Below are 71,360 nucleotides of genomic sequence, written 5' to 3'. Positions count from 1 at the left end.
GAGGCCTTGGGCCCAAGCTGAGTTGGCATGACTCTTGTGTATTTAAATGGATGCCTCTCCTGGAATTAATTAGCTATCTGGGGTTGGGAGAAAAGGGGTATTGTAAACAAAGAAACTGGGCATATATTTCTTCATGATTTTGGGGGCAGAAACATCCCTCTGAAACAGTGGATAGGACATTTGCAGCAGAAACCTAAGTCTTACATTATGGCAACATGATGTTCTGTGTTGTTTTGTTTGCTTGTTTTTGCTGTCTAACTCCATGTTACTGACCGGATGGCATGAATGACAATTCCTGTGTCCTGATATACAAACGGCAAATAAAGAATCTTGAATGTTGAACCAAAAATTGCAGCTGTGGCACACACTGTTTGGTAGCTCTGTCATACCTTTATGCTCAGGAGAACCTGCCTTCACAACAGCACATTCAAAGGAACTGTTCATAGCAGGGCTAGTGCAGTGCTTGGGGGCAGGCGCTGTGGTTCACTGGGTAGCAGTGTTGCCTGGCACCCCTAGGATTCGGGTTTGAATCCTGCCTCTGCTGTCTGTGTATAGAGTTTGAATGTCCCTCCCCCCCATGCTGTACAGGCTTCCCTGTGGCATAGTTTGCCCCCCCACAGTCTTGCAGCATTTAGGATGTCATTTCACTTAGGGTGTTCCCATGCTGTGTCCTCCCCCCATTTCACTTAGGGTGTTCCCATGCTGTGTCCTCCCCCCATTTCACTTAGGGTGTTCCCATGCTGTGTGTGCCCCACCCCTCCCCCCATGACCCCGTACTGGATAAGTAGTTGTAAGATGGATGGATGAATGACTCTTTATGTACAATGTGCAGTGTGAAGTTTTCAGGTCTCAGGCTGCCCCTTTAAAACTCAAGGAGTCCATGTCAGGACTCTTCAATGGCTTTTCTGATCAGAGCCTCCAGATGGTGCCTGGAAGGCCTACATGTAAAAGTCTGTGGAACAGATAAGAACCCAGGAAAAAAGCAGCCTTTTCTCATTATCCATACTAGCAACCCTGAGGGGACATTTGCAAAAGAACACAAATCACAATCAGGGGACCGCAGTCACGGTTTCATATGAAATGTGTGCAGTAAGGTTTGAACTATATGGAAATTGAACCTTGGGCTTCGAAGGGAAAGTACCTGCAGGCATTTTCTGTTTCCCTTGGGAATAGATTGTGGACTGGTGACATGTTCCCAGTGGTCAAGGTCAAGGACATAATGGAGGAGGGCCATCATGAAGAGTGGTGGTCTCTGGAAGCATCTCAGACAATAGCTCTTACTGGATCAGCAGAATATGCTAATTCTGCAGAGTGACAGGGGCCAGTAAATTCTGTGATTATGTAGTGCAGGTACTGCTCAGGCAGTTCAGTCAGGTGTCTCTCTCCTGTAAAAGGTCATCGGCAGTCGGGAATCGTGCTGAGTGAGTTTCATGTCGTCTTCATTCTACCACACAGCTTTTTCTGAAGCTGGTTCTTCCAAATCATCAGGCTTGTAAGAGATTTCAAAGTAAAGGTTACATTTTAAAACGTTGAATTGAGTTAATCTATCAGAATTGTCGCAGAGGTCTACAGATTTTTTTTTTTATCCAGGCAGAGAACAGAGAAACCAAATACACAAAATATAAACAAAAATGCCAATATTGGGAATGAGATTTCCTCATTTTCTCAAAGTAGCCTGCTGTCCCAGCATGAGTGATGTAATCCTAGCTGGATGAATTGGGACGTTACGCTGCTGAATGGGCTCATTATCGTATGTACTAGATGACATTAGCACTGAAATGTCCTGGAGGCCTGCTGATGTTGGCCAGTCAGGTTTATGGCCTGGTCCTGAATACCACCTCTATAGTCTGAGCTCAGATCCCTCACGACTAATATATAAACTGTGTTTTTCCGCTTGCAGGATGGTGACACCAGCTTCATTCGTATATGGGAACTCAGTCGATGGCACTAACTTCGTACAGCTGGATGACATGGAATGTGACTTTCAGCCTTTCAACCTCACCTTTCAGGTGTGTTGCATTTCCTTCAGTAACTGCTGCCCCTCCTGTCTCTGACCTCAGTTCTTCTACTTGCTTCTTTTTTTGGTGACATCATATCCCAACTCGTTTTTATTCAGGATTCACAGAATTCACAAATTTGCCCAGCTGAAATATTTCCCTATTTCTGTTCCTCACACTGCTAGTATTCTATGTTTTTGTTTCTAGTTTTTTTTTCAATAAGGGAAAATAGTTTCCAGCTGCCATATTACTGAAGTATTTTTTCTTGAGCCAAATGTGTGATGGAGCGATACGTCTGGCACAATGCGATTCCTGTGTGAAACAGACCATGTGATCTTGAGCAGATAAGATCCACGCCGCCTTTCCCACCTTCATTGACGTTTCCACTTTTGCTGGCTGTGCTTGCTTTCGTGGTTACTGATGTATTAAGTGTGTATGTTCAGATAATTATTGAAAAGGGAAGAATCGTAGCACTGTGCCCAGAGCCTCCTCAGGCAATGGGCAATTCAACAAGCTGGGTTTTCATTTACAAAATCACATACCAGATGTCCTTATCAAGCAGGGAAAAGTGCATTTGAATCAATCAGAGACTCCCGTCTGTAGTTTGTGTTCTAAAGGCAAACAGCTAAATAATTACAGTACACTTATATAAGTAGGTGTTCCAGAAACTCCCTGCCCACTCTGCTTAGCTCGCTGCTGTCATTACAGATACCTCGACTAAGTGTAATCGCACAAACCTCCGGTTCGCTTCGTTAGCTAGGTGCCATACAGTAGTTACACAGTGCTGGTTCGCTGGATGTATTTGCCTCTTTGCACAGTATGTTAGCAAGTGAGTTTTGTGGCCTAACTGTTAATACGATTTGGCTGACAAATGGCAGGGTTTTATGCTTTGTGCCTGGGGGGTTGGCCCTTAGCATTTTGCTCCATGTTTGAATTGGGTGGGAGCTGAGCTTAACATGCTTGGTATCTCTTCCCCCCTCCCTGCTCCCTCTCTGACTTCCTAGGTGATAAACAATGGACCCAGTCGCCTTCCTGGGGCTCTGGTGGACATCCGCATCCCCAACCGCCTGGCAGGCAATGGAGCTGATATGTTCCATGTTCTTGACAGCCAGGTGAGTTGACTTCTGTGCCCAAAATGTTGCTGTGTGTGGCTGTGTGTGGCTGTGTGTGGTCCTTACATTCATGCAGACTCAAACCTTTTTAATCAAGTATGTGAATCTATGTGGGGAAAAAAAACTATTTAAACTCAACGCTGTTCCAAAGATTTGGAGTCTAAATGACTATTAGAACAAAATCACATATTTACATATTATATTTTTAGGATTGCACATTTCAATGATACACTCCTCAGTATTAGTCCTGTCACTAATGGCTGGTGTGTCCATGAGATCTTCGGTGTTAAAGCCATTTGTATGAAGGCACTACATGAATACCTGATGTGAGTGTTCATTTCATTCATTCTCTGTGTTGGCTTCTGGCTGAGCTTGTAATTCTCAGTGGGTAACAAGCCACACTGTTTTAGTAAATCCACCTGAAGCCATGGCAACAGATTTACTTACAACCCACTTTTCCACTTGTTTTCCGTACTTAAGTAAAGCAGTGAAGACGCCAAGGGGAAGTGTTCTTTAGAAACCCCTGCACGGGTTTTTTTTCCAAACCAGTGGACCAACCCAGTGCCTGGAATCCTGTTACTCTGCCACGGACTGGGCAGTGTAGTGGTACCGTGTGACCACCAGATGAGCAGTGTCTGCTTTTTTAGTTTGTCACTTTAGTTTTCTGGTGATGACACCACATTTACTTGCATTATTACATTTGGAGAGCTGGGACATGTGATAGAAAAACATGATACATAACTACACCATGGCAAATGTACCATTTAGAGAAAACACGTTCATCTGTAGTTTAGTTATGGTTGTGCACTAAATGTGCTCTGAGTGGCGTAGTGGGTTTGAATGCTGTGCCCTTGATTGGAGGCCTACCAGTTCAAATCCAGTGATGCGTAAAAGGTTTCACTATTGGACCGTTAACCCCCAATTGGCCCCGGGACTGGAGCAATTGACCCTGATTTCATACTAACACTGTTTCTCACCTTGCTTTCATACTAATGCTGTTTCTCACCCTGCTTTCATACTAACGCTGTTTCTCACCCTGCTTTCATACTAACGCTGTTTCTCACCCTGCTTTCATACTAACGCTGTTTCTCACCTTGCTTTCATACTAACGCTGTTTCTCACCCTGCTTTCATACTAACGATGTTTCTCACCCTGCTTTCATACTAACGCTGTTTCTCACCCTGCTTTCATACTAACGCTGTTTCTCACCCTGCTTTCATACTAACGATGTTTCTCACCCTGCTTTCATACTAACGCTGTTTCTCACCCTGCTTTCATACTAACGCTGTTTCTCACCTTGCTTTCATACTAACGCTGTTTCTCACCCTGCTTTCATACTAACGCTGTTTCTCACCCTGCTTTCATACTAACGATGTTTCTCACCCTGCTTTCATACTAACGCTGTTTCTCACCCTGCTTTCATACTAACGCTGTTTCTCACCCTGCTTTCATACTAACGATGTTTCTCACCCTGCTTTCATACTAACGCTGTTTCTCACCCTGCTTTCATACTAACGCTGTTTCTCACCCTGCTTTCATACTAACGCTGTTTCTCACCCTGCTTTCATACTAATGCTGTTTCTCACCCTGCTTTCATACTAACGCTGTTTCTCACCCTGCTTTCATACTAACGCTGTTTCTCACCAAGCGTTCATACTAACCCTGTTTTTCACACTGCTTTTTCAGTTTGTTGCTGTGGGTGAAAGTGTCTACTAAATAATATGTAATGTAAGAGGAGAATCTAAACCATTGATTTTAGCATTCATAAGTAAATCTTAGTATGTAAGTACGTCTATCAAGTATTTTCCCTAACCCTAACCCTAACCCCAACCCTAACTAACGCCTTTTTAACCTTTGTGGAGAGTCTACAGAACTCTGAGAAGTCCACAGCCTCCAGGCTAATATGTGATATCTATGCCCCCATCGCTCGGCTTTCCCTCACTGTGCTGCATTCTCTTACAGGTTGCAGGGCACCAAGGCAACTGCACCCCCCACCATAACCCTATGCCTTGCAGCATACCCCAGGAGCGAGATAGCATCTTCCATACAATCTTTGCCTTCTTCATCAAGTCTGGTCGGCGTGTGCTGGTGAGCTGCTTGGCTGATTAGCTGGTAACATCTGCACACCATTCAGGTTTTATAACTGCCTCCACAAAGTCAGAACAGGGCAGTGTCGTTATGGGCGACATACCTAAAGACCACTAACGGGCATCAGCAGCAATAAAACTCAGCTGTAGAGCTAGCTGCTAATTGGAGCAAAAACACTAGATTAGATATTCTGTAACTTAAGGTCTGCCAGTAGCAATGTCAGTACATGTAAGGGTCAGTAGCTACTGGCTTGGTCACTGAGACAGTGACTATGACTATGTGAGTAGGTCACCTTGACTGTGATTAGAATTATGACAGTAACAATGACTTATTGTGTTTGTCCGTTTTCGCATTTGTAACCATGTGACTCATTGTGATCCTGTTCATGGCCGTGGCTGCCACAGACCCCCATGTTTACAGTTCACTCTCCGGTCATATTGCAGGATTGTGACCGCCCAGGCCGTGCCTGCCTCATGATAACCTGTGCTGTTGGCTCACTGGCCAAAGAGGAGTCTGTGAATGTGGACCTGCGAATCCTGCTTAACACAGAGATCCTGAAGAGGGTGATTTATCCTGTGCACAGTCTTTCTTTTTTTCCATTAACTTTGCAGTAGAATGTTTTTATCTGCAAATTCAGTGTTAACTATTTTAACAGCACTACAGCAGTCTGTACAAATTCGAATGGGTATTCGAGTGTGTGTATTTGGGCGGCTTTGCAGCGCGGGAATCAGCGTGGTGTTTCTCCTGCAGGACAGCTCCTCGGTGATCCAGCTGGTGTCCAGGGCTGGCGTCCGCGTGGACAGCAGGGCGGTGGAAGTGCTGGATGGCCAGCCAGAGGATGTATCTGTGAGTTGACTTTCCTCCAGTGCAGATGACCCCCAGTAGCTTGAAATAAACCATTAAAAAAACTGATTGAAAACAGATTCTGTGACAATGCTGAGCAAGACTAAAGTTAATCCCTCTAAGCGCTCCTCCAATGAATTTAGTTCCCTGCTGATTAAATTAGCTGACCTTCCATATCCTCCGTCACTGAAGCGACCTTTGACCCCATCACATCCCTGTGTTGACCGTGACCTTTAACCTATATTACTTTACTTTATTCGGCTTATCAACAAATTGCTGAGTCCTCAAGTGCTATCGCTGTGTGTTTTTGGATAACTGTTACAACTGCACTATTGGATTTAAAATCGTAAAAGTAGAATCTTTAATCGTATTTTTTTTGTTTTTTCAAATAGTACTTCACAATTCGTTTAAGTGTCAAATGATGAATATACACTCATTAACGTGTACCCATGTATGACTGTAGGTACACAGGGATTCTTTTTTGGTTTCAGTGCACAGGTTCGGCTGTTTATCTGGCACCCTGGAGCAGTTCCAGGGTTATGCCAATGTCTGTGATATGACTCTAGACCTTCCTCCCACAAGTAACTTTGTACAGTACAGAAAATTAAGCTACAAGTCTCACATATGCAACATAGATTCCACCACTGGTGTTTTCTACCAGCTTTCTCCTGTGACTCTTCCATGATCTGCCGGTCCAGTTAAGTGACAGCTATGTTTTTGGGTGCAGCTGCTTCTCTCACTGCAGCATTGCTGCCGCCTGGCTGTATTCCGGCTGTATTCCGGCTGTATTCCGGCTGTGGTCACTCGCATGGCCCTCTGGGTTCCACAGGGGAGTGGATGTGTGGGAAACCTCAGCTTCTGGGTTCCCTTCGATTCACCTTCGGCTGCCTTTCACAGCACGTTTGTATATGGAACTAAAAGTGCTGGTGTGTTTTATGTAGCGTGTTACAGTTTATAGAGGTAACATTCTTCCATGTCGAGGTTCAGTGGGACCTTGGGCCATGTTTTATCCTCCACAAACAGGCTATGCTGAAGAACTTGCTTTGGAAATGTATGTCTGTTGAATTAGGCAGCCTGTGTAACCTTGTTGGCTTTTCACAGCCCCGCATCTTGAGTTCTGCCTTCGAAATCCTACTTTCTCTGTTGTTAGGTGGTGTTTGTCTCCCAAGTGTCAGACACCCCGATCTTCCTTCGCAAAAGTTAAAACTAACTTAAGGTTAAAAGTTCTTAGTGGTGTCTGAAACTCAGCTTTCCATGTTCCAGGTGGTTTTTGAAGCACTGCACAACCAGGAGCCCCGGGGATATGTGGTGGGCTGGATTATCGCCATCAGTCTCTTAGTGGGAATCCTTATCTTCTTGCTACTGGCTGTGTTGCTGTGGAAGGTAAGATGGACTCTATGCAGAATCATGGTCAGAGAGCTGTTCACTTCACCACAATCACTCTTGGTGTCCATATAGATCAAATCTCCCTCAGCTTCCCCTATCGAGTTACCGGTGTGTGCCCTCAGCTCCCCGCGTCCAGTTACCGGTGTGTGCCCTCAGCTCCCCACGTCCAGTTACCGGTGTGTGCCATCAGCTCCCCACAGCCAGTTACCGGTGTGTGCCCTCAGCTCCGCACAGCCAGTTACCGGTGTGTCCCCTCAGCTCCCCACGTCCAGTTACCGGTGTGTGCCCTCAGCTCCCCACATCCAGTTACCGGTGTGTCCCCTCAGCTCCCCACGTCCAGTTACCGGTGTGTCCCCTCAGCTCCCCACGTCCAGTTACCGGTGTGTCCCCTCAGCTCCCCACGTCCAGTTACCGGTGTGTCCCCTCAGCTCCCCACGTCCAGTTACCGGTGTGTCCCCTCAGCTCCCCACGTCCAGTTACCGGTGTGTGCCCTCAGCTCCCCACATCCAGTTACCGGTGTGTCCCCTCAGCTCCCCACGTCCAGTTACCGGTGTGTCCCCTCAGCTCCCCACGTCCAGTTACCGGTGTGTCCCCTCAGCTCCCCACGTCCAGTTACCGGTGTGTCCCCTCAGCTCCCCACAGCCAGTTACCGGTGTGTCCCCTCAGCTCCCCGCGTCCAGTTACCGGTGTGTCCCCTCAGCTCCCCACAGCCAGTTACCGGTGTGTCCCCTCAGCTCCCCGCGTCCAGTTACCGGTGTGTCCCCTCAGCTCCCCGCGTCCAGTTACCGGTGTGTCCCCTCAGCTCCCCACATCCAGTTACCGGTGTGTCCCCTCAGCTCCCCGCATCCAGTTACTGGTGTGTCCCCTCAGCTCCGCACATCCAGTTACCGGTGTGTGCCCTCAGCTCCCCGCATCCAGTTACCGGTGTGTGCCCTCAGCTCCCCGCATCCAGTTACTGGTGTGTCCCCTCAGCTCCGCACATCCAGTTACCGGTGTGTGCCCTCAGCTCCCCGCATCCAGTTACTGGTGTGTCCCCTCAGCTCCGCACAGCCAGTTACCGGTGTGTCCCTTCACCTCCCCACATCCAGTTACTGGTGTGTCCCCTCAGCTCCCCACATCCAGTTACTGGTGTGTCCCCTCAGCTCCCCACGTCCAGTTACCGGTGTGTCCCTTCACCTCCCCACATCCAGTTACCGGTGTGTCCCCTCAGCTCCCCGCGTCCAGTTACCGGTGTGTGCCCTCAGCTCCCCACAGCCAGTTACCGGTGTGTCCCCTCAGCTCCCCGCATCCAGTTACCGGTGTGTCCCCTCAGCTCCGCACAGCCAGTTACCGGTGTGTCCCCTCAGCTCCCCACGTCCAGTTACCGGTGTGTCCCCTCAGCTCCCCGCATCCAGTTACTGGTGTGTCCCCTCAGCTCCCCACATCCAGTTACCGGTGTGTCCCCTCAGCTCCCCACGTCCAGTTACCGGTGTGTCCCTTCACCTCCCCACATCCAGTTACCGGTGTGTCCCCTCAGCTCCCCACGTCCAGTTACCGGTGTGTCCCTTCACCTCCCCACATCCAGTTACCGGTGTGTCCCCTCAGCTCCCCACATCCAGTTACCGGTGTGTGCCCTCAGCTTCCCACGTCCAGTTACCGGTGTGTCCCCTCAGCTCCCCGCATCCAGTTACTGGTGTGTCCCCTCAGCTCCCCACATCCAGTTACCGGTGTGTGCCCTCAGCTTCCCACGTCCAGTTACCGGTGTGTCCCCTCAGCTCCCCGCATCCAGTTACTGGTGTGTCCCCTCAGCTCCCCACATCCAGTTACCGGTGTGTCCCCTCAGCTCCCCGCGTCCAGTTACCGGTGTGTCCCCTCAGCTCCGCACAGCCAGTTACCGGTGTGTGCCCTCAGCTTCCCACGTCCAGTTACCGGTGTGTCCCCTCAGCTCCGCACAGCCAGTTACCGGTGTGTCCCCTCAGCTCCGCACAGCCAGTTACCGGTGTGTCCCCTCAGCTCCGCACAGCCAGTTACCGGTGTGTGCCCTCAGCTTCCCACGTCCAGTTACCGGTGTGTCCCCTCAGCTCCGCACAGCCAGTTACCGGTGTGTCCCCTCAGCTCCGCACAGCCAGTTACCGGTGTGTGCCCTCAGCTTCCCACGTCCAGTTACCGGTGTGTGCCCTCAGCTTCCCACGTCCAGTTACCGGTGTGTGCCCTCAGCTTCCCACGTCCAGTTACCGGTGTGTGCCCTCAGCTTCCCACGTCCAGTTACCGGTGTGTCCCCTCAGCTCCGCACAGCCAGTTACCGGTGTGTCCCCTCAGCTCCGCACAGCCAGTTACCGGTGTGTGCCCTCAGCTTCCCACGTCCAGTTACCGGTGTGTGCCCTCAGCTCCGCACAGCCAGTTACCGGTGTGTGCCCTCAGCTCCCCACGTCCAGTTACCGGTGTGTGCCCTCAGCTTCCCACGTCCAGTTACCGGTGTGTGCCCTCAGCTTCCCACGTCCAGTTACCGGTGTGTCCCCTCAGCTCCCCGCGTCCAGTTACCAGTGTGTGCCCTCAGCTCCCCACGTCCAGTTACCGGTGTGTGCCCTCAGCTCCCCACGTCCAGTTACCGGTGTGTGCCCTCAGCTCCCCACGTCCAGTTACCGGTGTGTGCCCTCAGCTTCCCACGTCCAGTTACCGGTGTTTGCCCTCAGGTTCCCACAGCCAGTTACCGGTGTGTGCCCTCAGCTTCCCACGTCCAGTTACCGGTGTGTGCCCTCAGCTTCCCACGTCCAGTTACCGGTGTGTCCCCTCAGCTCCCCACGTCCAGTAACCGGTGTGTGCCATCAGCTCCCCACGTCCAGTTACCGGTGTGTGCCCTCAGCTCCCCACAGCCAGTTACCGGTGTGTCCCCTCAGCTCCCCACATCCAGTTACCGGTGTGTGCCCTCAGCTCCTCACAGCCAGTTACCGGTGTGTACCCTCAGCTCCCCACGTCCAGTTACCGGTGTGTCCCCTCAGCTCCCCACATCCAGTTACCGGTGTGTGCCCTCAGCTCCTCACAGCCAGTTACCGGTGTGTACCCTCAGCTCCCCACGTCCAGTTACCGGTGTGTGCCCTCTGCTCCCCACGTCCAGTTACCGGTGTGTCCCCTCAGCTCCCCACGTCCAATTACCGGTGTGTGCCCTCAGCTCCGCACAGCCAGTTACCGGTGTGTCCCCTCAGCTCCCCACGTCCAATTACCGGTGTGTGCCCTCAGCTCCGCACAGCCAGTTACCGGTGTGTCCCCTCAGCTCCCCACGTCCAGTTACCGGTGTGTGCCCTCAGCTTCCCACATCCAGTTACCGGTGTGTCCCCTCAGCTCCCCACGTCCAGTTACCGGTGTGTACCCTCAGCTCCCCACGTCCAGTTACTGGTGTGTGCCCTCAGCTTCCCAGAACGAGTTCTAAGTGAAAGCTGTCTTAACCTATTGGATGAAATACAACAGGCCAGCCAATCACAAGTAGCAGGAAGGAGAGACCTATAAATTAGACCGAAATGCAGATATTAGAGGCAAATATGAAGGAATGCAGCATTGGCACGCCAGCTACCGGAATAAACTTCACAATGTTCCATTCTATTCAAAGTAGTGTGGTGCTGAGGTATCACCTGCTGCAGAGCTACACTCGGATTCTCACCCTGAGGAGGCTCCTGCTGTGGTGGGTGCAGTAATGCACTGTATCAGCACACACTCCTTACCTCCCTCATATGAAGGAATCACCTCATTGCAGAGTTTTCAGTATAAAGTGCTTTTTATTTCCTCCCACACATATTTCTGAAGGAACACCACATCTAAAGCTCCGGAATGTTGGTTCTTGGATGCTAGGATCCTGCCAAAACAAATCCTTTAAACACAAGGGATTCTGGGAAAAGGGCACTTTGCATTGCCAAAGCAGCACATGTTAAGCAGAGCACTATTCAGGAAATGCCTGAGCACTGTGAAGGCCCAATCAGCAGTGAGCTTTATGGCAGGCAAATGAGACAGAGTGACTAGGAGTGCCTTATATACTACACCACCTTATATACAGTCATATGAAAAAGCTTGGGAAGCCCTCTCAGCCTACATCATAAGTTACTCTACTTTCACCATAAAAGAGTACAGTGGTATGTCTTTCATTTCCTATCGGAATAAAACAAAGATTTTTAGTGAAGCAGTATTTAATTGTATAAAATTAAATCTAAAAATTGGGTACCCTTGTAATTTTGCTGATTTGAATGCATTTAACTGCTCAATACTGATTACTTGCAACACCATATTGGTTGGATTAGCTTGTTAAGCCTTGAACTCCATAGACAGGTGTATCTAATCATGAGAAAAGGAATTTAAGGTGGCCAATGGCAAGCAGCTTCTCTTTGGCTCTCCTCTGAAGAGTGAAAGTGTAGGATCCTCAAAGCAACTCTCAGAAGATCTGAAAACAAGGATTGTTTAGGGGTAGGCTACAAAAAGCTATCTGAGAGGGTTAAACTGTCAGTTTCAATTGTAAGGAATGTAATCGGGAAGTGGAAGGCCAGAGGCACAGTTGCTGTGAAACCCAGGTCTGGCAGGCCAAGAAAAATACAGAAGCAGCATATGCGGAGGACTGAGAATGGTTAGAGACAACCCACAGATCACCTCCAAAGACCTGCAAGAACATCTTGCTGCAGATGGTGTACAGTGTCTGTACATCATTACTTTGCACAAAGAACATCTAAATGGCAGGGTGAAGCCCTTTCTGTACTCGCACCACAAAGAGTTGCTTATTGTATGCAAGAGCTCATTTAGACAATCCAGATTCATTTTGGAACAAAGTGCTTTGGACTGATAAGCTATAGGAGGCATCTAGAGGCTGGTATATTTGCAAAAGGAGGCTCAACTAAGTATTGATGTAATATCTCTCTTGGGGTGCCCAAATTTATGCACCTTTCTAATTTTTATATGATGCATATTGCATATTTTCAGTTAATCCAATAAACTTAATGTCACTGCTGAAATACTCCTGTTTCTGTCATGACCTGCTCGTACCGCCCTCATGTGGATCACGCCCTCTCATTTACCCTGTGTGCATCCCGCCTGTTACCAGCTGTTTCCTGTTTTACCCGTCCAGTCCTGTGTATTTAAGTCCGCGTCTAAATCTCTGTAACCAGGTCTGTCATTGACGTCTATACCGTGTCTTTGTGCCGTTCTTGTAATAAACCCCTGCCTTTTGGATTTCCGAGTACCCCACCCTGATTCCTCATTCCCCACTCGCTCACCCTGCGTGCAGTTACAACAGTTTCTATAAGGCATGACATAAATTAAAAGGAAGTCACTACTTTGAAAGCTCAGCCAATGATAAAAATCCAAAAAGAGGGGTTCCCAAACTTTTTCATATGACTGTACTATACTTACTGTTCTAGAATGCAATAATTCAACCATCATATCATTAAGAGGTATAAAAATTCTAGCTATCACTGACTAAATTCGCCGGCCTTGGCTCTGCAGGAGAGGACACTACTAAGATCTTCTGTATGTTTACAGATGGGTTTCTTCCGTCGGCGGTATAAGGAGATCATCGAGGCAGAGAAGAACAGAAAGGACAGCGATGAGAGTTGGGATTGGGTCCAGAAGACCCAATGAGGAGCATGCCTTCACCACAGCCATTATGTCATTGGCCCCTCGGCCTGTCCGCCAGCCAATGGGATCCAGCCCCTTCGATCTTCCATATGTGGAAGAAAAGAATCTTCTCCAGATTTTTCGGAGGCTCAAAACTTTAGGTTGGTGAAAATGAAGAGCGGGAATTGTGGATGAGATGGACTGAAGATCAAACATTTTTAAAGAGAAAGACTTAAACAGATATTTCAAAAATAAGAGTGGACAAGAAAATAAAACCCTCAGGGCCTTGAATGTCTCACAAGCTTTTTATTTTTATACATATATGCTTCCTGAATTGAACAGAACTGATGCTACAAACTCCTTGAATGGTTTGAAATATCTGATGTTTTCTTCTAAGCACTGATGACTGTTATGCTTTAAAACTCAACCTCTGGTTGTTACGCAAGTGTCCGGCAGTGGCTGTCACCAATGCCACTGTCAGACGGCTTTTTTTTTTGTAGAAATGAACACTGTGCCTGAAGTCACATGTCTTCTTCATGTGGCAGGTGAGTTGAAAATAGAGGTGTTGATGTAGATCCCAGGCTGTGCAGAACAGGAACACAGTCTGCTAAAGCCTACAGATGCATGTCAGCCAAGAGCTGCCACACACTTGTTCCTGCAGGAGAATGCCAGGCTGTGAAGCAGGCACTTCAGGGTCGGGCATGAAAGTACTCAGATACTCAGAAACATTCCCTCATCCTTGGAATAGAGCTACGTGTGTGTGGGGGGGATATAGTGCAGAGGAACACACAGGGTGGTAGATGATCAATGTGCAGGCAAGTGTCTTGTCCAGTGGGCTACAGGATCTCTTCTGCCTTTTGTACATCAGTCCTCTAAATTCACTTGCTTGCACAGATTTGCCTGAAGGACAGAGTGGTGATACCTGTGTGTTTGTGTTCAAAGTGGACTCCACTGTGGCAGCATGCAGTGGCATCCCCTATGCCTCACTGCGCAACACTGATCTTCTTTCAGGGCATTTTGTGCTGGAATCTGTTCCCCTGGAGGATCTCCCTGTGATTGGGTGGAATGTTCCTTGAATTGGACCCACAAAAAAAAATTCAGTTCAAGGCTTGCCTTACTGAAAGCACACTTTGACCATTTTTTTTTTCTTATTGCCTTGGATCTGATTATCTGCACTCCAGCACACCCCATTATCAGAGCTGTCAATCCAAACCCTGTTCTACTGAAGAACTCCCTGTATTCTACTCTGCAGTTTGCCAGTGGTAACCATCTGTTTCTCTCGCAAGTGTGTGTGGATTATGCCTCCAGCTTGACACTGCAACAGGTTTAGTGTCTAGGGGTGTTGTGTGGCTTAGTGGGCTAAACATCTGCATCTGGGACCAGAAGGTCACTGGTTTGAGCCCAGCCTTGGCAGAATAGTAACATGGCTGTGGGCCTTTGAGCACGGCCCTTAACCCGCAGCTTCCAGGGAGCCACAAGGTGGCTGCCCCTTTGCTGTGACCTCTCCCCCTCCCTCCCCAAGCTAGCTCTCACCTGTATAGAGATGAAGCAAAGTGAAGAGAATTTCACAGTGGGGATCGATAAAGCATGACTATCCATTCCTAAAGTACTTGCCTGCAGTGTCATCACAAAATGTACTTCTCACGAATTAAAAATATGCAAAGCAACCAATCTGCTTGACAGAGTTTTTAAGAAATGAAGTGAGAAAATCAATAGACCAAAAGCAGACGATGCGAACAGTATCACTAGTGACTGGGATGCTCAGTAATGTTTGTTATACATTTTTAACATCAGGTGGTTAAAACATAAGTGGGAATGCAGTTGCTGTAATAATTACCCTAAAGTTCCGCCTACCTCAGGGCTGTGATGGATCTCTGGTGATCTTCTGGACCTGCAGCGTCTGGCTTTTGAACTCTGCTTTGTTTTGTCTTCAAAAGCCACCTGCTTTTGCTTTGTATTAGCAAAGAATAAGAGGCGAGGTGATCAGTCTGGGTATGTTCATCGTCTCTGCTGGATTCCTCAGTAACTCTGCACCACAGAACGTGTGTGAGAGCAGATGCAGACTGTTTTGAGTAGGAGCTTTTCATAAAATGCTGGGTGATTTGTGTTCCTCCGTTTCTAACAAGTCGTAAGGAAGGAAAGCTCTGATGACATGATGATTTATGGCTGGATGAGAGACGGGATGGGAATATGTTTACTGTTGGGTGCAGAGCCCCTCAAAGTCCAGAGGGAGCGAGATGTCATGAGCTAAAAATAAATGAGGAATGTGGTACTTTATCTCCATTTGAATGGTTGTGTACAAGTCAGTGCCGCATGGTTATAGTAAATGGTCCTTGGAAGTCAGCATGCTGGAATGCAAGCAGGAAGCTGCAACTTGTATGCTGTGACCTACAAAAACACTTTGACTTTTAACTCCAATAATCACTGGCAGATTTTGGGCACAGGACCTGCAAACTTGTCTGAAGTCTGGTTAATACCCTGTTAGACATGGCTGGGGGGGATATGACAAGGGAACCACTTAGATCATGGTTTTAAAGACACCATATAGAACAAACCTATGAAGGGGCAGTAAACGCTGTGGAATTAAAGAACTGATCTGAGGTCAGTTAAGAGGGTAAGAACTTGGGTGCCGCTTCTAAGGCCTTGACTGCACAATTTGGAACAAGGGATGAGGCATCAAACTTGCTGTCCTTCGTATTTCTTGTTGACTAAGAATGAAAATCCACCTTGAATGGTTGTTTGTGCTTGAGTGGGAAAGGATGACCCTCTTAATATCATCCCTTGCTAAACCAGCTCAATTCTGTGCTCTGTTAGAGGTGGTTGTATCTTGAATATATTTTATCAGTTGCTACCACTGGCTGGACAAATACACAACAGCTATAACTCTGTCTTTAACTGACTTGGCTTAGTAATTTGTATATATTGATGCAGAGAGAAGATACACTTGACATTCAACACGTGAGTCTAAATTTTTTTGCTGTTGTTTTTTAGTACTACGTTGTCACCTCTGTCACTTATTTCCTATATCTTTCAGTCAAAAACTACTGCCACTGAAAATTGATGTAAAAGTATTTCTATATGACTGGTGTGTCCAAGCTCATGTTAAAACTGTGTATTTATGTACTGATATTGACATGTTAAAATAAAAGCTTTGCGGTTAATGAACCTGCGTTTTTTTCCCCTTTTTCTTTTTTAACCTTAAATTCCTGCCCATGCGCAGTGAACCAGTTCATGAAGAAGTCATATCGATATGATTTCATCTCATTTCGGGGCCCTTATGATATTCTTGTGTATTTGATGCCATCTAGTGGTCGAAATATCAACTTCCACACGGTCTTCTATGAGTTGTTAAAGGATTGGTGGTGTGTATGTATTATCTTTATGTTTAGCTAGTAAATTAATTTAATTACTACTAGTGTTAGCTAAATAAATTCATATGTGAAATGTAGTACGGTAATGTGAAATAGTAGAATCCCAAAACAAATGTTAATAAAATGCCTGGCAAACCGAAAAACGATAATGCTCGTTTTAAGGAAAAGCAGTGCATTTTAAAGGACTGACCGCGGTATCAAACAAGCATCTAATGAACAAATAACGAGGAAACGCAGGGAGGTCGGACGCTGGACAGTTAGACATATTAATTGTGGTAGGTAATTTATACTCTGGCTACAAACACACGAGAATCGGCCAGGGTTCATGCAAGACACAGGCAGTGGAACACGCGACCATCGGAGCACAAAGTAAACGGTTTGCGTTAAAATTTCCCAGCATGCTCCCACGCTTCAATAATTCTGAATTTGGTTTTTAAATTACGCATTCTAAAAATGTTCAGGTCTCAGATTTTTTTATTGCCATATGTACATATTATAGTGAAATTCTTATAGGAGTGCTTCCTTCAAACTGTAATTATATTATACTATGTTTTGTAATATTCCATAACTTCATTTTGTAATCAATACTTAAGTTTTAATTTGCATTGTGATTTATAATTGTCTTTATAAACCTCCAGACAATGTGTTTCCTATTAGCGGCCTTCGATTGTGTCCAATCCTTCATGTCTGTCCGATCTTCATTCCGAGCCTATCCGATTTTCAGCCCGAGTTTTTACGATCTTTGTTCCGAGTCAATCCGATTTCCTGCCCGACTTTGACCGAATACGGAACATGGCGGGAGCTTTGTAGTCGCTCATAGTTTGCATGAGCTGTTTTGGTAAATTTTAAGTTCATCTCTTCAGAAGCGCGTGCCGTAAAATTCGTATGTAATATTTTACAATAATTTTAGTAGATAATTAACCTTTAATATAAACCTATGTTTAGATTAAATGTTGGCCGATGTCGCTGACCAGTGACTTTGTTTCGTTGCTAGAACAGCTAGAAGGTTAGAATAACGATTTTAGTGTCGATAACTTGATTTTTAATGTACGTTGTGGGTTATATATTGGGTTATGTACTGTTCGTCGACAATAATATAAACGCATTTTAAACGAATATTAATTCTGCTTCAGGTTTCTTTAATCCCGGCGTCTGAGTTGCATGTTAGCTAATCCAGTTTGCTCAGTAACCTTGTAGTAAATTTACTTAATATCACAGACGTCCTTCCTTGTGCACGTGGATATTTTCATTTGCTTAATAATTTTATTAATGCATTAATAAAAGATGTTGAACAGTTAACCTACTATCTTTTCGAACACGAATGCCTGCGTTTATGGTTTTCAGAAGAGGAATGTCTTTGCATAATGTCCTTTCCGTACTGTGTGCTCAGTTATTTTCCTGTTAACCCTGTAAAATGTTAAACTTGTCTTTAGCCCAGTGACTTAAGCTTCTTATAATAGGCCCAGTACATTATTTTTTTTTGTCTTTTTCAATGTGTTACAGATGTCTCTGTGAAATATCCTTAAGAGATATAATATGTTTTTTGTAAATAGCTTTAGCATGAAAAAGATTAATTAAAAAATGGATACTGAGTGAGACAGGTTTGCCTGCCAGGTAAAGGATGTAGCCATATCCAGGAGAGACCCCTCTGACCCTCCATGGGGCTCCCTGTTACTGTTAGAACCAGTGTCTGTAGTTCTGCCAGTGCTTTAGCAGTCCTGCAGTTTGCATATCGTTCTGCCCCTCCCACCACCTGATCTCATATTTTAACACACTGCTGCTGTCCCTCACAGGCTTCGACATGAGTGAGGCACGCCTGAGCGAGTGGCAGAAGAGGACCTTTGACATTTCATCTGGCACCTGCACACCTGAACAAAAGGCAGATGCGTACCGGGCACACATCCTGGACGTGCAGTATGCATGGGCGACTTCTCTGCTGTCAGCTTCAGCTACAGCCCATCTACTCAGGAAATACACTGAGCACTACTCCGCAGTGCTGGACTCCGATGACCCACGCACAGGCCTGAACAACTATGCCGACAGTGTACTGCACCTGGCTCGTGGACACAGAAACGACAGCACGCAGTGGCAGTCGGCCTTGACACCAGAAAGTGTCCTGGCTTTGCCGTGTGTGCGGCACATTGTCCGTGGCGAAACTGGGGCTGTGAGTGCCCTCGTACCACGAGAAGATGTGGATGTTGTAGTTGGTGGGGGGTTTCGTGGTGATAGTGATCAAGGCTGCTCTCTGAAGCTGGCACCCTGCAATGAGGATGTGTTTTCAAAAACCGAGGCTATTGGGGCTCGCAGTAATGTTCTGAGAGATGGGGCAGGAAAAGCGAGTGGCCATGGAGCATTGCTTCCATCTTCTTCCTTTGGATCTTGCAGCACAGCTCAACCCACCATGAACCCGCTATTTAGCAGCAGTGCTAACATGACCTGTCAGCCTGCCCCTAGCCATCGGTCCGTTTCCTTCCCCTCGAACCCTTCGAAGCGGAAGGCCTGCAATAACTCACAGTCTTGCCATGTGGCTTCTGAAGCACGTGGTGGCTCCAGTGTTGCAGGAAAGAGAGGGGAGGATGGCCGAGCCAGCAGCTTCAGGTCAGCCAAGGAGCAGCTGGTAGTAGAGCAGCAGAAGAAACACGGTCAGCAACCACAGCGAGCCCAGCCAGCTGGCCTGTCTGGTGGGATGAAGAAGTCCCTGGGTGCCAACAGATCCCGAGGTGCCTTCTCCAAATTCGTGTCCCCTATGCCCAGGCAGGAGGAGGGTGAGGGGGCAGGTGCCAGTGGGTCAGTCCAGGAGTCTCAGCCTGTTGATGAACGACTAAAGAACTTTGAACCCAAGATCATTGAGCTGATCATGAGTGAGATCATGGATCATGGCCCACCGATCTCTTGGGATGAAATTGCTGGACTGGAGTTTGCAAAGGCAACGATCAAGGAGATTGTAGTGTGGCCCATGCTGCGACCCGACATCTTCACTGGGCTTCGCGGTCCCCCCAAAGGAATCCTGCTTTTCGGCCCTCCTGGTACTGGAAAGACACTGATAGGCAAATGCATTGCATGTCAGTCTGGGGCCACCTTCTTCAGTATTAGTGCCTCATCCCTGACTTCTAAGTGGGTTGGAGAAGGTGAGAAGATGGTCCGGGCCCTTTTCGCAATTGCCCGCTGCCACCAACCAGCCGTTATCTTCATTGACGAAATTGACTCACTGCTTTCCCAACGGACAGATGGTGAGCATGACTCTTCACGGCGCATCAAGACTGAGTTTTTGGTCCAGTTGGATGGGGCAGCCACCTCAGCTGATGACCGGATCCTGGTGGTTGGGGCCACCAACCGACCACAGGAGATAGACGAGGCAGCCCGGCGAAGGCTAGCTAAGCGCCTGTACATTCCCCTGCCTGAGGCTGCAGCCCGTCGCCAAATCATAGCCAGCCTAATGGCCTGTGAGAAATGCCATTTGAAGTCAGAGGAGCTGGAGTGTGTTGTGGCCAGCTCCCAAGGGTTCTCTGGTGCCGATATGACCCAGCTTTGCCGAGAGGCAGCGCTAGGCCCTATTCGCAGCATCCAGGTAGATGACATTGCCAGTATCACACCTGATCAAGTGCGTCCCATCGTTCATGCTGATTTCCAGGAGGCCCTGAAGACTGTGCGCCCCAGTGTGTCCTCCAAAGACTTGGAGCTCTACGTGGAGTGGAACAGGACCTTTGGCTGTGGCCGCTGATCCGGGCATTCAGGCAAATTTCTGATGTCCTGCCTTCACCAAGCCCTCTGTAATTATAATGTATGTACACCAGTGTAATTTTCGTAATGTAGGATTTTAAATCCTACATTTAGACTTTGCCATTTTCAAAATCTTGAGTGATACCGAAACTTTTGCAAATATAAATTGCAAAGTGTATGCAGAATATAAATGAGTTAGCTTTTGTGTGCACAGTTCTCATTGTTATTTAGCTTGAAAATGCATGAAAGTATGTTATTGTAAAACGATTTTTGTGTCTTGGATTTTCAGTGAAACATAATAAACAGCATATAGTTTCAGACGTTCGTGTGCTAAAATATTGGATGTGATGGAGTGGAAAACTGCATGGTTTCTGACAGTTTATTACATTTTTCTTTGGACTTGGGTCACACAGTGTTGGATTCAGTGAAACAGGTAACATCTGAGGCGGCATGAAAAGCCCTGTGGTCCCGGGTTCTAGAGCTGTAAAGCAGAGGGCAGCCTGTGTGTTTCCATCGATTCACAGCCAACACAAACCACACAGCAGGGAGCAGGGTTCCTACCCCCAATCTAGTATGTGTGAAGTAGCAGAGCTGTCCCGTGCATTTGCATAAACTATTTAGGAGTTGTTCAAGGGTGGGCGATTGCAGGCCTTGTGTTTCGGGACACTGTATACGCTAGGTGTTCCCCAGAAACCAAGTGAGAGAAAATAACATGGCTTCTTTCCCCAACATGCGTCACTTTACAAATGTGTTCAAACCAGTTCTTAGGATCTATAATTCAGTAAAATCATTCTTTAAAATTTAGTCCTCTATAATTCAAGGACTGCAACTCAAATTTCATTTTATTGTGGGATTGTATTAAAATAACATATACATGTGTGTTGTTTGTATAATTCTGCATTTCATTTGAACTCATAACTGGGAAATTCCAGGTTCCTAATTTGAAATTTCAGCTGGGATGCCCAGAAGTCAGAATTCTGACTCATGAAATTGGAGGAACCTCTGCAGCCTGACCTCAGAATCCGAGACCGCTGCACCCTTTAGCAACAAAAGTTAAAGCTGGAGTTTTATTTGTGGCTCATTAAATCAGTTGTGTAGACAGTACTGTCCAACTGCTATCTGTGGAAGTGTTTCTATATTGTTTTTACACACAAAATACCATGTAATGTGTTATCAACTGATACTACTGACAGCTGATAAGACTAGTAATTATCCGGGCTAGAAACGGGGTTTCAGAAAGCAGGATAACATGTCAGATTTAATGTAGTCTGGGCTAAATGTAAGTGAACAAAGGTAAATCTCATTTAAACTGGGGTATATTTAATCTGACAAGTTATCTGGCTAAGCAACAAACTTAGCTTTTTGAAACTGGTCCCTGGAATTGCTAAATGGCTTTCCGACTTCCTTTACTGGAATGCAGTTAACTTGTGTTGTAACGTTATTTCCAGTTCCGGCCCCCAAGGTAGATGGAATGTTGCATTACTATTCAACCCTTGTGTTGTGGAAGCTCTACTTTCACGCAGATGAAGAGCAGTTGCCGTAGGACACAGTTGCTTTAAATTTGGTTTCTACTAGAGAATTATTAAACTTCAAAGTTTTTGAATAAATACCCCACAGTTAAAGTGATGAAATGACCATATTAAGAAGTCTGCATAACACTGGCCTGTATGGGAAGGTGGCACACAAGAAGCCAGTACTCAACCATGTGAAAGCATGTGGAATTTGCGAAAAAAGCATGATAGTGACCCAAATGCAATATGAGGAAAGATTATGTGGTCAGATGAGGATGAGAGTGTTTTGCCAAAATTCAAATGTGACGTGCAAATTTAAGAGTGGATGCACCTCCACTGGAGTTTTAGATGATGTTTATTTAAGAGACACTTTTATTCAACATGACATCCAGCTTCAGTCAGTCTCTGGAGCAATTGGGGTTAAGGGCCAACAGGGAAATCGCTGCCAATCCTGGAATTTCAGCCAGCCGCCGGCCAATTGCAGGCACAGCATCCAGACCTGTGGATCAGGGGAGGGCAGTCTTATCCTGAATGGGCCGTTGTGTGTGCCGAGTTTTTGCTGCAACTCTTATCAAATTACTAATTAGAGAAGCGATTGGCTAAAGAGCCCTCACACCTGGTTTGAACAGCTGACCTAAAGGCCAAAGACCCGCACACACACCACCTGGGCAACCTGGAGCAATGCGAGTTTCAGGAAAATAACTCCAGAACAGTGTGCAAAGCTGCTAGATAATTACCCCAAAATACTTAAATCCGTTATTGGTTAAAAAACAGGTGGCTCTGCAGAGTATTACAATTTGGGGATGGAATACTTATGCAACTGGCATTTTTTTTTTTATTAATTTTATTTATTATTTATAGTTTACATTAAAATAATGTAAACTATAAAATGGGGCTATAAACTGTAAATAATGTAATGTAAATAGAAATATCTCAATTTCAACGTAACACTTCTAATGCAATAAATGTAGCCTATTGGTCAGAGGTGTGAATACTTTTGCAAGGCACATTCTTTAGCAAATACACAACAAAGGATGATGTTACTGTTGCTTTCACTTCTAATTGTACTGCGATTGGCCTACAATAAAAAATTTTTATCAAGCTTTTGCTTGATTGGTTCACAGAATTCATGTCCAGAAAGGCATGAGGATAAAACACGAGTAGAAAGTAGAATATGTTTATATATGATAGTGAAAAGTACTGAGAAACGTACAAGAAAATATATCCCAAATTTTGTATATAAATAAGTACTGGTATATAAGTTTAGGTAGCAAAGAAAATCTGTCTACCCACTTGTAATTGGGAATCTTCTTTGATTGATTTTTGTACATTTCTATGCATGTGATGAAATTATTATGGTAATTAGCTGTTTTATGCCAGTGTAATGCCATTGCCATCTCAGTAAATCGGATCTCTTGCCGAGTTGTATCCCTGGTTAGTTAAAAATTGCCTCATTTCCGTTGTGGAGAAAGGAAATTAGGCAAGATCCTCACTTTGCCTCTGGGACACAGCTGATGCTGGCTGCCTTCTTCCCTTTATCCCTCAAGTGGATCATTTAGCCAAAGAAGGGAATAAATTTCACTACTTGCTCCTTTTCACATGGAGTATTTGTTGATATCAGAACACTCATTAAAAGGTTTCTCTTTTTTTTAACAATACTTCCCAGCAACTGAGATATCTCTTAGCTTACCGGAGCGCTCTCTCGGTGCTTTGGAGTAAATGTCTTCATCCTGGAGGGGAAGTTGCGCAGCTTGTCCTGCTCTCATGACAGGCCCTGTACAGTCCCACATACTTAAGCCATTATTCAACCACAGCGGTCATATCTGGACACTGCCACCGGGCACAGAGTTGGGAAATGTGGCCAAAGTTTAAAAAGCTTTAATCACAGTACTGTCAGCAGTCATGTGTCAGTATTGAATGGTTACTGTGAAGGTGATGGCTGCTACTTCCTCAGTCAAACAAAGGACCATGACTTAAGACGTAAGTTGTAGTCCTTTGTTTGCTGGTTTATTTGTAGAACCTATCACAGAAAGAACTGAGCAATGTAATGAATGGAGACTTCATTCATGTCGCTTTTACTCATAATGTATAACTAATGTTGATGCTGATTTAATCAAATCGTGGTTTTCTTTTATGTAATTTAAAAAATCCAACAACCACAGCAGGTTAACTTGGGACATTGTTACAATTCCTGACTCTGTGCACAAACAGTAAACTCTTCTAGATGTCAGTGTAGCACTCATTACAGTCCATTGTACAAATGACTTCAGTAGTTCACACTGCAAACCACTGATGGGCCTCAGTTTAGACCACAAGGAATTTATGTAGCGACATGCGCCATCTATCCATGGCCTATCCTTGATTCCACTATCCTCAAGTTGATGTTGTGGAAGTCCTAAACTCAAAGCGCAAAGTAATAGGTAGTCCTGAGACCAGTGAGTCAGAACACTGTTGAAAGAGCGGAACATCTCCATTGCATTTGTATGATACAACAACTGGCATGTTACTGTATGAAAAGACATTTCTGGTGTAGTCCTGGCCACATGGGATTTCTGGTTTTTGCTCAAAAACGCTTAATAGGTAAATATTATATCCGTTATTTAGCATTAACTTCAGTAAAGATGAAAAATAGTACAACAGCACTCCGGACAGACCATGACCTGGTCTATTTGTGGCTTCATCCTTCTTGCTCTACTTCTCCAGATGAGCCTTCTTGACATCAGCCACAAGGGGGCCTCAGTTTCCAGGGAGCTGGGACAGAGATTCTTCTTCTGCCTTTGTGCCAAGCCCCTCTCCGGCCTGGAGTCTTTTTGAAGTCTGTCCTCTGTGAATCTCCGGCCAGTTCTCGTCCTTGCAGCGTTGTGGTCTTGCCGCCTATGGTAGAGTGGGGTGTCGCTTAGAGATGGAAAGAAGTTCTCATGTAATTTTTATGAAACAACCTGGAAGACCATGAAAAAAGAATTTCATTTATTTTTCATCTTTTTGTCAAGTTGGTGATGAATATTTTAGACAGATCCGTAGTTGGGCGTCTGGCCGACATGGCGAGTCTTTGTACCCGAGGCCAACAGCGCAAGTGAAGCAGTTGTCCCTAAGGAGTGATGGCAGCCAGGCGGGGCGGCCGGCATGGGACAGCTCCTCCGGCCAGCCTTCCCTTACTGTGGGGGTCACCATGAGTGGGAAGAGAGCAGAAGGCATGCTGAAGTTGTAACCCGTCAATCCTCCTTACCTTGCTGTGGACACTAGGGGGGGTTGTGGTTTAATCAAACCAAGCCAGCTCAAACACGAACAATGCTCGCCAGTACAGTATCTCTGCAAGTTGTGGCTATCAAGTAAATAGAAATGTATGAGAGATGGAATGTTTGAGGTAGTGTGCATTGGACATATGAGGGAGTGAGTGTGTGGGATGTTATACTATAGCATGCATTTTGGATGTTTGAGGTAGTGAGTGTTTTGGACAGCGGTGGACTTCACCATAAGGCAAGCCACCTGGGACCCCTGAAAATTTGAAGGTCCCATGAAGACAGAATTCCCAGAAGTTTCATTATTGTTAAATTTAGTTAAATTTGACTTCTTCTGCTGGGCCCTGAAGGATGGACTCCCCCTCTGAGTCTGGTTCCTCGCAAGGTTTCTTCCTTCTAGAAGTTCTTCCTTGCCACTGTACCCTCTGGCTTGCTCACTGTGGCTTTGGGTAGGGATACTGTAAAGTGCTTTGAGACAATGTAATGTTGTGCAAATTTAACTGAATTGAATTAAATGAGAGCAACATATATGTTATTTGCCTTTTTAGTGACTGTCTGTCTTTAAAACTAAGTTGCACTGGAGTCTACGGGTTGTCCCCTGCCAAGCGAACGAAACTGGCACAAAGAGAAGAAAGTGGCACAAAGTTACACAACTAACATTACATCTTCGGTGTCTGATACTGTCTTGCTAAAGTGGTAGACAACTTGTGATCAGATGTGGAGAGAACACAATTAAATTAGGTGATGCAAGAATTCCGCACTAATTTTAGGGAAAGAGAGATTGGATAAAATTTGGCCAGTCGATCTTTTGGTGCGATATCACAATCCCACTTATCAGCAAATTTTATTGACAGCAGGATTAACCCTAACCCCACCCCGACTGGTAAGTTTTACTGCTGGCATTCCACACTTTGATTGGAATATTATTGATGTTCAATTTCTTTATAATTCCCTCATTTCTCTTTCAGCTCCAAAAATATCTTCAGTGGCTCCCTGCCCATGTCAGCCCATGGCCCCCTGCCCATGTCAGCCTAGGGCCCCCTGAGAAGTTAGTCCACCCCTGGTTTGGATGTTTGAGGAAGTGCGTCTGCAGGATGTTGCAGGTAGTACATGTTCTGGATGCTTGAAGTACTATGACCAGGGGCTCATTTCTCTTTTGGATCATGTTGCTGAAAGTGTGAACCATTCATTCCATAATGTTTAAAAAACAGGGCCAAGCCCTATCGGTGCTATGTTCTGGGGAGAGTGGATAGTTCTCAGCCGTACAACCCTAGTGAACATTAGATAGGCAGGGAAAGAGGCAATTATACTGTGTCGGAATGTATTAATTTATTTTTCCAGGAGTCGCAGAGGCCACAGGATACAGCTCTATTAAAACAGCACTATGCACAAGTGCCACTGCGTACAGCCATTACTACACTCAGGTGTCATTAGATACAAGCTTCAGTAGACTGGTGTTATGATATACAGGAGAACCAACACACTGCTGGTGTCACAAACAGCTGTCCCAGACACAGGTGTTACATGCAAGATTTTCTCATACACTGTTGTTTAATCATATACTGGTGTTCCTATATACAGGTGATGCTTATTCATATATGTGTCATTTTTGTCACATCAATACGCCGAAATTAAGCTTCTTTACAAGCCACGACAACCTGGAAAGGGGTTAAAGGATTCATTCCATGCGTCAGTAACAGCAGCAGTGAAAATTGGAAAAGAGCGGAGTATTTGAATGAAGATGAAGCCAAATGTGTAGTAATCATTTTAACAGTTGGGCAGAGAGATGGGTCACGTGTGGGTCGCCATGGGCTGAAAGGGCAGTCAGTGGGTGAAGTGGATCAGGGCCCCCCCGGAGCTGGATTTCCCCACCCCCCCCCCAGAGCTGCAATGAGCTAAGAATATGTTCTACTCTGCTGCAGATGCAAGAAGCGCAAAGCTGGAAGGAGATCAGCGCTGACCTTTGGCAGATTCTGAGAAGATAGAGGCTATGAATGTGTGCAAGCGGGTGAGCATGTGTCAGGTACATAAAGGAGAAGTGAGACGCCCCGCTTGAGTCTATGATCCAGTTCAAGGAGCTGTTTTGTCAAGCAGATTGTCCCTCCTATGCAAATCACCCCTCCCCCACCTCCCAGTTTACTGCAGCTGTTTCCCGTTCCTGCCGACTGGTCCAGCGGCCATCTGGTGGCAATGTGGTCTCTTATGGAATCCGCTGGAGATGGTCCGTACGCTCTGCTACAGCCATGTCCCGGAGGTGCTGGCCGCTCCCGCTTATCCTCACTCCCCGCCTCCCTGAATGGTTTGGAGTGGAGTTTTGGCTCCTGGATTCCCGTCTGCAGGGGAGGGATGAAATGATGGGCACTCTCCATGAAAAAGGACCATAACAACGAAGTAACTAAATTACTGTCACAAAGGCAGAATCACTGCAGTGCATTAATCTGAATGCCTATGAGCAGGGTGTGTCAGATTAGAGTTAGACTTGGCAAGTGAGCTTCAAAAGCAGGCACAGGCTAACAGTTTCTGAAGAAACTGTGTGGATGGTGCCTGAGATGCAGGTAAATCTTTCACAGAAACGGAGAAACGGCAATCATGGCACAGTGCGGCAAATGTGAACAAACTGCATTGGAGTAACAGTGTTTACAGAGGTGGAAATTTCAGTTCCAGAAAGTAAAAATCCGGTCCAACCATTTGAGCAAGAGTCAACGATACAGAGTACTCAGCTCCTTGTCGAAGCAAAAACTTCGACTGGATTACTTTCTGGGCCTGAAATTTCCACCTCTGAGTGTCTGTGAGTTGTATCTCAGAGTGAGAGAGAGAGAGAGAGGGAGAAAGAGACAGACATTTAACACAATAGTTTGTAAATGCAAAATCTATGGCCAGAGAAATGACCACAAATGGGCAGTCAATGACGCTCTGCATTGTAATCACCAAGGAATATGAATTTGTTTTACAGACCATCATGTTTGTTCATGATGCTGCCATATTCTACGATGAGGGGATTTCATGAACACCTGCATGAAGTCAAATTCTGTGTGTGGCCTCAACCTTTCACAATATAAACTTTGCTGAATCTGGCGGGCAGAGGGTCGATGTTAAATAATTCGAAGCTTTCATTCTCAAATCAAGTTCAATATTCCACTGCTCACAGTCCAGATCTTAGGTGACGTTTTCTAAAAAAGATGGAAGCTGTTTCATTTTCCCGTGTCAACATTGTATTTCATTCCTGCTTACTGGAGGTTGGTATGCCTGGATCCATCAGCAGTGTATGTTTTGTGCATCTTGTCATTTGTGACAAAATTGTGCTGTGCCTTTGCATCTACTGTAATAGTATATCGTCTTTAACCCCAATTCTTCCCGAACGTCCAGAGGACTGGGTAGCAGTTGACCTCTAAGATGAGTCAGTCATGGTTTCATTATACCATTTACAATATAATTTAGTTCCCAAGAAATTACAGTGCAGTGTCTAAAGTGTATAAATTAATCTGTAACTCATCTTTTGTTCTTTACAATTGGAAGGATCAATCTCCAGTTACATATTGAACATACCAGCTGCTGTGTAAAAATTAGCAAGCCACTGACACATTTACCTGCCTGCAAGGGCCTGGACTATTCACCACTTTGCATGCTTTTTCCCTCTTTAATATGTCACAGTATTATATCAGATATCAACTTGCATGTTCTTAAACATGTGTCTTAGTTTTTAAGATAGTTTCCCAGGTGAAACATCATTCAGCTGAGACAGCTGTTTTTTTTATATATATATTGCATGAAATTAAGACAATTTGGTAAGAAGTTTGGAAATTTCTTAAAATGGGACAAATAAGAATTACATCTGATATTATTGTTTGTAACTGATACTGTCACAGTTCCTAAAGTTTAACGTGGGTTACTTTAAACAATAATGATTTCCAGAAATATTTAATAAGACAAACACTAGATAATATAAAAAGTTTTTTTTTTATTGATATTGAGGATATACAGTATTTCAATACTACTGAGCATAGATTTCGCAGGTTAAACAATACGGAGATTCTGGACATTTTCTCTTGTAAAGACACAGAGTTGTTTTCTCTAGTGTAGAAATAGACATGGGGCAGCTGAGAAATGTCAATTCCAATAATGGTCCTGTTTATGTGGTACTGTGCCCATTTTATGTCCCCTTTCACCTGCAATGGAGGACTTGGAGCAAGTATATGGATAAAATACTAAAGAATTCTCAATTAAAAAATAATAGTAAAAAAAAAATTGTAAAAACACCAAACAAAATGTGCTTGCATGTCAAACATAAATACTATAAAGTTATTAAGCATTAGTTATTTAACTAGGCTTTGTCTTTTTGCTTTGTAGCTTAATGAACAGATGGGATGCAATCTACTGTGATTGTATTTCTGTAATTGCCGTGGGTACAAACTGCATGCTTTATGGATGTCCATGGTGACAGGAAACCTGGGAGTTAAGCCTGTCATTCAGCTCTTTTAAGACACCAGTTTTGCCACAAGTAGCGTGGCTTTAACTGCTTTGCCTGAACCATCAACATTTCTGTAGTTTTATTACAAAACAGCTACAACAACTGCATCTTCTCTGATAGAGTTTTAATACGTTAGAGCAATAATCACTTCATTAACAATTATCATTTATTTCATAATTACAGGGTGTGAAGAAGATGTGAAAGTTTCATAGATAAATGAATGGCCACAGAGTACCAAAGCGCTTCAGTGAGAAAACAGATTATATCCAAAACACCAGCTGACCTCCATCACTGAGTCTGTTTCTTTGCCCATCCCTGGGTAATCACTGGATAGATTGTCACCTCTGGGATTTAATCACCTGTGTCTGCAGTCACTGGATGCTTCTTTGTCCTCAAAATGACCGAATGGAAATATACATGTAAGTAGCTCTCCAATTATTCTGTCATTTTGCCATGTATATACTGCCTACCGCTCTCCTCTGAATCTGTGTGTGTGTGTGTATAATATGATATATATAGACACACACACGTATATTTATATAAATATGCATGTATATTTATATATATGTATTTATATAAATTATATATATGCACACACACATATATATGTGTGTGTGTGTGTGCGTGTTTGGTGTCTGTGTAAAGATAAATGTAACGTTTTTTTTTTTAATACAATCTGAAAGACAGACCTGCACAGAGGCGCGAATGTGAAGGGCTGCGCTCAGTGAGTGTCAGAGTTCTGCCTCGCACCGTGAAAAATTCCTCGGTGTCGCATTGGTATACCTGGGGATGAGGTTACCTCAAATGCCACCTCTGCATATATCCCACATCTACTCCTGTTTTGGCGTTTTTATTCTGGTACACAATAACAACGTCTAATATTTAATGATGCAACAAAGGAGCTCCTCAGCTTGCAGAGAGTTTGAAACATGCAGAAAATCCAAAACAAAAAGGGGGAGGGAGAAGTCAGGCTTTAATATTGGGAAATAATTGTCCGAGAAAAGCACGCTACTCTAAACCAAAATGAAATCCAAACATTTTTTAAAATAAAAGAAGCAATCCAAAAGCACGAATAAAAAAATCAGTATTAAAAAATGAGACTCTTTTTAAGCAGTGGTATTAAAACAACCCTAAATGTACATATTTTCACGTAAATGTGTGCCACCACGTCAGGTGTATGTTCTGCAGATATATAATTTACACCATATGTACATGCAGTTCAAGGCCATGGGACTACAGAAGACTATGGAACAAGTAAAACAAGCATTTCATTTTGTTTACAACACATAACACATTCAGGTCAAGACTGCCTGTAACTGGAGGAATATAAGAGCTGTACTTCTATCTTTATAATATAAAAAAAGAAATACATTTAATTGAGCCAAAAAAAACACAATGTTAAGGTGCATTTCATAAAAGTATATAAAAATATTTATTTATGAGTTTAACATTACTTCACATTTAACTTCATATAAATCATATGCTTTGTTGAGACTTAACTTTGAATAACTTATTTTAACCGCACATTTGCCTTGTAGGAAATATTTGCATATAACAACCAATTCCTTTCCATGAATCTGCTAATTGAGATGTTTGCGTTCATCTATAAGATTTCCAGTAACCTAGATTCCTTTATATGTCAATAGTACTTCCATTTAATGGTCAGACTGAATTCCTGTATAAATGATCAGTTTTCCCGTAATCTTACGTTTATACTGTAAATTAAATTGATGAAAATAATGGGCTCAAACTGTTTTGGTGAGCATGGGTGTGTGTGCTCGTGCCTTGGTGTGTATATGTATATGCACCTGTGTGTGTCCTTATGCCTCAATCTGCACAGTGTACCTTTGTGGCTCTGTATGTGTGTGTACATCTGTACCTGCTTAGTATCGGTGCTCTCCTCGGGTCATGTGAGAGGAGAACTCGTAGCGGTCCTGGCTGCGATAGCCGCACAGGTTGCACTCAAACGGGTCGCGGAAGCCGTGGCAGCCCATGTGGATGGTGTACATGACGTGGTCCAGGAAGAGCACCCTGCAGTGCTCACAGCGGTAAACCCGCACTGGCTCCCCCTCGTTACTCAGCACCCTCAGCCCGTCAGCTGGTGACTCTAGGCCTGCTGCCCGCAGCACCTCCAAGTGACGCTGCTCCTCCTTGACCAGGCTGCCATTGCGGGCAGCTGGAGCAATGTGGTTGGTCAAGTAGATGAGGCTGGTGCCCCCTGCTGGCCGCTCCTCATTGTTACTCTCAGTGTCGGTGGAGTCATGGCCGCTGTGGCTGGGAGAGGCGTCCCTCTCACTGGACGCAGACTTGGCCTTGGATAGCAGAAGCAGGTTCTCGGCGGCGCTGTCCTTGGCTGACAATCCGTTGGTACCCGATGCCTCAGGTGGTTTGTGCAGGGAGTAAATTGGGCTGACCACCACCTCGGAGGAAGCCGGGGATGGCTGCACCAGGGGACGCAGGGACTCGGCCCCCAGGTAGCTGATGGCGCTGTTGATGGCCTGGTCGATGACGTGTGGCTGCATCATTTCGCTGTCTTTGAATCCAGCTGATCCGCCATCGTAAGACAGGTCAGAAAGACGCTTCTCACCTGTGGGCGTGAAGAGGAAAGGGTGGGGGGGTCGTGCTGGGGTCACCAGCTGCTCATAGGCTTCACATATACACATATACTCACTGATAGGCTCAGTGAGACCTCTGTTGTAATAAATGTTTCTCTCCTTTATGCTAACATGACCATGGCTGTAGACCATGGCTGTAGACCACCCTGAGATCTGCCTGTGGAGTTTGTAGCTGGTGTGTTAGGCCACACTGAGAGGCAAATTAGTGAGGAGAAAGGAAGACACGTCAGGTTGTGTCATGACATCTCCCCAACTGGCCTCAGCTGCACAAAGCCACGCACACACACACAAGCACAGCTGATGGACAGCTTGGCGTTGGCTAGAGTGGCTCCTCCAAAGTTCTCACTGATTCTGAGTGAGGAGGAGGCTTCTTTAGTAACTGCTTATTATTTTATGGGACATGTAAGAAAAGGGTTTCATCCCACTAAAACAGGCACTATGACTTACGCCAGGCGATTTCAAGCTCAAGACAATTCATAGATAAACACAATTATACTTACAATTTGTAATACTACAGCTATTAGAGTTTATCCTCAATTCTGATCATAAGTTGGTGTTATAATTAAAACATTGCTGACTTGTAGCCACTGAGTGCATCTACTGCTTCCCTGATGTGCTGTAGAGGACTGACAGAAGAGCAACAGGGATCCCAGTTAACATGGCATGTAAGGCAACCAGATGGCCAGTGCAGACACAAGCTTAGTGCCCATTCCCCACTGGTATGAGCAGGCTGCACCCGGGGATTGAAGCTACAACACTCCTACTTGCTATGGACACACAAAAGAAGCAGACTTTGGCCCTTACCCACAAACTTCTGTGGCATAGAACTTTTACGTTTCGCTACATTATTAGCTAGTCTGTCTAGCACCAAGGCTCTTTCTGTCCCCACACGGCTTAAGTCTTCACTCAGCTCATTCTGGTTGCTGTCTTCCTTCACTACTGGAAAGTAAGACAGAAAAGTCAGATTTAGGTTTCAGACAGTAAAATCTGTCTCATCAAATCCACAAAAATGTTTAGTGTTTTCCGTGGCATAGTGTCTCTGGGTGTGCTATCAGCGTTACGTTCAACTTACAGATGATAGAAATGTTAACGGTGCTGACGCATGAGCCTACATGAGGACCCGCAGGCTCCTGTCCTGCCCGCTCCGCATCCCTCCAACATCTACAGCCACAAAGATCTACTCTGACTAGACCTACAGATACCTGAGGGAATATGCTTCTAACGACTCGTGTTATTCCGTCTTCATAAATACTATTTGGCGAAAAGACTTTTTAAAGGAGCATGTGCTGCTGCAACTCCCTAATCAGTAGCAAAACCCAATGAGTCATTCAAAAACAAATTTCTTTCAGACAAATTACAACATCTTAGAATTTAACCCAACCTTATGGCCTGCTCTGCATGTGCTAAAATATTCTACATGCTACCCTTACCAAGAACAAAACATAACACTAGCTAACATTCAATGAGGGAGATAAACCCTGATTTTTGGTAGCTAAAATTCTTCCTGTCTTTGGCTTATATGATAACTGAGTGTTCTGTTCTCATTGCTGGTAGCAGCCACACCCACTCCCCAGACTTTTGAATCTGATTGGTCAACATGCTCAGACACGAACCTGAGTAGATGCTGTTCTGAAGTCCCATGCACTGCAGGTAGTTATGACAGCGCTCCTTGTGTTCCTCCAATGAGCTGCGCTGTTTGTAGCTCCGCCCACAATATGCACATTTGTGTGGCTTTCCAACTGAAAGAAAAGCAAAGCCGTCTCAGCACAGAGTGGTTTTTACTACTCCATATATCTATATCCTAAGCGCTTTTCAAGTACGTATTTGTACTGGGGAACTGGAACCTATTTCAGGCAGCAAAGTGCACAAGGGAGTAAGCCGGTGTATCATGGGCCGTAACCGTGTATGTACTCGTGCACACAGTTATACGCTATGGCCAATTTAGAGATGCCAGTCAACGTAACTGCATGTCTTTGAATTGTGGGTGGAAATCAGAGTACCTGGAGGAAACCCATGCAACATGGGGAGAACATGCAAACTCCACACACAGAGCAGGAACAGGATGTGAAAGGCCAACCCTGGAGATGGGAGGCCTCAATACCATCCAGTGAAAGGCCAGCCCTGGAGATGGGAGGCCTCAATACCATCCAGTGAAAGGCCAGCCGTGGAGATGGGAGGCCTCAGTACCATCCAGTGAAAGGCCAGCCCTGGAGATGGGAGGCCTCAGTACCATCCAATGAAAGGCCAACCCTGGAGATGGGATGCCTCAGTACCATCCAGTGAAAGGCCAGCCCTGGAGATGGGAGGCCTCAGTACCATCCAATGAAAGGCCAACCCTGGAGATGGGATGCCTCAGTACCATCCAGTGAAAGGCCAGTCCTGGAGATGGGAGGCCTCAGTACCATCCAGTGAAAGGCCAGCCCTGGAGATGGGAGGCCTCAGTACCATCCAGTGAAAGGCCAGCCCTGGAGATGGGAGGCCTCAGTACCATCCAGTGAACCACCACGCCTCTCTGAACTTGCTGATGTTGTGACTAAATTTGAAGTTAAATCTTAGTTGGAATTCTCTTCCATCCTTCAGTATGCGGCCCATGTTAGTAGTGTGTGTTCATGGTTACACCTGACCACAATCAAGTGGCCACCAAAAATGTATTTTACACGACCCACACCCTCACATGATCTGTCAAGTGGTCTCAGGCCATCTAAACATCTGACATCCAAAGAATACATGTGAAAAATGTGAAAGACCCTCACAGTGACTAAGTGCCCAGCTTCCATTTACTCACTGGCACAGTGTCATAGTGATGTCATAATGATGTCATAATGTTTGGCGTGGCGTGTCCCAGGGAAGAGGCCAGCACCTACCTGAGTGTGTGCGCAGGTGCCCTGTGAGGGCATCTCTACGGCGACAGGCATAGTTGCACAGATGGCACTTAAAGGGCTTCTCTCCAGAGTGCAGTTTAATATGCCTTAGCAGGTTTCCCTTCTGGGTGAAGGAGGCTCCGCACTGGTTGCACTGGAAAGGCCGTTCACCTGTGGAGACAGAATAAAGTCTATTAGATGATGAACAGCTATTATCAACATTATCTGCTGATTCAGCATCTGCGCACCTTCAGTCACCATCATGAGCCTCATAATAATACTGCTTTAAGTCACACCCGCCCCCATGAAAGACGATTATTTCTTGCTTGCTGTTTAGTGTATCTCTCCTTCTAATGAAAAGCACTCATATGCATGATGCAGGCGAAGCAGAGGCCTCTAACCTCTCTTTATAAATATGTTATGTGTTGCCACCTACGTCTCTGGTGTGGACATAAATAGCTGCTGTGCCGTTTAAGGCCTCAAGGAGGCAGTACTGCACCCTTTGAGGGCTGGTGGAAAGTAGGCTTCACTTTGTGAGGAGGGCAAACAAAGCCAACAAGAGACTGTGTAGGGTGGGGGGGTTGGGGGGTGAGTCTCCGCTTCCTGTGTCCCACAGGCCGCTGTCACCGCCATCAAACAAGAGGCTTTCAGACTCAACCTGCCAGCCTTGCAACGCACCACTGCCTGGGTCAATTTGATGTGAGAATCTCATTTTTCCCTCCTCTTCGTCTCTAAAATAAGAGCGCCGCATCACAATGCAAATTCAGACTCATTTAAATAGCTCAGGCAACACTTTGTGTTGAAAGGCACTCTTCCTGATCAGCAGTTCTGGAATAAACCAATCTCTAGCCTTCTCATGTTGTGCCGCACTGGAGAGGGGTTAATGTGGCTTTTTGTTAAAGGGTCTATAACATAGGCCTCACCAGTCAAGCAGCAAAGATATATATTAAATAAATATATAAAGAATCTCATTAAAAATGGATTTCCGGCGCACAGTTTCAAGAAAGAATATTTTATATGTAAATGAGAGCCTCTTCATTATATCTCTTATTATCGTTCTTGAGCTTTTACGTTTCCCTTGACTTTCTTCCCCCCCCCCCCCATTTTTGGTGTTATTAGTTATCAAGATCAGCCATTCAGAACCGCCGTGAAAAATGTTCTCCACCAGTAGCTGGAATCCACAGTGAATGAGGGTCCATATATCCTCCATTAAGATCATCCTTTCTCAGCGCACTCATTAACATGCTTATGATACTCTGGCTCATCTTTTGCAGAAGCGCACACAAGTTTTTATTCTTTTGATTCATACTGATTTTGAGATCTTTACTTTAACATATATAACAAGTAACACAACTGAGATGCGTAGTTTAGTTCATTTAAAGTCTATGAGATAAAAGAGTTTTTCCCTACTTACTATACGTCTCATCACAGTGTCTGGAGTAATTCTTCTGTTTGGTCACCATAAGGTTCAGAATCGTAACTCTGACTGAACTGTGACACCAAAATACTGGAATATTAGGAGCTTAAATTTTCAAATGTAAAACCAATAACTGCTGCTTGCAGTTTTACAGAGAAAAGGATATAAACCTTTATACAATTCCTTCAGAATTACTCTCTCTCTCTCTCTCTCTCTCTCTCTATATATATATATATATATATATATATATATATATATATATATATACACACACACACACACATACACACTGAATTTTAGTGCAATTATACACACACACACACACACACACACATACAAAACTGATGTGAAAGTGACATCCACACATTACTCCATATACCTTACAAAGTCTATTCTCCATACTACATCTAACATATAACATACTAGCCTACATATCCTACATACTGTAATTCTACACATCATCCTACATTCAACTTCAGATACCTTACACACTACATCCAAAAAACTACACTAATATATGAACTATTTTCATTCCACATTACCTTACCACATTACGATACACACTACAAAATGCATTTTGGACTACATCCTACACACTACATAATTCGCACACTACTTTGTTCACACTCCCCCTACATGCTTCTCATGCTACTTCCTACACACTACTTCCTACACACTCTGTGTTTAACACACTACATCCTACCACTGGATACTTCACACGCTACTTCCAAAACATTACCCTACATGCCTTCTGCAGTACACCATCCATGCTTCCTCGTGTAGCTTTCCACGCTACATCCTGCACCCTGCCATCTACACCCTATGCTGGTCTGTCAGTAAACATGGGTGTGCTGTGGAAGAGCAGAGGATGTGGTGTTGGCTTACCAGTGTGGCTTCGCTTGTGCACCATCAGCACATTGGGGCCAATGCAAACTATCCCACAGATATCACACTTGAGCTTCCCGTTGGGGAGGCGGATGCCTCCAGCCGCGGAGTAGGCCTTGGTGTCGGGGCCCACATGGGCGCCGCTGTGCTGGGGCCCCGGGGCATGGAGCGCCATGCGTAAGTCGTCTGCGCTCTCGTCCTCCCCACTCGCCTCGCACACGTGCCCGCTCTCCTCGTCACTCTGAGCCTCTACTTTTACGTTAGCGGCTGGAAGAGAGGGCAGGGCCGCTTTTAGTACAGGCACGTATTCCAGTGAGCCCGCCTTCGGTGACTATACCTCGCTTGGGCATGCCGGCACAGGGCCTGAGGCTGCCACTGGAGGGCCACCTTCGGTTTAATTTACACAGAGCAGCTGATGTGTTTATTCATAGTTTCCTACCGTATTCTGACAGAAGCTGAAGGCATAACTAAGGGATAGTTTTTGGTTGGACAGCCTTTAGTAAGTGAGGCTGGTTATTTCATTTTTGCTGTATCTATGGCTTACAGGAAACAAGCACAGGCATTCAGTATCGCCACTCCTCTAGCGTGGAATAGTTTCAATGTCTAATTAATTCAGACATCAATTCACACCCCTCACACCAGTCTGATCATTTTCTGGGATTAGTATAAGATGTATCTACTTCATTCTACAGGATGTGTCCTACAGCAATATTCAGAACTTACTTGGAAGTCAAATATAGTATGCAGTCAGTGGTCAATAATGTGTCAGATATCAACACTCACTTTAATTATATGATATCAGAATTATGATTCTGTTTAAAAACATATATTTTTTTTATTTGCATTTCTGAGAATAATTTCTTGTAAAAATATTCATTCTAATGTGAATCAGTTCACATAAATGTTCTAGTATTTTTTATTACCTGTGACAATATTTGCTTTTTCATGGGAAACTATAAAATTTCCAATGAAAAAAAATATATATCAAGGATTATATTATGAAGTCAATACCAAGGAAACTGGCCCAGGAAGGTATAGTCACTCCGAAAGCAATTGCAGTATGTAAGGCTGTAGTATTGGCTCAGTCAATAAAATAACAGTATGTAAGGCTGTAGTATTGGTTCAGTCAATGAAATAACAGTATGTAAGGCTGTTGTAATGGCTTGGTCATTAAAATAACAGTATCTAATGCTGTAGCAATTGCTTAGTTTTTGAAATAACATTATCTATGGCTACAGTAATGGCTCAGTCTTTATAATGATAGCATGTGAGACTGTAGTGCTTCCTCTATTTTTGAGATTAATTATGAAAGTAACTGAAATTACTAATTGTTTTTTTTGTCATTTAAAAATTCATTTTCTCTCTTAATATTGCAGAATGTATTAACTTCTTACCTCCTCAATTTATTTGCCACCAGCCCCCACTGGTTAGTGGCTTAGTCATTATAATAACAGTAAAGCTATGAAAAGGATCAGTCTTTAAAATGACAGCATGCACGACTGTAGTAATGGTTCACTAATTAAAGTGACAGCATGTACGACTGTAGTAATGGCTCAGTCATGAAAATGACTGTGTGTAAGACTGTAGTAATGGTTCACTAATTAAAGTGACAGCATGTACGACTGTAGTAATGGCTCAGTCATGAAAATGACTGTGTGTAAGACTGTAGTAATGGTCCACTAATTAAAGTGACAGCATGTATGACTGTAGTAATGGCTCAGTCAGTAAATTGACAGCATGCAAGACTGTTGCAGTTGCTCTGTCTTTAATGTGACAGCATGTAAATCTATAGTAATGGTTCAGTTTTTTTTAAACTGCAGTAAGACTATAGTAATTGATTTGCCACACTGACAGGAGCAGTTCACAGATTCTAAACTAGTGCTCTACAGCACTGAGGCAGGTGCAACTAAATGTGGGAGGGTCAACAGACAGGTGCATGTGATGGGGGGTGGGGGGTGAGGGGGGCTTCCGTTCCTGAGTGGAGCGATGGGGAGTGAAGTGGGGCAGAGAATGAGGAAATGCTATGAGGTGACACTGCCAGAGCTCAGCACATATGTACACACACTCTCACACTCACACACACACACACACACACACACACATACACTCACACAGGAACATAGGCATGCTGAAGAACCCCCCGAACCCGAAAGACACATGATATCCTTCTCCCAGGTACACACGCCAGACCTAAGCTGAGCCTCACAGCCTTGTTCCTCAGGCAGCGCGTGCTCCAGATAGTCACAAGAAAGATACGGTTTCCTTCTGTTGATGCTGTCTGCGCCTGGAGAGCAGCTTGCAGCCACGTGACGCCTCAGAAAGCGAGTGACAGGCAGATAAACAGGAAGCACAGCAGCAGGAAGAGGACCGCAGACCGGCCTGTGGGGAGGGACACCAACGAGAAGCTGAGAGCACAAGCCGGCAACGGAAGAGCCAAGCTGCTGCCTTTCACAGAACCGGAACCAGTGCTTTTCCAAATTCTCAGTGCCGCTTTAGGAAATAAGAAGGCAACTGAAGGTGGACTCTTTACAAGACTCTAGTCATGACCGGGCAATCTGTTAACACCAAGATATCTTTGCGCATTTTAACCACAACTACACTTACACCATAGATATTCCTCTTCCACCTTTACACTGATGCCACACCCTTAAAGCCATTCCACACTGTACCCTCTCATCCATCCTACATTTTCACATCTTCTATCTTACAGACAGAAAACACCTTACAGCTTCACATCCTTCATTTTACACCCAGGGGGTTAAATTTAGGGTGATTCCAAGGGTCCCTGAGTGGCGGGTGCCATAAAACTTTTGGAACATAACTGGATTGGTCTCGTCTGGAATGGGAGCCCAATATGATACGCTTTCATGGGGCCCAAGATCTCTAGCGGGATCCTGCTTACACCGGTGCATCTTTCACCTTACACACATGAAACAAAGATATCTTCCATTTAACACCTTGACATCAATCTTACACCTAAGGAACATCTTATGCCATTATGTATTCCATCTTACACCTTCAAATCCATGTCATACCTTCACATTCTCAATCCTATGGCTTAAGGTCCATCTAACACCTTTGCGGCCATAAAATTTCTATCACGTCTAAAGTGAAAAGGAAGTTTTCCTTATTAGTGCCCATTTTTCCCCCAGAATGTGCATTTTTTTTTTACGCTTGTGCCCTCAATCCCAAGCTGACAAGTAGTTGACTCGTGTGCTGTGGTTTGCATGTCAAAGTAGAACCGATGTTTCCCCATCCGCGCGCCACTGTTTGTGCGAACTGAAGAGGAAGGAGTGTGAATAATGAAATACAGGAATCCAGGGAAAAAGGGGAAGCTTCAGACATAAGGGCAGCCCAACTGAAATGCTGAGAACTATGGAGAAGTGACAGAAAGGGAAGCGGAGACAGGGAATTATACAACACCAACTGAAAGGACCTTTTCACTTTAGTGGCCACAAAAAGGAGGCTCTCCAGAACGTTACTGTTGATGCAGCCGGGGGAGCGGATTGGCGTTCTGGACAGAAAGGTTTGTCAAATGTTGGGAAAAAGATATATTTATATACTCGATATATATATATACATATATATATATATATATATATATATATATATATATATATATATATATATATATATATATACACCCGACACAGTGAAATTCATGGGTACGAAATGTATAATATACAATACAGTGGGATGCTGAGCCAGCAGTAGGGATGAGCAGCCCATGAGAGGGAGACATGCTGAGTGGTACCGATCCGATAGCATGGACACACTGCCAGTGAGAGAGACCCACAGGAGCGCTCCAAGGAAGAGGGAACCAGTACTGCTGAGCTTCAGCAGGGTAGGAATATGGGGAAGTTGTGACTAAACTGAGGAACGCTCCCTCATGGGAAGAAGAGCTTTTGCTTGATGTGGCCCCTGGTCACACATCCTGCTTTACCAGTTACAGGAATCACATCTAGATCTTCTCAGAAAGCCACCGTATTATATTGCCATTTGTGGAAAATGAATTTTGATCACTTTGCATTTACTGTATTTGATCTGGAGTTTACAGGACTCCACCGAACGTGAGATTGCTGGAGGCAGTTGAATTTTCTTTGGAAAGTCCTGGAGCTACATAAGCATAAGCAGATTCTGCTGAGGCCAGAAATGTAACGGTGCTGTAAATGATGGATGGACGGATGAGACAGAAAGACGAGTGAAATGACAACCGGCTTGGCTGTTGACAGAAATAAAGTGAGCCAGTCTGGAAGTAAAAAAGGCAGGTTGAAGGTTCCTGTTTGTGCTCTCTGGCTCTCACATGCTAAAAATAAGTCTGCAAGATGAGCTGTGTAGCAGAGCGCGAGCAAAACCGCGCAGACGCGACACTTATCGATGCGGTTCTCAGAGCGCCAGTCTCGATAAGGAACGCTCAGATTAGCAAAGAGCATCTGAAAGGGAGTGTACCGTTCCACACTTTTTTTTTCTTTTCTTTTTTCGCGAAGCACACTCCGTTTTCGGGAACTCGGCATGTACGTGCTTCCGAGGTGGCATCAGCGCTCTGAGGCCCCGCTGCGGTCCTAGCGTCGGAGAGACACTCCTCACTCGCTTCCTCACTCCACGGCCCTCATCAGCCCGTGGGACGGTAAACGCAGGGGCGCTGCCTCCCTGCGGATTTACTGCTGCTGATTGGTGCAGAGTCTCGGATATGTACTCCAAGCATTATGGGAACATTTAACAAATGCTTGAACACAGAAGCTTCCAGCAGACATTCCTTACCAGGATACCGGTGTGGCTGTGAAGATTAAGGACCTAAGCGTGTTTTCAGACTGCAGCCGAAACTTCACGTCCCACATGTGGCTCCTGCCCCAGTGCTGCAAAGAGCAGCACACTGATGGACTCTGAGAGCCTGAGCAATGACTTTAGCTCTCTGAACATGTCTGGGGTTATCACAGTATCTGTGCAGCGCCTAGATAAAACAGTCACTTCCTCCTACGCTGGTGATTATATCTGCAGGCTCTGCAGCTCACACACACACACACAAACACACACACACAATAGCATGCACTCACTTAAACAAACCACACACACACAAATCCACAGAACACCTCATGTTCCCCTACATTATCTACCACTATCCATAGCTTAACTTAGCTTAGCTTAACATCTTCAACTATAACATCAACTTAGACCACACAGAAACAAGGGCATGAGTAACATGCCCACTCTATTAGCAGCCTACAACGTGCTTTCTCATCTTTTTGTTTATTTCTGGTTTTGTAGCTAATGTTGGTTTAGAAACACAATTAAATTCAGTCAGACAGGCTCGATAAGGGTCAACTAAATGATATCACCGGGAGAGTCGCTTGGTGACATGCTGACTCTATACAGATACAAATAAAATTCTTAAGCATGTTCTTTGACCCTGCTTGCTCTGGGGAAGAAAATTTAATGGTATCAGCTATTAAACAGTACCGGAATTCACTGGAAGCGCAGTGAGCATGGTGCAGATTTTCTGTCTGAGCAACACTCAGCCCAGAGAGGCGCTGCCCTTTTTCTGTCTTAGCTGCGTGGCTTCAACAGCTCTGCCATTCCTGACGTTTTCGCTTTGACTCGGCACAGCTGTGGAGCACGTGGGTCCAACGGCCTGCGGCACGAGCCAAGCACGACAGTCAAACGGAAAGTTTGGTGGTTAGCCGAAGGCGAGGCTCCCGCCTGGTGGAGGACCTGCTCAGTCTTTGGGGGGGGGGGGGATGCACAGGAGGACAGATGCCTGTCAGGCAGGCTGCAGTGCTGCAAAACCGCTGCTGATGTTCCATAAAAAAAAAAAAAAAAAAAGAATCAAAAGCCAGGAGCGGCACCTGAATTCTTCAGCGATTTCAGGTCCCTGTGGGGGTGGGAGGGGGGGGGGCACAGTGTAATGTGGGGGGGCGCAGTGTAATGTGGGGGGGCGCAGTGTAATGTGGGGCCGCAGGTGGCTCTCTTGATGCTGCTTAGGGGGGGACGTGGGTCCTTTTCTCTGTGAGGAATCACACCCACATAATGAGGCAGGCCAAAACAAGATGGGAGAGGAAGCTGAAATAGGATGTGCAAGAGTTTCCTAAGTGTCCGTCAGCGAATTTCGTCACCCGGGAGATAAGAGTGCAAGGAAGGCCATGCAGAACACAGTGACAACACAACGCACATCCAACCTGCAAAACGATGGGGAGCCCTGCACACATGCACTCTCCAACTACATAATTCAGTTTCACAGAGAATGATCTATATAATGTTACCCATGGGGTGCTATACACTAGACCAGTGTTTTCCACGGTCCACATTTTTGCTCCCTCCCAGCTAACGATCAATCTAACACACTGACTACCTGGTGTGGCTGGAGGAAAAATATGACCTGTCTGGGGTAATCAAAAACTAGACTGGAAAACACTGAACTAGAGATATCGAAGACTAGGGAACAGTGGGGTAAGTACTGGAAGCACTAAAACACGGTACTGACCGCCAATCAGTCCCATCCTGTCTGCTGCTTGTGGGCTTCTGTTGGTGGGTCAATATATAAAAATCTGTGGGTAGGTACAACTTTTCTATTATAGCAGTCATGTCTGCCCTGACTGCAGCTGTTCCATAACAACTTTTCAAGTATTACATTTGTGAAAATCCTTGACAAAGTACAAGTCATTATGGGATTTAATTAGCACCCTTTGAGTCCTTGGTGTTACCTCTCTTGTTCATTTTTACTTTCCTGAGCGATGAACAAGGACAAAATGTCCCCCTCTCCCTCTCTCTCTCTCTCTCTCTCTCTCGCTCCCTCTCTCTCCTTTCTGAAGACTGATCTTAAGGAAGTGGTACTCCACTACAGGTCCACATAGCGTGCATCAAACCGGAGGCTTACTGGTCGTTCAGGAACACGTCATGCCTCTCTCTCCTAATCTTGAAGGTGAATATATCAGCAAGAAGAATATCTATGTAGTTTGGCTTCAATTTTGCATCACATTTGCTTTACATTATTTTTTCCATGTTACTTATAAGATGTAATGATTTCAGTGTTAGATCACACCTGCCTTGGTATAGAAATGTGCTTTAGCCTTTTAGTAAAATTTATATGTATGAAAAATATTCATCACCTCACGTTATAGTGCTTTCCTAACAGACAGTTTCCCAACAAGGACACATGCAGAAATCCAAGAGAAGCAGTCAGAAAGACAATGAATGCAATGCAAGACACCTCTTGAGCAACTGTTTTCCAAACTGAGGAACAACATCTTTTCCTGTAACACCACGACCTGTAATGAAGATTATTACTGGGACAAGAACTGCAGTCCTGCTCCAGTGCATGACTTCACACAAACACTGAACATGAGGCGTAAGTGGTGAGGAGAATCCAGGTTTCTCATTTCCATTTGTTCTCTGGGGCAAGCAGTTCATCACTCAGGTGCATGTAGAGAATGACACAAAGTACAATGATAACCTGCCTCCTGCCCCATCACACTGCCATCCATCTTCTGAGTGTGCATTTGACCTCAGCGCTGCTGGAAACACCACTGTAATTTAAACAAGGCCATTACAACACTCTCTTCCTCTTTGCAAGAACTTATTAGTTAGAAAGATATTTTGTGAGATGTTAAGGTGAATAGGTAATATGAATGGAAATACGCAGGATAATTCAGATTCCTTCCAGTTGTCAATAATAAATAAGAGGAGCCAACCTCCACTGGGTATTTGGCGAAAGTAAGAGGATATACTGAATGTGGGTTTTTTACATTTTGTATTTATATAATATATATCTTTAAAATGCCTAAAGAACCTGACAAATCACTAGAAAAACTTAATGTTATAGTTTGACTACTTGATTATATATACTGATAATAAAAACATCCCAAGAGGAAGACAGCTCAAAATTAAATAATGTAACATTGGCTAGTTAGTTTTTATTAATTGATTATCACTTAGTCAAGCAGAGGAGTTACAAGGACACAGTTTGTCAACAGCTGAGATGGCATCCAGTGTGAAATTCAGATGAAGTGAACATGTTTGTATGAGAACGTGAAAGGCACCAGCAGAGCCCCGAACGTACAGAATGCTCACGACCGGCAGAGCCCCCGAACGTACAGAATGCTCACGACCAGTAGAGCCCCCGAACGTACAGAATGCTCACGACCGGCAGAGCCCCCGAACGTACAGAATGCTCACGACCGGCAGAGCCCCCGAACGTACAGAATGCTCACGACCGGCAGAGCCCCCGAACGTACAGAATGCTCACGACCGGCAGAGCCCCCGAACGTACAGAATGCTCACGACCGGCAGAGCCCCCGAACGTACACAATGCTCACGACCGGCAGAGCCCCCGAACGTACAGACTGCTCACGACCGGCAGAGCCCCCGAACGTACAGAATGCTCACGACCGGCAGAGCCCCCAAACGTACAGAATGCTCGCTGCTGCGTTTCATCAGCATCCAGATGTTTTCCCAGTTCATCGTACCTGAGAAACACCAGCATCAGTCTAATGTGCCAAATGCACGGCTGTTTTACTGCTTTTGCACTTCTGCAAGAAACTGATAAAATGCATTCCCACCACTTAGCATGGCTGCTTGTTTCCTAGCATGTTTGCAGAAAACATAACCGGCTTGCTTCAGCCCCACAGTAGCTTCCTTTAATTTTTATTGCTCATGCGGAAAGTGTCTTTTCTATGACATAAGAAATCATTCTTCTATGATGCAGATACTGTATTATTATGATATGCGACCTAAAAGGCATTTGCTGATAGTTCTCTGTCGGCGACAGGCCTGGTCCTGGCTTGCGTGCCCTGTTAGAAACAGCAGGCTGGAGAGTTCTGCTTGTGGATAACGCTGGAGTTCCCTGAATAGTGTGGAGCTTTCCTCAGCGACAGGCAGCTGGCCACCGGGCAGGAAGCCCGACAAACACCGTGCTCATAATCACGCCGCAAGCCGTACCCTCACCACTGCCTTCTCCTCCTCCCAGATCTGTTAGTCGCTCTCCACATTCTGCCTCCTGTGCTTCTGTGGCAGTGGGTGTGATGGAAATGTCCATTACAACATGGGGAATTACTGATGCCTCATGTGACTTTAAGAGTGAAATTGAGCTATTTTTGATGCTATACTCTACTGATCCATTCATGCAGTTACCCATCTTCTGCTGCTTATCAGGCTCAGGGTTGTAAGTGGTTAAGATTCTTTACAGCATCAATTTTTGACAAGGAAGTAACCAGAAAGGACCAACAACCCCTACAAGACACAGATCAATGTTCCTCTTATAATCCCTAACATGAATACTTCCACCTTCCGGTGAGAAGGTCACTACTGGCCTGATGAAAGTCACCACAGACACAATGCGACTCAGCAACAGCTCAGCTACAGGCTACAGACCATATGTGTATCGCAAGCACTCACTGATGATTTCTCCACTGTGCAATATGTACAGAGAAATAACATTATTAGCATCAAGTACAATGTGAATCAACCTCTGTTGTTTGATTCTAATATTTTTTGTTTGAATTAGAATGATATTTACATAATTGGCATCAAACGTGTAGTTTTAGATTTTTAATCTTTATGTGTAAATTTCGATAATTTAAAACATTTAGTATAGATCCAAATAAATAAACAAGAAAATATATATTGCTTATTCATTCTGAAGTAAATGATTTACATGAATATTGTAAGGGTCAATGACTGGTGTCAGTGGGTCTAGGAATGGGTGTAATTTTAGTGACTGTAGGGTTAAAGGTCAGAAGTTGAATGTTGTGTATAACATCTTAAAGTAATTGAATGATGCCAATAACAAAGACTGAATACAAAATATTTCAATAACAACACTTTCTGATAAACTTATCAGGATTAAAAGAAGAGTGATCACTTATTCAATTGGTGACAACTAGGATAAGTTGTATGATAACAACAAAAGGATCCAAAAAGGCCCCAAACGTGAGTCAATACAGCTTGAGAAGTGTGTCCCAAAATCCCCCAAGACATGGTGAACGTACCTTGGAAAAAGTATCCCCAAAGTCCGGAAAAAAACAGCTAACACCTTGGGAAGAGTGCCCCTAAAGGCCAGGAAACCACAGGAACATCTTAGGAAGAGTGTCCCCCCAACACAGTGAACACCTTGGGAAAAATGCCCCTAAAGGCCAGGAAACCACAGGAACATCTTAGGAAGAGTGTCCCCCCAACACAGTGAACACCTTGGGAAAAATGCCCCTAAAGGCCAGGAAACCACAGGAACATCTTAGGAAGAGTGTCCCCCCAACACAGTGAACACCTTGGGAAAAATGCCCCTAAAGGCCAGGAAACCACAGGAACATCTTAGGAAGAGTGTCCCCCAACACAGTGAACACCTTGGGAAAAATGCCCCTAAAGGCCAGGAAACCACAGGAACATCTTAGGAAGAGTGTCCCCCAACACAGTGAACACCTTGGGAAGAGTACCCCTAAAGGCCAGGAAACCACAAGAACATCTTAGGAAGAGTGTCCCCCAACACAGTGAACACCTTGGGAAGAGTACCCCTAAAGGCCAGGAAACCACAAGAACATCTTAGGAAGAGTGTCCCCCCAACACAGTGAACACCTTGGGAAGAGTACCCCTAAAGGCCAGGAAACCACAGGAACATCTTAGGAAGAGTGTCCCCCCAACACAGTGAACACCTTGGGAAGAGTACCCCAAAAGGCCAGGAAACCACAGGAACATCTTAGGAAGAGTGTCCCCCCAACACAGTGAACACCTTGGGAAGAGTACCCCTAAAGGCCAGGAAACCACAGGAACATCTTAGGAAGAGTGTCCCCCAAACACAGTGAACACCTTGGGAAGAGTACCCCTAAAGGCCAGGAAACCACAGGAACATCTTAGGAAGAGTGTCCCCCAACACAGTGAACACCTTGGAAGCTGCATATTGTAGCATGTGGCAAAAGCAAAGCAGGCCGGGAATCCTGGCCTGTTATGCAGGCAACATGGCGGAAACATGCTGCTGTGACCTGCTGTGGGAGCATGTGAGGGGGGAGAGCTGCCTGATTATGACACAGGTCACGTGTTCATGGATAAATAGGTGGGGTCACAAGGGGAGGTGGCATGGGTGATCTGGGTTTTAACCATGGTGAGGCGTGGTGCTGGTGGTGCAGATGGGATCACTTACCCAGTGTCTTCTCGCCCTTGATAGGCTGCTGCTGTCCTGTGCTGGCCGACAGGTCTTCAGGAACAGGCATCGGCTCATCCGCCTCGTCCATGACCTCATTAGCAGGGGGGCTGTCCCTGCCTGGGGATGAGGGCCCCCGTTAATCTCCCGCTGATCTCACACGGTTAAGAGCAGGTGCGGGCGTTTTAAAAAGGCACGCTGGTTGTGAGTGCCGTGTATGTGGAAATGGGAAAGTGGGTGTTCATGGCTGAGATGGCGGACGGAAAGAGGATTCGCATCACTGGGCCTTTCCTTCGCTCTGGATGTAGCTGAGCCACATGTTATGGCTGTGAAAAGTTTAGTTAAACTGAGGATGGCTTCACTGAGCGGGTCATTTTCTGGACCCCCTGCGGTCCGCATGTGGTTTGTCAGTCTGCACAGGCTCTCTGAGTCTTCGGCCTCAACCACCTTCCTTCTATTTGCCTTCTCAGATGTGTTACGTTCTACTTCCCCCAGGGCTGACATTAGGTTCACTGGCCAAACGCAGACGCACACACACACAGACACACACACGTGCACACTCGTACACCTCACTCTTTACACTCCCTTTGCCAGCAAATGTGCTGCGGTGGACGTGGTGTGCGTATCTCACCTGAAATCTGGGACATCTCGTGGGCCTCCTCCGTCTCCATTCGGTGAAGGTACTCTGTGGGGGGGGGGAGACAGTGGAAAGCGTGTGTTGGCATGTGATCAGGCGTAGTGAGGACAGCCGTGCCGAAGAAAGACCCCCCCGCTCTCTCAACCACCAACCCATCAGAGGTGGACCCTGGTGTCCCACCAAACACGTCTTACATGCAAACTCCAGACATTTTCATTATGGGACTGACAGAGCTGGGGCCTGACTAAGGGATGGGGGGGGCTATACAGACCACATTTGTTATTTATTGTTAATTTCCCACAGCATAATGATCCAAAAATGCAAACTGACTGGTGCAAAATTAAGCAGAAAATTAACTGGCCCCCAGGTCATCGTGGCCGGTATTGTCAACCCCCCCCTCCCACCCCGGGTCTTTCCCAGCTACTCTGCGCTCATGTCGCTGCTAATTTATTGGTCACGCATGGATGCGCTGCATGGTCCGGCCGCTGCTGCAGCGAGCAGGCGTGGAGACAAAAGCAAGAAAATTTGATTGACGGGTGGGGGGGGGGTGGGCGGGTGGTATAGACGGGAGGGGATGAAGAAGTTTCTGTAAGGAGAGGCAATGTAGTGCAGGCCGCGCCCTGGCCTGAGCCGCCGCATTAATAATGCAGCACGGCCCACGGCAGATGGGCCTGACGGCAGCTCCAAGATGTCCTGCGAGGGGCCGGGCCACACAGGGAGAAGTGAAGCTCCTTGAAATAGCGCGGCTGGGCCCAGGGGAGAAGGGGAACCCAGGCCTTCCTGTTTCACTGACAGATGGCTCCACGGATCTGGAACGAACTGCGGGAAGCAGCATGCCGTAGAGGGCGAGATCACCGCAGCCGCCGGGGGGGTGGGGGGGGCAGCGAGGCTTTGTCCCTGTGCCGTTTAACAGCTGGCCTGGGCGAAGGGGGCGCCCCCTGAGCCTGGCACACATTCCTCAGCGCGGACTGCGACAGGGACAGCCACGCATGCCTCCAGGAGGCGCTCTTAGGTAGCCCTCGGTCCAGTTAAAAACGGAGTCTCTTTACAGGTGCAGGTGTTCAGCACCTTTACACAGAAAGCTGGTAAAATGCTTTGCTGGAGGCTGTTCTGCCATATTTGGGCTAAAGGCAGCCTCTCATCAAACCAAAATTGCCCAGTAATGGTAAGTGGCGCTTCAGGAATGAGTGTCTCCACCTGACCTCCGCTCCCTGTGATACCGACTCCATGTCTGCTGCTTTCCCTGCTCCTCCACACCCTCCTCTGCGCCTCCTCCATTACCATACCATTGATGTCATTTCCCTCAGTTCCTGTGCTCAGCTTTTGGTTATTTCTTATAGGGTGCTAAGTGGAGAGACAGTAGTAAGTATTGAGGTCTGAGGACTGGTAGCACTGGACATGCTAGGAGCACCATGCTGCCGACGATAAGATCCAGCATCCTGGCAGGTCGGGCAGCTGGCCTACAGGTGCCCCTGGTGACCATACTTCAAGCCCCGGGGAATTCCAGCCTGGCAGGAAGAACCATTGCAGCAGGGGCCTTAACACGCAGCACGCAGCGCCGCAAGCTCAAAGGCAGGAAGAGGGCTGCGGGTTAAGCGGCACAGTCTCCAGTCCCACCTCTCGGGTGGGGCGTGAGCGGGAGGGGGGGGGGGAGGTCAGGAGGGCTGTATGTGCTGAGCAGAGTGTGAAGAAAACAGGGTCAGGCGAGGGGGGGGTAGAAAGTGGCAGCAGGGCCGTTAAACAGACAAAATGCAACCACACGAGCGGTCGCGAAATTCATGCTAAAAGTCAAAGGAGTTTTTGGAATGGCGGCTACTCTGATAGTAAATCCACGCTACAGAGAGGCTGTAATTACGGGGACTTGGCAGAATCTGGGGTAGTATTTCTACAGGCATGAATTTTCAGCTTTCTTTCTGTCCGGTTACAATGACTACCCAATAATATAAAGAGGACGCATAGGCCATATCCCAATAATATTGACTAAATTCTGCAGACTTGATTGTCAGTTTTCTGGGTTTGGTGTTACGCTGTAAGTTGCACATGCACTGTTCAGTTCCTTTTATAGTTTTCTATCCGTTCATTTCAGAACATGTGAGGAAACCAAGTTTCGAGGGTGTAGTGGAAATATCGGGTAATTAAAATGGGGGTTTCCTGAAGCGGCCCCATTTGCATCTGATACACCTGATTGCCCCACTGAAGCGCGGAAACGCTAGGCAGCTCTGCCGCCTCCCGCACACGCGGGGCTGCGCTTCTGTGAGGCGTCTCCTGCTTACCTTCCAATCGCTGATATCTGCTCCAGTACACGAACAACAAAGTACACTGAAGGGCGTCCGCATTTTTGGGCCAATTTTACAGTTTATTTTTGGGCATTAAACTATCCAAAGAGGTAAAAATCTAAATATTTTCGAATGTTGGTAGAATAATTTTATGTGAATTGAACAAAAGCAATTATGTCTAATACGTCCATTTCACTTGTAATGAATTTTCGATAAACCCATTAAAATAGAAAATAGGTTTTGCTTTTTACAAATGATACATTTAATTATCAATAAATAACTATTGAAGAAGTGGAGAATAATTAAAATTTGTTAAATAGGAAGGAACTTTGACGGACATTATATTTATTTTTCTAAAAGGCGATTTGAAAAAGAGAACTAGGTATCTATTTAATCGCATATTCGAGTTCATTTGAAATTGGGTAATCAATAAATTTAGTTTTTTATCACAAATGTTCGTCATTTATATCTTAAAGCTAGAGAACACTGCTTCCGTATGATACTTTCACAACAAATTTCATGATGAAAGTCACCTCTTCCGTCCTGAAATGGATTCGATTTTGTGTCGCTCTCACCGGTTCATTTTAAAAATGTGTAAAATAGAATGGTAACAGAAACACTTAATGGGGCTTTGCTATAAGCAAGGAAAAATCGAATCGTGACAATTAATATTTCGTCCCCATAACTAAAAGGACAAACCACTTGCTACTTGTAGAGTGTTAGACGACCAAATTTCAAAGATAAGTCTTCCATAAAGTGGTTCGTCATTTTTAGCTAAACCTAAAAGTGAGAAACAACTTGCAACAAAATGCCCTGCCCACTAATTGTAGCGCTAGAATTAATGAGTCAAGCGGGATAAATTCCAGTGCTAATTGGAATTACCCGCGTCTGTACTACAGTAGCATCCTTTTAATAAAAACATTATAAATTTAATACAGGTATGCTTACTTGAAAAATTGAGCAGAAACATATATACATAGTTAATCACGGGAGGATGACAGGAGGGAGAGCCTACTGGAATCGCTTTTTATCCAGACACAATAAAAAGGTAAAATGACATTTAATAATCTGATTCAGATAATTACAATGCACTTTGATTAATTGATCTTCATTAAAAAGTAGATTGATTTAAATGTATGTTTTATTGTATTCGGCTCATTATATAGGCCTAGGTGAATAAACGTTTTAATACATATATAGTATGGACAAAAGGTCAAATTTGTGCAGTATAAAAACTGCGCAACAAACCATATTTCAGAACATGACATATATCTATATTGTGTAAGAGTTGGGGGATAACATGTTTGTTTCATTTGGAGTAAAAGCTGCCTACTTTTATATATTCAGCAGTAAGTTCTCGTTTCAGTAAAGTGGCAGCACATTTGAAACTCTACAAAACTTTTTGTTTGACTTAGAAATGCCTCCGAAATAACTGGCATAAGCCGGACGGGCTCGTATCAACAGGTGTCCCCCCTTCGAAAGCGAAAGGAACGAACTTATTTTTTCTTTGACGCCAAGCGGATTTTTCCACGTAATTAATATTTTTTGACAGTATGAAATACTATTCACTCATATTTGGGTTGTTTGGAAAAAGTACGTAAGCGATTCCTGGACAATTATTTAAAAACAGTACCTTAGGAATACGATGAGATATAATTCCTTTACTTTTCTGGATAAGATAACGATTTCCCCCCTTTTTTAAAATAACCACACAGGCAAAATATTCCCGACATTCATTAACAACACACTTTCGTTTATGTTTTTGAAGAAAAATCGAATATCATGTGAGCTTGCCGCTGCTGCCTGCAGTATCACGCGTATCTTGCTGGATTTGAGTCCCGCTAGCGCACCTGCTCAGAACTTCAGGAGATGCATTTTTCCGCTTTCTGGTGGTTTCTTTCAAACATTTACTGTTCATTTTCGAGTTAAACAAACTGTTAAAAACTAGTCTCCCGGCCGACGGCCAGAAAAAGCATCATGAATGGTACTCTACCTGCTATTCCTTGAGTTTGCAATACGAAGCTCTTCCAGCTGTCCCCGGCTCCATGTGCTGAAGGTCGCAGCGCCGCGGCAGCACTTTGGAACGACAGCCGCGGTCCCTCCCCTCTCCACTCCACTTCCTCGTTCCAGCCTAACATTTCTAACTTTCTGTGCTCACACGAGTCATTTTGCAAGCTTTTATCCAGAGGCCGCTTTAGCTCGGAGAATCGAGGCAGCGGCGCTTGGCACGGGCTTTGTGTCATGCCAATAAGAGATGACACCCAGTAGACCATCACTGGCAGCCATGCATGAGAGGGGATGGAGCTCACGGAGACTGGAGCATCTTCTATTTATTTATTTATTTATTTATTTATCGGCCAAATCAGATGGGGGAACTCCTCAAAGCTAGAGACTGAAGTGCTTCTCAGAAGCCCCTCTGCTTGGACAAGTCAGACTCTCTAACGTCTTTTCCGTCTTCCACAGCCGCATTTCATTGTTCATTCTCCAGCTCGCCATATTTCCATGGGTCTGCCTGGGGTTTTTCTCTCTGAATCGTATGGGTGCTGGTTGACATTTCTCTGCGGATGCCTTTTTACTTCAAACATATTGTATGAAATGACGTGAATAGCTCATTCCTGATTTTATACAGCACTTGGCTGGTCATTTTGCATTATAAAAGGGTCCCTAACATACTTACACTCATTGACATGCATATTAAAAATAAGCATTTATGAAACCATCACCTTGCATTCTGATTAAATATTAAAATCCAATTTATACGAGCACAAATAGAAAATTTGTCAATCATTAACGAATTAAACGTTTTTAAGCATTTAATCTTTATAAAATAATTTTCAATGAAACCTTCTCTGCTTATAACAAAAGTATATTTACAATTTTTGGAAAAATATTTTGAATTAATTGTTTTAATTGACTTTAATATCCAATACTACTTATCTCGGTAAAGGTCATAGGATAACATTAATATGCACATGTAAATACAACGTTTAGGACTGAGGGTAATTTTAAGATGGACTTGATTAATCCCCAGGGAAAATTCTGGTGCATACAGCAAGGAGAATGCAGGGCACAGACCAACATATAGTGCCAGTCAGACAAAATGCAAAGACAGTCCATATAATGCAAAAGAGTGCATTGCACTAGACAGACAGTATATCGTTTTCTTATATTTTACACATTTAAACTGATTTAAACATAAAATACATAAAAATAAAAAACATAAATGCACATTCTGCAGGAATAACCCTACATGCAGCATAAGGTTATAGATCTTTATTTAGATCCCATGTCTCCAAATTTAGCCTGGTGTAGCTTAATGGTCAAAGGATGACAAGATGTAATGACCAATGCTTGTGATCTCATGAAGTACTTGCTGCATATTGATAATCGTTCAGGGAATATCAGGCTGCATGTGATTGACATATGTTAGTGCATCTATGAATGGAACAAATTTGAGCTAGAAAATGATGTGGGAAATGATTAGTGATAGTGCTGCTTTACCATGGTGTGTCAGCTGTCCTTGATGGGGGGCCCAGCGTGTGCTGAGATGCTGATGTGTGCGTGGAGGCTTAGGAAAGATGAAAAATGCTTAGTCAAATTCAGACACGCCAACCAGACTCCCTGCCCGCTCCCCGCCTTGGGCTATTATGACTGGTTTCCCAAGCGACCCAGACAAGTCATAGTGACCTTTTCTGCAGCCCTTGCTATGTGGAATCGCTATGCTGAGGCAGGTTTACACACCCTCGCACAACGCTGCTGCAAAACAATGAACAAATCTATTTAACAGAGACGATTTGCAGTGCGGTATGTGTTCATATCGCAATCTGATGACCGTAATTAGGAGTGGAAGTTTAAGGGCTGAAATGTGGCGCACAGGTGAGTACCAGAGGAAGGGGGCCTTTCTGAAAGTGGCAGCTGTGGTCTGACTGGGATGACTGGCTTTGGGGAAATGGTTTAGTCCTGGCCAGGACCAAGCCTGTTTTAGAATATTTGTCTCACTTTGGGTTTTATTCTTTTTTATCTCCAGTTTAGCCCCCATCAGTCTAGATGTAATATGAATGGACTTGTACTCTTGTTTGTTTGATTAGTATATATGAATATAATATGAATTCGCTGACTGAGAGGTCATCCCAGAAACCTTCATCCACACCGGCTCTCCATGGATCAGGTTCCTACCCCTGTCCTAACTGGCACAAAAAACTACAATTGCAGTGTAACTAAGTAGTAGCATAGTATGGCTAGTTAAATTGATAACTAGTGAATATTAATCTAGCTGGGGCAGTCTGTTAAGACAAACCGGCTGGTTCCTACAGTTCAGTGCTTGTGTTGAAGTCTTTTGCACTCTTAACAGCTAGCATGGTTTCATCAAGGGAGAACTTCAGACAGAGCTTTTCAAGGTCTGTTATGTTACTGAGCTCTCCAGCAAGGTGGTAGCTGACTGACACTCGTCTGAATAGGAGGACCTGGCAACAGCAGACCTCCGCTTTGTTGCAGTGCAGATTGGTGATTATGACATTTATAGAAATGCCCATTTCAACTAGATATCCTTACTAGGCAATGCAGAACTAATTTATGTTTATATAACTAAGTCCTTTAAAACCATCTAATAGCCTTTCGGCTAGTAAATGTATACCCAGTTAATATTCCTATAGTTACTTTATAATTAGCCACAAAACTCAATATACAATACTCACAATACTCAGACGGGTAGCTAAAGGATAATAGATGTATTATGTGATGCAGTAAGACTGATACACCCTGTACCCTCAGAAGGGGGAGGTCAGTGTAGCCTGTCCTTAAAAAGCATGAGGATTTAATCAGGTATTAGCAGCATGTGAACTGCTGCAGGTTCTCCTGTAAGGATAGTTATTGGGTGTTTGTTAATACCAAGAACACAAAAATCGTATTTGTGTTGTTGGCAAAACCATTCTTGCTACTTCAAGACTGAACTTGGGGTGCAATGAATCATGCGATTGTTCTCATTGATGAGGGTCTCGCCGATGCATCCTTGATGTTTGGAGCGGGGCAAGAACGACATCCTGGAATATTTACTTTCCTCTGAACTTCTGTTCTTCAGTATTGGAACTGTACTTTGGCAGTGGAAGGTGACGTCAAACTCGTTAGCGAGAAGAGAAGCATGGCCAAGTACGCATATTGATAATCACCCATTGTGTACTGATCGTGGTAATTCACTGTATTACAGCTGGTAGCCAATTCTAGAATCAGCATAAAAGTTAAGTATCTCCATCCTAACAACACAGGTAGGAACACAGTCTTGGAAATGAGGTCAATAGTTAGGTAGTAAAGTTTTCATTCTTTAAATGCACAGGTGTCAATGTAAATGCACATCATAGCTGTTAAATAGATCATTTGATGTTCTACAGTTAAGAGTGCATAGTAGGTATTAAGATATAAGGGTGAAGATGCAGTGCTTTTAGTAATATAACAAGCACATGGTAGATAATGTTTTTCTTTGTGTGTTACTTTTTCATAAGGGTCAGAGCCTTAAGGGAGCTTGGTGGCCTGTTTTAGCTGCAACTCGGCCTGGAAAAGGGGAGTTTTAGCTGGGTGGTTCTCTGTGTCAGGACTGTGCTGGGCTGTCCACTGCTCTCACTGCTGCACTGGACTGTCCTCTGCTATCCTCACTTCACCACCCTGTCCTCTCCAGTCCCAGCTACACCAGCCTGTCTTCTATTCTCTTCTCTTCTCTTCTCTTCTCTTCTCTTCTCTTCTCTTCTCTTCTCTTCTCTTCTCTTCTCTTCTCTTCTGTGATGTATACAATAAATTGTAGAAGAGTTGCAAACTGGCAATGAGCCAATGGGATTTATAGCAGTTTTGCTAAAAATATGGTTTATACCACATTTGTTGAATGTGAATTACTAAGATTTTTGAATGGGTTCTCTGTCCCAAACAAGACCAAAGACATCTTTAATTCATACTGCTTTAGGTTAATTAAATAATCAACATCCATATCACTTGCTAAAGCAAATAGAACAGCAGCTAAGTAACTGGGTTAATGACTAATTGCAGGTCCCAGGTTGGTGTTTTAGATTAATAAAGGTTTTAGATTAATAAATGCTTAACAGGGATTTAGTAAACACCAGTTGATGGAAAATTGCAATTCAGAAATGTTAATGCCTGCAAAATCTGTGTTATTATGGTAACTGCGGGTTAATGAATGTGAATTTAGCAAGATGCACTATATGTGTCCTGGGGCAAAGATAAAGAAACTGGCTGCTGTAACTGAACATTTCCAGTCCAGATTTAAAGGAACATTTTCAGTTCAGAGTTAAATACTGAGATTGCATCTGATAAGTGCATTCAAAGTGCTTTGTGTTCAAAGTCTGCCCTATTAAAAGTGTTTTTTTGAATTTTCTTGTAGCAAACATTCTACTGTGAGCTAAACCATAGCTTGCAGTTACAATTGAGTAGGAGAGACTGCAGTTTTGTTGGCGCCAGTTGAAATAGGGATAGTCATATAGAAATGATGATACTGACTTATGTTTCTGTAAACTCCTAAGTCTTTGTAAGTAGTACCTCTTTAGATGATGGTATCTGACTCATGATGATCACTGAAAGGAGCTTCTACTGTTCTCTCTGCAGGACTTACATTTGTCTGGTGAAGTGCGGTTCATGACTTTACCTGGAGCAGAAGAATCACTGACAATTAGCCACACGTACCAAGAACACAGATCTGTACACACAAAGGGTGCGGCACCTGAACACATGATTGCTTAGAAAAGCTGGAATTTCTCTGTCTTTTGGAGGTTTTGCCGAACCAATTGCGTCCTTCCAGGCGGACAGACCATGTCACCCACGCCTGGTGGGAAATGTGGTTGCCGGCAGAGACTCAGACTTTCCTCTTTAGAGAACTGATGTCGAGATCCATGTGATTAGGGTTTGGGTGTCTGTGAGTTTAACAAATAAAAGGATAGGAATGAAAATGAATGTTTTGGAATGAATGGGAGAATGGCTAGGAAACGTACAGGAATCCGGTCTGCGAGGGAACGAGGACCTAGGTTTGATTTCAGCGTTGGTTGGGATCTAATGAACCACAAGCCCCCCAACCCCCTAAACACAGATCATCTTCCTGCAATATTGGTCAGTTAATGTCCCAACCATCCATACTCAAATCTACACCCTTTCAAGGAAAGAACATGTGGTCTGCTCTGTCTGGTCTCCTCTTACATCATCAACAAAATGGCTGAAGGTAAATAAAAGCCTCATCAGCTGCCATTGTCCCACCCCTGGATAGTGGCACCCTTCCCCCTTCTCATAGCCAGGTTTTTGTGTGGTAAGGGTGGGTGTCTTCATCAGCAACTCAAAAACTGAAATTGAAAAGCACACTGCATGTGGTTTCCAAAGCAGGTGGAGCTACTTTTTGAGAGCAAGTGAAATTCCAAAGTTAAGCAGCAAATAACAGTCTGATTCTGAACTCGCCATTGTGTGCGGTCACTTGAAACAGTAGTGTGAGAAACTCACAGTCAGTGGGGATAACATGCACTCAGATGCAATCAAATAAAAATGTATTTATAGAGTACATTCCAAAAAACAGAGGTTGATCAAAGTACTGTGCCATTCAAACAAATCTAACTAGGACAAACAAAACTCTACAAGAAGGTAACCAGTGTTACATTGAGTAAAACCTTGCGTAAATGACAACACGTAATATTAAAATGCATGGCTGCGATTTTTTCTCCATCATACCATATAACTCACTGTGCTTTCCAATTGGGGAAGAAATCCATCCATCCATTCATCCATCCATTCATCCATCCATTCATCCATCCATCCATCCATCCATCCATCCATATGCCTGTACAATTCTGGTATTAATTTGGATCAAGCCGTCATCTCACTCCACTTTTACATGGCAAAACTCAGTATAGATGAGTGGATGTAACATTTCTGCATTTATCTTTCAGTGTTTGTGTGAGTCTTGCTGCAAAGTTAGATAGTGCTCTATCAGAAATGTATGTGCTGATACAATTTTTTTTTCCAACAAATTCATCCAAATACATAATTTGTGAATTAATATTTATAGAAATAGTCAATAAATAATGAGTTCTTCATCATCTTTCTCCAAATGAATAGCTTCATTTCTTTCCCATGTTCTATCATTATTTCACTAAATGAAGTTTCCGCTAGAATGAATGTTGCCCGTCATTGCAGGTAAAAAGAGAAGTGAAAATCTCACAGCCTTTTCCCAGTGTTCCTTCTTTTCGGGCCTCTGTGGGGATGGTCTGGGCTGCTGACTCATCAGAGGTGAGAGTTAGCTCTTATCAGCAAGCCCAGCCTTCTGCACTGCAGGGGCCCAGGCGCTCACGGCTAGTGGACGGTGCAGAGAGCCTGTCTTCATTCACCCGGGCAGGGTTCTACTGGCCCTGCTCCCGGGGAATTCAGGGGAACGGGAGTGAGTCAGCAGAGTGTGGCCTCTCCAATCATTTTTAGCAGGTTTCACAGGCTTTCCTTGTGTTTCAGATACCAGCGTATCCCAGTGACACAGCAGTAAATACCTGCCACACCTTCTCCCCAAGAGGGACAGTAGGACACAGCCCTGCTTCATGTCATTTTCCATGTCAGGATCAGAGCCAGTAACTTACGGGGCTTAGGTGGAGCTCAGAATTATGATATTATTTTCATATAGTTTTATATGCTAATAAAATTACAATATGATAAGTTGTAATTTCTAAAAGTGCTACTAAGGACTATAGTATGATGTGTATTATAAGAGAATAAAATAAGTGTGTCTGTACCATAATATCCATTTGCATTTTTTCCCAAAATTTTGACAACTTATAAATGTCACTTTTAGTCGACAGCAAGATAAGAGTCAGGTTACTCTGTCCTGTCACTAGTCATCTGAGGGCTTAGACCAAGGGTGTCAAACTCCAGTCCTGGGGGGGCAGAACCCTGCACATTTTTGGGTCTCCCTTTATTTAACACACCTGATTGAACTCCTTGTGCGAATTACCACACAGCTCTTGAGCTGAATCATTTGTGGTGGAACAGGGAAAGCACTAAGCTACACAGGGCTCGGGCCCCCCAGGACTGCAGTTTGACACCCCTGGCTTAGACACAGGTGTAGGCCTGGGTGCTTGCCCACTTACGACATGGTGACCAGCAGAGGAATTTCCACACATACGGCTCTGCTGCAGGGCATTCTGGGATGTCAAACACAGCCTTAATGTGTTGTTGAAATGGCTGCAGGCTTGTGCACTGAAATGAATGAAACATATTCATACTGTCACTGATACACAACATAAAACAAATAAGAAAGACGAGACCCTTAATTTACGTCGTGTCACACAGCACCCAGACAGTGGGGGACTGGGCTGGTGGCGGCTTAGAGCAAAGCTCTTTGTAGCAGATAGCATTAGATAGCAGTAATTCCAGCCATCATACAATCCTGGATTGTCAAACATAAAGCCAATGTTACTGAAAGGGCTTATGATACCCATATTTTTACATTATCAAGGGCATAAAATGCACATGTTAAACACGAATTCTAATTACCATATGAAATTATATATTGAAATGCTGCCATCCTTCCATCCACCCTATAACCACTTACCCAGAAGGTTGTGGGGACCTGCAGCCTAACCCAAGAACTGTAGGCCACCCAGGATGGAACAGACACATACTATTTCTCCAGGGTTGGCATGTGAACCCACAATCTTGGCGGTGTGAGGTGACCACATGACCATGTGTCTCCTTCGCAGATAAATAAAATCCCTGGATAGCATCATAAATGTTACATAGATGGACCCAGACACAGTTGTAGAAAATCTAAGCTTCAAGGATAATGATTTGAAACTAAGAAGTAGTTTCTTAAGCGCTACATTCTTATTGGTTTTTTAATCAGAAAAGGCTGATTTCAGTTCAGATACTTGAAATTGCTTTGTTGTTGCTTCATAATTACCTTTGATTCATCCCCAGCACACAAAACACCAGTTTTACTGCCATGTTCCCTCCAAGCCAAGGAGAGCTGCTCTGCCACTGATTCGTATGCTAATGCTGCCATTAAAACTCTTTCCTTTTGATTAAACACTAAATATTTACTCCAGCCTTGCCGAGATGATAAAATGGTTGTCCAAAGCAATATTCTGCATGGTGAAGTACAAAATAACTGCTATTTAAAGGCTGAGTGTCCCTCTCACAAACAGCTGATTTTGTTTTAGTCGGCCTTCTTCTGTTTGGGTCATTGTTTGTTTAACGAAAGCATCAGTTTCAATGTTCAATTCATTTAAATTCAGTTCAATTTTTTTGTATAGCGCGTTTTCACAACATTACATCCACACATCTCGAAATAAAATGTAACATAGAATTTCTACCAGACTGACCAACAGTCTTCCTTAATAGATTCTCAGCTAAAGCTGGGCCCAACCTAGTCATGGTTACTTGCTAGTGGTGCCCAACAAGAGAGAAAAGTTTACATTTATTGTCCTGCTACTTGCTGCTAGTGCCCAACAATTAGGTACGGCAGCGATTAAGCCTGACTGCTAATTATGCAGCTAAACTTTAAAGCAATGCTTCTAACCTTTTTCACTGTGAGAGCTACTTTTGCAAAGAAAATATGCTGGAGAGCTAACACATCACAATAGGGGGGGGGCCTCGGTATATTACACTGATCGGGGGGGGGGGGGGGGGGGGGACTGGAAATTGCATCACGGTCAACGGTCTTGCAATTGACCGGTTGGCAAAATTAGGCAAGTAAAGTGAGTGAATCCACAAGATATCTATAACTGACGTTCCAATTTGGGTTAAATCCTTGGTATATCCTATAGTTACCAAAGAGACAAATGCATCATAGATTCTGGAGACAAATGTGATAGATGTGGCTGCCCTGATTCTAAATGACCAAATAAGTTGCTCAGAATATTTACACAGAAATCCACATCTTACATCTTTTCTTTCAATTTGAGAATGAAGTATAGATTTGACAGAATGATACCCATTGGTACGTAAGCAGCAAGACTGCAATGCTATTAAAAGCATCAGCCAGATTGTCTCATATCAACACCCAACAAACTCTATGACCCAGGGAACAAAAGGTGCAGGCTGACCCATTTCATGCATCTTTAAGCAGCTTTCAGACACTATCCCCCTTCCCCCGCACCTTAAACAACATGTATGCTGTAATGAGATTAAACACTTAAAGTACGCTAAGACGTTCAACATTGGTAATCACTTTAAATAGTCAAATTTAATATTGGTGACTTGAAATCCCAGTTTCTTTGGGAGGGCATTGTACTCTGGGATGTCAGAGTAAATTAAATTTCCCTTTGCACACCAAAGCATCAATTTCCTTATGGTAATTATCTGCTGGAATGGAGGTGTCACTAGAAGAAGTCAGGCGTGCTTGACATTTAGCCTCTTCATGGAGGCAGAAATAAATAGGAATCAGCTGGACGGTCATAGACTGGGCAGAACTGATAGACAGTGAGCCAGCTTCAGTGAGGATGGGTCATAGGTCATGGGCAATGGGTGCAAGATATAAGAGAAAATGAGTTGTTGAAAACCATATAGTAGTTAGACAGCTCTTAGGAAAGTATGTATCACATTAGGGAGGTCTTAGTACAGTGTGTAGTATGCTAGATAGCTCTTAGTACAGTGTGTAGTATGCTAGGGAGCTCTTAGAACAGTGTGTAGTATACTAAGGAGCTCTTGGTATAGTGTGTAGTATGCTAGGGAGCTATTGGTGCAGTGTGTAGTATGCTAGGGAGCTCTTAGAACAGTGTGTAGTATACTAAGGAGCTCTTGGTATAGTGTGTAGTATGCTAGGGAGCTATTGGTGCAATGTGTAGTATGCTAGGGAGCTCCTAGAGCAGTCTGTAGTATGCTAGGGAGCTCTTAGAACAGTGTGTAGTATACTAAGGAGCTCTTGGTATAGTGTGTAGTATGCTAGGGAGCTATTGGTGCAGTGCGTAGTATGCTAGGGAGCTCTTAGAACAGTGTGTAGTAAGTCAGCTAGCTCTCGGGACAGTGTGTAGTAAGTTAGTTAGCTCTCGAGACAGTGTGTAGTACACCAGGCATCTCTCAGTTATCGATCATCAGTCTCTAACATTTAGCTGGATTCTTTTCTGCCTTGCTGGAGCTCACTCAGCTTCTCGGAATGAAGGTAGAACAGAAGCTTAATCATTAAAATAGCTTCCTCCTTCCTGGCCTGAGATCCCTCCTGAAAGGTTCTCATTAATCCATCAGATCACAGAGAAAACCTCTATCCCAACACAACTGTGGTTTAAGCCATGTACTAAAGCATGTGGTTAAGGAGTGGCAGTTTAAAGTTTGTAGAATTCAATATATCTGATCTGCTGCGTATCAGCTATGTAATCAGTTAGTCTTAATATTATCAGAATCGCAAGACCATTTCCTGCAAGTGGAACTCAAACAGATACAGAAAAAAGACCCTGTGAGAAAGTTAGAGAGCAGACTGAGAAGCAGCAGAGTGACCCGCTGCTTAGGTGACACATCGCAGACGCCATCCCTGGCCTGCAGCACCAGGACCTGCTCATTTCATGACTGATTTCGTCCTCGTGGAGGAGGCATTCGCTGCTGTTTCATTTTGAAACAGGTACGTCTTTAGAAGATCTTCCATGCAGTACCATGTTTACATTTCCTTGTTTATCGCGCTAGCTTTTGACCTTTACTGGATGATCACACTTCCCCGATGTTATCATTAACCGTTCAGTATTTTTTAATTGCCGAACGGCTTTGTGATATTTCACGTTCGATAGTCACCGTCCCCGCATTCGAACACACTGTCACCTGACTTCCACAGTAACCTCTGCTGTTTTCCACGATCTCTGTAGCTGTGCGGCGCTGATGGTAATCCGGTGCTCGGCTAGCCGACCGGGATCCGGCGTTGGCGCGCTGAACACTTGGCTCCTGAGCTGTTCTACATGCTGTTTTGCATTTTGATTCAGCGGATGGCGCTCTCACGGCAGATTGCACGCGTGCGGCGGCTCAGCTTTCAGCCCCCGCGCTCCAAATCAACCTTAATATCCACTAACAGCGGCAGGCGCCACAGGCCACTGCCTTTGCAATTTTCATCAACATGCACCCCGTTATTTTAAAGCTGGGGACTCTCTCGCCATCATTTTCTGGCGGGGTATTTAAATGAAATTAAACCAAGGACTGTGACCGGAGCTACAATGGGAGCCGAAGGTAGACGTGTTTGCGGGTAGCCGGGGCACGGGGCAAGGATACCATGGTAAAACCGGCGGAGGCGTGCCACGTCTGAGCTCTGACAAAGGGCAGCCTTGGTGGAGCGACACTGTCACGGTATGCGGGAGCGCTGGGCTGCTTACAGACAACTGACATTTCTAATCTTCTCCGTGTCCTGCCCCACCCCGGGACAAGAAGTATTTCACAAAAGCAGGTGTTGAAGCTGAATTCGGTGCAGATTGTTATTAGTCGAGGTCCTGTGAGTGTGAGGCGCCTCGCAAACGTCCGCTCAGGGCCTTTCTCTTTTCATGAGGTTCTTTTAATGTAAAACTGACCGCAGGCACACCAGCGGCTCACGGCCTTTACGGCAGTAACTTCGGCTAAGCTTCAGCCTTTGGGTTTCGACTTTATCACTAAATCCACTATCATCATGCTTATTGGTGAATATTTTTCAGTTCACATTTGCGGTAAGCTTATAGTATCACTTTTTCAGCTTCTATGAATGAACATCCAAGGAAAACAAAAAATAAAACTAAAATTGACATGAATTTCAGCTGTTAATGTGGTTTACGACTAGCTTTACCCAGCATTTCATTTTCAATAAAATACACACACCAGGCAAAAATTACACAAACCAAAAAAGAACAAATTTTGGATTCGATACTTATTTAATAATGATGTTCACACAGTCATCTTTTAATTAGCAAAATTTTGAAACTTGCATCATTTTGTTTCCCAGAACCAGATTAGGTAGCCGATGATGAGTCCATCAAGGCCCTTGCCTTCGATTGCCACCCGGTTCACACTGCACCCAACCTCCATGGCTCCCCCCACAGGAGGGTGGACCCATGTTATTCCTTCAGGCTACGCCCGGCTAGGCCACCAGGCAGCCACCTTCCAGCTCCCCTTTCAGACCGGGGTGAGGCCCGATCATAAGGATCTATGTCAATCACACTTAGTCTGGCCGCTTACTTGGGACTGATTTGCCTTGGATGATTATACCAGAAAGAATATTTAAGATGAAGTATTTAAGGTGAAGTTTGAGTTTTATGTTTGGTAGCTTTATTGGAGGTGGCATAGTGGTTTTAGTAGGTGTCATTGTTGTCTCACACCACCAGCAGCAGTGGTTTGAACCCCAGCAGTCCTGTGTGAAGTTGGCTTGTTCTGCATCGATCGGAACCATCTGAGGGCTTCTATGTAGGATGCCTCCAGGATACCTCCCTGGGTGATTTGGACATGTCTGACTGGGAAGAAACCCCAGGACATGCTGGAGAGATTATATCTGTAGCCTAGCATATTAACATCTTGGTACTCCCCCCCCCCCCCCAGAGAAGCTGGGGAGAGGGAGGTCTGGGCATTCCTACCTGGATTGCTGGCCCTGGGTAAGCACCAATTGACTGATGGCATCGTTTTGTGCAAACCACCTGGTACAACATTCACAAACACCACTGGTGTGAAATCTACTCAGGAAGATTATTAAAGACGCATTCTGGGTTTCATGCATTGTGGGATGAGTAGAAGGTGGCGTACCAGGTGGGGACCTGCAGCACCTCAAGCAGTGTTGGATTGAAAGGCACCGGTGTTGAGTATGGAGTTTGCGTGTCCTCACTGTCTCCCATGTTATTTCAGATGAACCCTCTTTAGCTCTGTAACGCTTATGAAAAGCACCAGGCACTCATACAATCTTGTCCAGGATAAGCAGCTGGAAGACGAGCGATGGACTCTTTGTCATGACAATGCTTTGATTAGACCACTGGGAGAACAGGACTGGTGACTGAAAGATTCAGTTTAGCTTTGAAAATCTCCCCCAGATTTACTACTGCAAACTGATTGATCTGACAGATAGCAGCTGCTCAGTATAATGCTGAGAGAAAAGAGACAGGTATCCTGCAGCAGCCACCTTGTGGGCACTTTCAGGAAACTGGCCCTGTACTTCTCAGAACATTGAAGCTGCCTCTTATTCTCTATCCTGTGAATCCACCAAGTTCCACTCTCCAGTACAGGTAGGGTTTCTATTTGGTGCGGTTCACAGACTATGTTCTATCTTTGTATATAACATCTACATATAAAAACATGACAGACCTCTCTGATTTTGATGTTTTGATAGTTAGGGTGCTGGAATCATGGATAAGTGTGTATAACAAAAAAGTTCTGGTCCCAGAGAAACCTGTACCTTGAATATGAATTAAAATTTCCAAGTCAAACATACAAAATTCTCCTCCTTTCAAGGCAGAAGAATACCTACAATTTCATACTTTGGTATTCTTCATTAGCAATAGTGACACACAGAGAGTTTAGGCATTGCTATATTAAAATATATTAAAATTCATTGCTGGACATCTTGGTGTGTCATGTCGTACAGCCACACAGAGCTCTTAAATCAGGCAGGAGCCTCACTGGAACAGGCCAGCAACTGAGACCCATTGCATCATGGGTAAAATGTCAGATGAGCTTTGGGGTGAGGGCAACAGAGGCCAGGCAGGAAACCAGCAAATCCTATTTCCTGCTAACACAGGAAGTTGCACTTATAACCTGCCTTTTATTCACTTCACCACAGATACATGTAGAAAATGGCTCCATTTGGAGGCTGTTACAGTGACGTGACTGTGTGCACATCCGCTCAGTGCTGAAAGCGGTGTCCCGGGAGTCACCGAACACAAACACACCAATAAGATGTTTTGTATTTGCAAAGCACTCAAGTTACGTAGAAAGAGAATCAATCAAGCTCTTATCAGATGTGCTGCAAATACGTGTTACTACCTGTGGTTAATGTCACCACCCCCACATACACACAACATGACTTTTTAGGAGTTGCCCCACAAATTTGTGAAGTTCAGGGACACTAATTTAAATAAGGAAAGCCATGCTGATATATCGTCTATGTACCACCCCAAACAGCAGTAAAGACTGAGAGGCCCTCATTACTTAGCTCGCACGCACACAAGATTCACACAGACCGTTTATTTCAGCAGCTTTTCTAAGCACTTAGCTAGGAAATATCAGGTCCTAAATCCTCTGGATAGGCCAGAGGGGGCGACCATAGTCAGGATCTCAGATTGGGGGGCAGTGCACCTGAATGGGAGTCTCTCCCCTGACCATACACCTCAGTATGGTAGCACTGTCATAGCCTTTCCTTAGGCTGGCCGGGCCCCCTGACCGCAATCCCAGCAGCCTCTGGGGCATTCTAGGATGGCAGTGCTGTCAGATTTTATGCCCACCAGCTGCATGAAGCAGCCATTCAAACACAACGAAGGTCTCCGTCATGAAACAGTCATTCAAACATAGCGCAGGTCTCCGTCATGAAACAGTCATTCAAACACATCGCAGGTCTCCTTCATGAAGCAGACATTCAAACACAGCGCAGGTCTCCGTCATCTGCACCATGAACAGAACAAAAGGTGAGAGAAAACAGCTTAGGGCCTCGTCATCAGGAAGGACCCTTCGAAGCCAAGCCCATACAATCAGAGACAAAACCTTAAGAAATGATCAGAAAGAACCTAACTTTGGAAGCGGAATCCCACATAACCAAATGGCTAATCTGCACCAATGAAAATGAACCATTTGAACTCAGGTGTTTGAGCACCTTTCCAATATGAATTGCATCATCAGTGGCCAGTTTTATAGGATACAATGTGTGTGTGCGTGTGTGTGTGTGTGTGTGTGTGTGTGTGTGTGTGTGTGTGTGCATGTGTGTGCCTGTGTCTCTCCCCTGGAGACTGCCATCTCTGAGGACAAACTAACGGTTTTGTCTCCGTTCTGCTTCCTGTTGGGGCCGTAATTCTTGAGGAGCTGCCAGTTACACTTCCCAGGGGCGGAGGGTGGTTGGCTGTAAATCTCCAAAAGGCTGAATGTGGATGGGGCCCCCGGGTAGCAGGAGTACACAGCTGCTGCTGATAAACATGGAACTGAACCTGAGTGCCACAAAAGGAAAGATTCAAAGAAAGATACACATCCAAAAAAAAAAAGGCTGTCAACATGTAAAGAGCTGAATTAGAGTCACGGTTATACACTACATATCTACAGAAAGGCCCCTAACAGTCACAAGCTGAATTAGAGTCACGGTTATACGCTACACATCTACAGAACGGCCCCTAACAGTCACAAGCTGAATTAGAGTCACGGTTATACGCTACACATCTACAGAAAGGCCCCTAACAGTCACAAGCTGAATTAGAGTCACGGTTATACGCTACACATCTACAGAAAGGCCCCTAACAGTCACAAGCTGAATTAGAGTCACGGTTATACGCTACACATCTACAGAAAGGCCCTTAACAGTCACAAGCTGAATTAGAGTCACGGTTATACGCTACACATCTACAGAAAGGCCCCTAACAGTCACAAGCTGAATTAGAGTCACGGTTATACGCTACACATCTACAGAAAGGCCCCTAACAGTCACAAGCTGAATTAGAGTCACGGTTATACGCTACACATCTACAGAAAGGCCCCTAACAGTCACAAGCTGAATTAGAGTCACGGTTATACGCTACACATCTACAGAAAGGCCCCTAACAGTCACAAGCTGAATTAGTCACGGTTATACGCTACACATCTACAGAAAGGCCCCTAACAGTCACAAGCTGAATTAGAGTCACGGTTATACGCTACACATCTACAGAAAGGCTCCTAACAGTCACAAGCTGAATTAGAGTCACGGTTATACGCTACATATCTACAGAAAGGCCCTTCACAGTCACAAGCTGAATTAGAGTCACGGTTATACGCTACACATCTACAGAAAGGCCCCTAACAGTCACAAGCTGAATTAGAGTCACGGTTATACGCTACACATTTACAGAAAGGCCCCTAACAGTCACAAGCTGAATTAGAGTCACGGTTATACGCTACACATCTACAGTAAGGCCCCTAACAGTCACAAGCTGAATTAGAGTCACGGTTATACGCTACACATCTACAGAAAGGCCCTTCACAGTCACAAGCTGAATTAGAGTCACGGTTATATGCTACACATCTACAGAAAGGCCCCTAACAGTCACAAGCTGAATTAGAGTCACGGTTATACACTACATATCTACAGAAAGGCCCAGGGTTACATATATATGCAAACCAACTTCATAGGTGCAAATGTCATTTAGAGACAGATATTTAAATAAATGCATGTTTCTGATACTGCAAAAAGAAACCAAGGTATCCACAGAGTCACCCTGCCTTCCATTCTTCTTCTTCTTCATCTTGTTCTTGTCATTATTGTTACTTGTGCCGCTGCCATATGAGGCAGGCCTCATGGGGCAGGCCTCAGTGGGGCAGGCCTCTGGATCATCCAGGAGTTAAAGCCAGTACTTCATTTTGTTTTCCCAGTTCAAACTAAATGAAAACAAACCATCAGGAACCTCTCTGGTGGTCAGTCTCACAGCATACAATCCAGCTACGTTTAGGAGTTTTATCTAAATGAAAGGCAACCTAAGTAGCCCCTTTCCTAGGTTTACCTTAATCAAAAAGTATCGGAATTTTAATTAGCAAATTACTCAGCATGTGTTGTGAATATTATTTGCTTGAAATCTCCACTGAAAGAAAATCTGACCTGTGACTTTAGTGCTACTGTCTTGTTTTTACAATTATCTGAAGAGAAAATTTTATGAAATATAATTGTGGAAAACACTCGTCTTCCATGAGAATCCACTTGGTTGCAAGACGGCATAACTCATGCCCTCAAAATGACCCAACTGGTGGCTATTTCTGGATCTGCTGATTGCTGATATGGAGCAGGCTCTAAAGTTTCACACCTTTTCACGCTAAACACTGAGCTGGAAACAGACGTTCGTAGTATGAATCTCTTAGACTAATCTGACGGAAGGATATTAGTTTAAATGGCAAAATAGAGCTTGTCTGCCATCTAGTGTCCATATGGATAAATGCAGCCTGTAAAATAGTGCCTCAGTGGGTAAAGCACGCCATCTTACGTCGCCTCTGCCTCTGCCTCTGCCTCCTCATAGTCCCAGTGTTTGGCAGCCTGGCCTAAAACTGTGCTAGGCACAAATTCCAACGTTTTAAATGTTTTAATAGACACATCCCTGTCTAATAAAACCACATAATACATTTTTCTGGAATTAAAACACACCCACAGCTAATATCAAACACTACCCATGTGAGTAGGACGTGAATACATAGCAAGCTGATCAGCAGAGAGAATTTGAGCAAGGCGCTTAATCCCCAGCGGCTCCAGCTGACCCTCCTTTCTTAATTGTACGTTGCTTTGAATAATAAGATGCAATCATTTCTGTCCTTCATCTGGCAAGAGGAGGTATCACTAACCCTAAAACCAGCTAGCAACGAAAAAGTTTCTTGGTCATCCAACAAATCTAAAAGAATGCCACTTTGACATCTAACACTCACTACCTAAACAATGCCTGTAAACAGATTATTGTCTGTATTATTAGAGGAAGCCAGTTTTGTACTCAGGTTTACTAATATTTGGAATGAATTACTTATGGAAAATGAATTAAATGAATTGAATTGAATGCGCTGATCTAAAGTATGGTGTACAACCCTTTGGACTGAATAAACAGGCTGCAGACATTCACCAATGCACCCTGGGGACCTTCTTGCTGTCTTGAAAAGTTCTCTTTTATTCAGATCTGAGATTGGATCTACCAATAGTGTCTAGGGATTTACTGGTCATCTATAAACAGGGTTTCAATGATCATCTGTGAACAGGGGCCTGAAATGTAATAATCAACGGATTACCATTATATAACAGCAATATTTCTTTCCCATATTAAGAAAATGCATAAAATCTAGATACACTTACAATTCTATCTTTGATTGGTCCCTAACTGTCGATAAAATGCTGGATGGTTGCTTTTAATTTAAACTTGAACTCATGAACATCCTCAGTAACAGGCAGGCTGGATGAAGAGCGGGTACAAAACAGATGAGGGCAATAGTTTCTAAAGTATAGCACCAATAATGCTTTGGATTCTTCAAAAGAGCATCAGTACTAAGTATTAAAATGTGTAAACATTGTCCCATTGATTACTGGGTGTGCTCCCTTTTGACTTGCACTGTAAACTTACCTTCCTCATGATCTTCTCCTTTCATCACCCATAAGTGGAA

At 44.6% G+C, this 71,360-nt stretch overlaps 3 protein-coding genes and 1 long non-coding RNA gene across 10 annotated transcripts in view; 3 read left to right on the top strand and 1 right to left on the bottom strand.

Annotated features, from left to right (window-relative positions):
* Positions 1-16,159, top strand: part of LOC125727103 (integrin alpha-9-like) — a 28,007-nt gene extending 11,848 nt beyond the window's left edge. Inside the window, exons 6-12 of the mRNA XM_049003795.1 lie at positions 1,901-2,009; positions 3,002-3,109; positions 5,072-5,197; positions 5,641-5,760; positions 5,948-6,043; positions 7,304-7,423; positions 12,920-16,159. Coding sequence (XP_048859752.1) covers positions 1,901-2,009; positions 3,002-3,109; positions 5,072-5,197; positions 5,641-5,760; positions 5,948-6,043; positions 7,304-7,423; positions 12,920-13,018 — 778 coding nt within the window. The 3' untranslated portion in view covers positions 13,019-16,159. The remainder of the gene's footprint in view (positions 1-1,900; positions 2,010-3,001; positions 3,110-5,071; positions 5,198-5,640; positions 5,761-5,947; positions 6,044-7,303; positions 7,424-12,919) is intronic.
* An 877-nt stretch (positions 16,160-17,036) lies between these two features.
* On the top strand, positions 17,037-20,405 carry LOC125727119 (fidgetin-like protein 1). Of its 3 annotated transcripts, none has more exons than XM_049003827.1 (2): positions 17,037-17,203; positions 18,159-20,405. In XM_049003827.1, the coding sequence occupies exons 1-2, from the start codon at positions 17,191-17,193 to the stop codon at positions 20,084-20,086; spliced, it is 1,941 nt and encodes a 646-aa protein (XP_048859784.1). In that variant the 5' UTR covers positions 17,037-17,190; the 3' UTR covers positions 20,087-20,405. The 3 variants fall into 3 exon arrangements, with proteins under 3 accessions (XP_048859784.1, XP_048859785.1, XP_048859783.1); XM_049003828.1 differs by having other exon boundaries at positions 17,037-17,248; XM_049003826.1 differs by lacking the exon at positions 17,037-17,203 and adding an exon at positions 17,238-17,371.
* A 9,854-nt stretch (positions 20,406-30,259) lies between these two features.
* Positions 30,260-53,389, bottom strand: LOC125727094 (DNA-binding protein Ikaros-like). 5 transcript variants are annotated; one of them, XM_049003772.1, is made up of 8 exons: positions 53,110-53,389; positions 48,835-48,888; positions 48,204-48,323; positions 37,082-37,348; positions 34,783-34,950; positions 33,532-33,657; positions 32,723-32,857; positions 30,260-31,890 (listed from the first exon to the last, which is right to left on the bottom strand). In XM_049003772.1, exons 1-8 carry the CDS (start codon positions 53,387-53,389, stop codon positions 31,187-31,189), a joined length of 1,854 nt encoding a protein of 617 aa, XP_048859729.1. In that variant the 3' UTR covers positions 30,260-31,186. The 5 variants fall into 5 exon arrangements, with proteins under 5 accessions (XP_048859729.1, XP_048859728.1, XP_048859730.1 ...); XM_049003771.1 differs by having other exon boundaries at positions 32,723-32,854; positions 53,110-53,320; XM_049003773.1 differs by lacking the exon at positions 32,723-32,857 and having other exon boundaries at positions 53,110-53,320.
* Positions 51,233-59,851, top strand: LOC125727095 (uncharacterized). Its single transcript, XR_007388544.1, has 3 exons — positions 51,233-52,164; positions 57,720-58,326; positions 59,598-59,851. It is a non-coding gene; the product is annotated as an uncharacterized LOC125727095 (long non-coding RNA).
* Positions 59,852-71,360: the final 11,509 nt, after the last annotated feature.

This window comes from Brienomyrus brachyistius, unplaced genomic scaffold (genome assembly GCF_023856365.1).
Source record: "Brienomyrus brachyistius isolate T26 unplaced genomic scaffold, BBRACH_0.4 scaffold86, whole genome shotgun sequence".
Classification (NCBI taxonomy): Eukaryota; Metazoa; Chordata; class Actinopteri; order Osteoglossiformes; family Mormyridae; genus Brienomyrus; species Brienomyrus brachyistius.
The sequence above is the reverse complement of the archived record's forward strand: the minus strand, read 5'-3'. Positions and strand labels throughout refer to the sequence as shown.

Bases quoted from the DNA above. Each gene is read 5' to 3' on its own strand.
- LOC125727094 (XM_049003772.1), bottom strand. From the start codon at position 53,389: ATGGTCTACTGGGTGTCATCTCTTATTGGCATGACACAAAGCCCGTGC. The intron at 34,951-37,081 runs GTAAGCCAACAC...CTGTCTCCACAG, and splicing joins GCACAAGCGAAGCCACACTG to GTGAACGGCCTTTCCAGTGC. The intron at 33,658-34,782 runs GTAGGTGCTGGC...CTTTTCTTTCAG, and splicing joins GCACCTGCGCACACACTCAG to TTGGAAAGCCACACAAATGT.
- LOC125727119 (XM_049003826.1), top strand. From the start codon at position 17,326: ATGTCGCTGACCAGTGACTTTGTTTCGTTGCTAGAACAGCTAGAAG. The intron at 17,372-18,158 runs GTTAGAATAACG...TGTCCCTCACAG, and splicing joins GTTGCTAGAACAGCTAGAAG to GCTTCGACATGAGTGAGGCA.